At 37.1% G+C, this 72089-nt stretch overlaps 3 protein-coding genes and 1 long non-coding RNA gene across 4 annotated transcripts; 2 read left to right on the top strand and 2 right to left on the bottom strand.

Moving 5' to 3' along the window:
- The first annotated feature begins 7267 nt into the window (after positions 1 to 7267).
- LOC109425647 (uncharacterized) lies at positions 7268 to 17948 on the top strand. Its single transcript, XM_019700886.3, has 3 exons — positions 7268 to 7797; positions 7887 to 8061; positions 17224 to 17948. Exons 1-3 carry the CDS (start codon positions 7407 to 7409, stop codon positions 17888 to 17890), a joined length of 1233 nt encoding a protein of 410 aa, XP_019556431.2. The 5' UTR covers positions 7268 to 7406; the 3' UTR covers positions 17891 to 17948.
- An 11305-nt stretch (positions 17949 to 29253) lies between these two features.
- On the bottom strand, positions 29254 to 30036 carry LOC109425649 (alpha-crystallin B chain-like). Its single transcript, XM_019700889.3, has one exon. It carries the CDS (start codon positions 29926 to 29928, stop codon positions 29344 to 29346), a length of 585 nt encoding a protein of 194 aa, XP_019556434.3. The 5' UTR covers positions 29929 to 30036; the 3' UTR covers positions 29254 to 29343.
- A 10444-nt stretch (positions 30037 to 40480) lies between these two features.
- Positions 40481 to 41123, top strand: LOC109425736 (small ribosomal subunit protein eS27). The gene has a single exon (XM_019701062.3). It carries the CDS (start codon positions 40625 to 40627, stop codon positions 40877 to 40879), a length of 255 nt encoding a protein of 84 aa, XP_019556607.1. The 5' UTR covers positions 40481 to 40624; the 3' UTR covers positions 40880 to 41123.
- Positions 41124 to 55144: 14021 nt separating this feature from the next.
- On the bottom strand, positions 55145 to 67208 carry LOC134288361 (uncharacterized). The gene is made up of 2 exons (XR_009997922.1): positions 60112 to 67208; positions 55145 to 60058 (listed from the first exon to the last, which is right to left on the bottom strand). It is a non-coding gene; the product is annotated as an uncharacterized LOC134288361 (long non-coding RNA).
- Between the last annotated feature and the right edge of the window lie 4881 nt (positions 67209 to 72089).

The raw sequence follows: 72089 nt of genomic DNA, 5'->3' as shown, positions 1-72089 counted from the left end.
AAAAATGCTAAAAGTTCAAGGCACTATTACACGCTATATATGGAATATATATGACTATTTTTTCATGACAGTGTATCAGTCAATGTCTATATTCTAGCACTGAAAAATAAAAGTGAACATATTTGATGTTTAACATGTGATAATGTAAGCCTAATAAGCGGGTATCAATAAACTGCGCGCCCAATGGTTATTAAACAAAATGACTATAACAGTAACAAAATTAACTTAAATTCGATGAACAACCAGACGACACTGATCCAGAGCCATGTAGATTCACATACTAGATGAAATAAGTACGTATATTTGATGATACTGTAGAGAAAATTAAACATTTTGTTTGAAATTTAGCGACCTGTGTACTTTTCTGCGGTTTGATAATTCTAATAGTCTTCAGCTTCAGGCGCCGCCTTGTAAAGGTTAGTGACCAAAATGAGAAATTTTTAATTAACTTTTCAGAAAACTAGCCTATTAGAGATCATGGAACGTTGAAACATAGATTGGTTAACGTCAAATGGATGAAAACGAGGGTTGAAATTGAAAAACACTTTCGCATTTTTTCCCGCCGCATACTGTACACGGTAAGAATTCTGCACGCTCAATGTAAGGGAAAAATCCCTTAACTATTCAACATCCCAATCAACATGATCAGAAAGGCTTTTCCTTTGAAATCGCAATGCTGTCAGTGTTGATTTGAGAACCAAAACAATCCCACCGGAGAAAACAACTAAAAATCACTTCAATTTGCACTAATGTACAAAGCAGTACGATCCAAAGTGAAAAGCTGTTGATTTGATAATGACTGTTTTGGGTATGAAAGTAAATATAGATGACAGGTGGTAGAAAGTGTTTCGCTTCGAATCGAACCTCTCTAACAGGTATGAAGTAGTGTAGTGGTAAAACAGATGATCGTGAATCTCTAGGTCCTGGTATCGAATCTGGGTGCGGTGAGCACTTTTTTTTTAATTCTAGATTCGAATTCAAAACATTGTCAACAATGAATTAAAGTGAATTTCAATTGAAATTGAAGAGGCATTGGATGTTATTTTTCGAATGATATTTAATTGATAACAAACTGATTAAACAGTAGTGCGAATTCAAGTGCCAATCCGTTCATATCACAATGCAGATTTTTTACCGTGTATATATGCTCCTGGTATGTTGCGTAGAACAAAATCAAAACAAAAAAAAAATGTGTCAAAATTAGACACAATAAAGCTGAGACTTTTCTTTTCATTTAATACCAACGCATGCTTGGAAAAGGTCGTAAGTTGGTTATGGAGCACATATTTTTATATTTATTTTTTTTTATCGTACCACAGATTTGGTAAATGAAAAAGAGTAGTGATACTAAGTTAACTAAGTATAAATACTTAATACTTACATGTCTTTACAAATGAGGAGGTTGGCAGCAAAGGTAACTTACAAAACCCACTTTCGAGAAAATGATGGCCAATATATTTCACCAATTTTTCATCAAATACTAAATGTACGTAGTTTCCCAATTTTCTTCTATTTATTGTAATTTTTCCAATCAACCAAAAAATTCTCAAAAAAGCTTTGAAGCTTTAAGTTTTAAGATTTTTGGTAATATTCAATATTCGACAAAATGGTCACTTACACCCCTAGAGGGCTGCATCTGGTCTGTGCCCATCAAATGGTTACTGTTATACAAATCAATTGAACGGAGAAATAAGTGATCGTCGTAGTGCTCTGGAACTTTCAACTTTTCCCAAGTTAGCCCAGAATCGAAATGGACGATCGTCTTATTTTGTTCGCCATATCGTTCTAATCCTGATCCTAGGGAAATACAAAATTCTGGAACATTGAATCGCAGGATATAGAACTTGAAATTGTTTAGAAATTTCGCTTCAATCCATTGTGCAGTAAATTCTTCAAGAGAATCGAGATTTCCAACAGTGTTTTTTGAAGGCGGCAGCGGAACTCTCGAATACATATACAAAATCCATGAATAGTTACATAATAGTTAGTACACGGAATTCTAATACATTCTTAGAGTTCGAAATATTCCCAGTGGCCCATCAAATTCCAATATGGTTCTTTTGTCTTTTGTAGTTTGTGGCAATGTTTGCCAGTCAATCCATTACACAGCGCAACATTTTTTTGTCTCAAGAGCAAACTTATGTGTCTCCGAAGGATTTTGGGCCGCTGAATCCGAATCCGGGCTCAGATTTGCTCTAACACGTCACAATTTTGAGCTATACCTCAATTTATAGGGCAAAATATGCGATTTTGGGCTTTTTTGACTGAAAGCCATTAAGCAAGGAAATATTTTTTTAAAACAATCAAAAGGTTAGTTGGTCAATTAACATCTAAATTAACAACTCATGCAAAATATTTCGCTTAACCTAATCAAATTTCAAAGATTTAAGCATTTTATGTTAGTATGAAAACTTGCATGCAATTTTTGGAGGGTGACTTGTATGGGAAATATCGTACCTAACATAAATCGCTTAAAACTATCAAATTCGATTTGGTAAAACGAAATATTTTGAATGAGTCGTTACCCAAGTAACAATTTAAATTCCTTTTAGATTTGTTTATTTTTATGGAAGCTTTATCATAGCATGAAGAATTCATGAAACATTTATAGTTGTTTTTATCAAGAGAAAATAATCTCCGTTCGTATGCGGTTTTGAAGTTTTCTTCAAGTTAATTATGAAAATCGCGCATAAAACAACTTGATTCACTAAGGCATTTAATCTTATAATAAGTTTTAAGACGTATTTGAAGTTATTTTCAACACATAACATCAACAAATTTCATTAAAAGTTTATGCTTCGTTTATTCAAGCACAATTCATCTGAGTTATTCTCCTTTAAAAACTTATTAAAGCTTTCAATTCTTGAGCTAGAGCCTCTACCCTGGAACAAGAACTAAGCGGAATAATAAAACAACGAACTATAAATAATTAATTATGCAACAAATTGGCTTTCTTATGCAAATATAAACACTCAAACATTTTTGCTCACTGCTAATTTAGCCGTTTTGGTGCTCAAAAGTAATCATATCGACGAAATATTCATTTTATAGCTAATCAAAAATGCGAGTAACTTGCTGCTGTCGTCCAACCTTCAGCCAGTTACTCACACAGGCCACAGCAACTTGAATCAAAAATGAAATGGGTACTTACTGTGACTCTTCGCATGCTCATGCTAAATAGTGTAATACTAGTAAATTTTAGTAATTCACTAATTAAATACACGAAACTATAATACAATTGGCACTTCCTGACGCAAAATGTACAGAAATAACTTTCTAGCTCCAAAAAGGTAAACAAACAATTGTCAAAGGCTGTTACTCTTGAATAAAACGAATAAGTTTCATTTAAGACGAACAAATCTGCCTTAAGATTATCACTAGTAAAAACAATCTTCAATAAATGTTGTAGATTTCATGCAAGGCGACTTGGTTCCATCACTGTTTTGAGGTGGTTTGGATTAAAGGTAATAACAATTGATGGCGGCTGCATGAGTTTTGTTCGCTTGGAACGGCAGCCATGTTTAGAAAGAATTGAAAAAGTGGCGTAGACTTTTGTTTTTATAGGAAATTTATGTCTTCGTATATTAATGAATGATATTATTTTTGAGGCGCTTTGTTATTTTCGTATGTTTTGGGTGGCATATCAACGACAAAGTGGGTATGGCATGGAAAATTTTGATTCCCTGTCATCAATGATCTGTCAGGCAATTTTAATGCTTTAGCCATTTCAATTTGATGAAAATTAATTCGCAGTTCATTTAACATTTCATCCATGAAACAAAACTAGTTCGCATCTGCATAATGCTTAGGTTAAAGATTTCATTTATTATGCACTATTAGCACTTTTGAGAAAGACAGCTAAAAGATCAACATGCCTCAAGCTATTCTTGTTAAAGTTTTATGAAGTTCTTATAATCAATCATCAGTGTAAGTACATAAATACAACTAGTTTCAAAGCAGTCTTCAAAAGCAGCCTTGAAGATCTCCTGAAGAGTGGGCCAGATTAGTCTTATGGATATTTTATGCCTATTTAATCTTGGATTTGCAGAACAAAGAGCTTTATTGCTAAGTTTTATTATTCAATCCTAGAAATTACTTCAGGATTGTCACAAAAGTATAATTGTTACTTGGGTAATTTAGATGTAAATTGACCAACTAACCTTTTGATTGCTTAAAAAAAATATTTCCTTGCTTAATGGCTTTCAGTCAAAAAAGCCCAAAATCGCATATTTTGGCCTATAAATTGAGGTATAGCTCAAAATTGTGACGTGTTAGAGCAAATCTGAGCCCGCATTCGGATTCAGCGGCCCAAAATCCTTCGGAGACACATAAGTTTGCTCCTGAGACAGACAAAAAGTTAATTTTTGTTACGCTGTGTTATTGCTGTGCCATTGACAATAACTGACTTTTACGCACTATTCATCAGTTGCTATATTGGCAGCCTTAACTGCCTTATAGACTGCATTTATTAACCCACGAATGATATGGAGCACAAGAGCAGAACACAGCATCACTGTTCGGGTGACCCACATGGCATAGGGTTTTGAGCACAATTGTAAACATTCTTTGCTCGTTTGTCGTCGGCATTTTTTAGAATTTGTTGTAATTAAGTAAAGCAATAATTAAGTTAAGAGTCATGCACTCTTGGGATAAGATCAACGTTTCTCTCAAACTACGGGTCGCTACCCACTGGTGTTTCTAGTTTTAAATATAAAGAGTCATCGATATGTGAAACGTGGATGTGTTATTTCGAAGATTCCAATGAAATTATGACATAATGAATAAGTGGTTTTACAGCAGCTTGTTTAACGCATATCTAAGATGCCAATCCTCGTTCCTGTATTCTTTGCCAAAACTGGAATACTAGTTCGATCAGATGTTTTTGTTTACCAAAAATGAATGACAGTTCGATGCCTTTTATAAAAGATATAACAGTTTCGCGTTCTGGAAAAGGATCCAACTTTTTCCTTCGCTCTGACTATGGAGTTCCACTTATGTTATGTGCTTATCGTTACACCTGGAGATCACCACAGCAGACGGAATCTCAAATCGATCAGGTTCTGCAGAGTGAAAGCAGCCATCAACGACGCAGCCCAAAGCACTACCCGATGGAACTGAATCAACGGAACGAATTGTTCGGCGAGGAGTGCAGAACGGTTTTGGAGGAGAAATACGCAGCGAGGGCGGTAATGCTGCAGCAAGGGACCCAACAGAACGTGGAACGTTACAAACAAAAGTGGAAACAGCAGACCTGCCTCTTTAGGGAGAAAAAGCGCCGCCTGGTGAACCGGAGTGCGAAGAAATGGAACTGCCGTTCCCAAGAAACACGGAAGTTCTACCAGAAGCTGGCTGATTCTGGCACTTTCGCAAGAACACCATTGGCCCGAATTTGTTTCGCCCGAAAAAAAAAACATCTCCTCGAATGATTCCATGCCACTTCTCAGAACAAACATTTCCGGGTTCCAGTAAAATTTGGCAATAGAATAAGTGAAGCGTTCTCACCGCAGCAAAAAAAAAACGGCAACATGAGAATTGTGTGATTGCTGAAGCGCAGGAGAACATTGATAAGAACAATATGCGGAAATTTTAAGCAAGTGTCAATGGCGCGCGACACAAGACTGCACCAGTGCTCGCCATATGCAATAACTTACTTTCAGACTTGGGCACCGACGGTGGTGCAGAGAGCCGAATTGAAAGATCTCCATCCTGGGCGGCGATTGCCAGCCATCGCCTTGACCTATGGCCAGGTCAAATTTCTGTCGACTTGCTTGATTTCGTTGTTGAGGCTGCGCCGCCATGAACCTCTGGGTCTGGCTCTTCTGCGATGTCCTGGTGGGTTCCAGTCTAACGCTTGCTTGCAGATTTCGTTTCCGCCCCTGCGTAGAGTGTGGCCGACCCACCGCCACTTTCGCTCCCGAATTTCTGTCGCTATCGGCTTTTGATGACATCAACGATGAAGCTGCCATTTTTCACTCAAGAGATATAAATGCGATCGTTTCGCCATCTTTAATTGATTGCCAGTTAGGTTCCCTTATTGAAATGACGGTTGAAAGGGTTTACACACATTCCGTATGCTAGCATAAACGTTTGTTATCTTATTACGTTCCATTCAGATGTTACCCTGCGATATTTTTTCAGGCATTTCTCCTGTAATTCATTCAGACATTTTTCTTGGGATTTGTTCGAAAACTCAGAAGATTTTGCCAGTATTCCTGCAGAACTTCATTCAGTAATTTCTATAGAAACTTCTCTAGGGATGTATCCAGAGATTAGAGGTAAATATTTTTGCAATGATTCCTCCTATAATTACTCCGTGGATTCATCCGAATTAATCTAAATTTTTTTTAGGGATTTTTTTTTTCAGAAATTTCTTAAGATTCTTCCAGGGATCCTTCCAGGATTTTTTTATACTCCTCTATGAAAACAATCAGTTATTTCTCCATCAATTACTCATATAGGAATTCATCTAGAGATTTCTCCTAAATTTCTATATAAGATTTCCTCATAGGGCTTCCTCTATGAATTTTTCCAGGATTTCCGTATGTTGAACTTTATACGGGCCCGTACAGCCAACTGTCTTGTTTGGGCATTTTCGGAAGTTTTGTTTTCTTCGTCATGAGGGTGTTTGTTGTACATACCACCTTTGAGTACAACTGATTTCAGACGAAGAAAACAACACAAGTTCCCCTAGAAACTAAACACTATTCTTTTGACTCAACACTGGAAACATTTTTAAAACTAATTTTTCATTTTTAGCAATTTCAAAAGTTTCTTCACGAAACGGAAGTTGTCTAGGTGTATTATATATGTTAAGGTTAATATGGTTAGTATCAACCCCCCTCCCCTTCCACGCTAGTCAGTGGTGGGCATTATTGTTGTGATTGCCAAACATATCCTGACAAATTCAACACTGTTGATATAGGCGTGCCTAATGCTTGTTAGTTTATACATCAACAACCATGCGTCTCCATTTGTTTCTCTCTTTTTTTTTTTGAAACACATAAAAAACACATAATAAAATCATCAGGAAAACATGAGAGCAGAGCAACCAGTAAAAACCTTCCTGATAACAAGGGTATGAATTACCAAATTTGCTCGAAAAAGTTTCGATTCGGCATTCGGCCAGTATGCCCACAATCAGTAACAAACTCCAAAGGCTCTCATCTGGAAATTCATTCACATCGAGCAGCTACGGAAAAATCCTTATGTGAGGTGCTGGTCAGGACGACGGTCTAGCACGTGCCACTCACGGCCATGCGCTCAATCAGTGTTACGAGGCGAACGAGAGCAGACCACGACCGCGACGACGGCGACAATCAATAAAGTGCGACGTGAAAATCGTTGGCTTCAGTCCAGTTCGCAGTGACACAATTTCCCGAGTAATTATCAGTCTTCCGTGATCCGTGATGTCCCTGGTGCCGATTTTGTTCCGCGATTGGTTGGACGACGTGTGGGACAGCCCGCTGCACAGTTCCAGGATCTTGGATCAGCACTTTGCCACCGGACTGCTGGCGGATGATTTGTTCGGTGCGATATCGACCTGCCCAAGGCATAACTATCGTCGGCATGGTTACTACCGCCCTTGGCGAACGGTTCAATCCCAACAGGATATGGGTTCCTTCGTGGATGTTAACAGCGAACGGTTCCAAATCAACTTGGATATACAGCAGTTTACCCCGGATGAGATAACCGTTAGGACGGTGGACGACATGGTCGTCGTCGAGGGGAAGCACGAAGAGAAGCAAGACGAGCATGGATATGTATCTAGACAGTTTTGCCGTAAATATAAGCTGCCAAGTGAGTGCTAATTAATTAGTTATCGTTGGAAGGATGTGGAGAGGTGGAACCCATGGATGCAGATAACGATAATTGTGTTTCTATTGCAGATGGATACGAGCCAGAGGACGTCACTTCTTCTATTTCGACGGACGGAGTACTAACGGTTACGGCTCCGAAAAAGGCGCTACCACAGAAGTCGGACGAGCGAATTGTGCAAATTACGCAGACGGACGAACTGCTCTCTGATAAGGATTCTGATAAGGATAAGGAAGAGGATGAAAAGTAATTGTTTTTTCCCAGATAAAAAGTTTTTATTTCATGTCAGTGGATTAGGACCATTTTGCCTCAGATAGCATAACCAGATATTCTTACAAATACTAGACTTCCAATCCTGGAATTCATTCAGGTCTTGATTAAAATGTGGCCCAATTCTTTGGCTTTCTTTCCAAAAAGTTGAAATTCATGCAAATGCATGACACTATTTCATATCTAATTGATTGCCATGGATTTTTTTCTGGTTTGGCACAACTGCCTTAAGAAATTTATCAATGTGTGGTGAAAGTTCTCTAGGAAAAACGCAATGAATGAGTATAAAATTAGGAACAATGGATTCAAATATTGGTGAATGCTCCGTATCAATTCAAGAAGGCTTCTTGAGCATGTTTCAAACTAAATTATGATTACACGCTCTATGATTTAGTAATAAGATTTGTCAGTCACATTTCAAAGCATATGAATGTGACCTTCTATTGAACCTTCAACTAATCATTTCCTACACTGCCGGTGGAAGCATAACTGTCCCACGTGATTTTTTTGGCAAAATTGAGATTTTGTAGCTTTTAAACATGGATTACAGTATACTATTAGATAAGAAAAGAAAAACAGGTCCTTTGTTCCGAAACTTGTCGGATAAACGCAAGGCCAATTTGTCATATTCTGAAGAGTGGACTCACAAGCGTCACAATTCACGAGATATATGTTTTGCATATGGGATAGTTATGTGTTCACCGAGTGTATATGTAAAGCAAGAATAAGTAGTTTCCTTCAAACATATTGATGTAATTCTAGTTAATAACTAATTATAGTATTTGTTTCTCTATCATAAGTTGGAAAACATTGGGTCAAATCAATCATTAGTTGGATAGGGTTTTGCTAAAACGAATCATTACACCAAAATCAATGCTAGAGTTCTTGACAATACAAATATACATTCAATGTTACGGTTTTGATTTTCGATGACTTGTTGAAATAATTAAAAACATCTCACAGAAGATATAAATGCCCTCAAGGCATAGGGAAATGAGTGAGCGACACATTAATGAGTATGCGGTGTTGTGAAGTCGATTGATTTCTTTTATTAGAGCCCCAGCCAGATGTTATAACAATGTTACACAATAATTTGAAATGGTGTCCGGCCATTGGGCCGAACGCCGTTTGGCCGAATGCCGTTTGGTCGAATGATGATCAAAAGAATTCAGAGGAAGTTTTTGGCAGTCTAACTACCGTTATGATCATGACAAATATTTCTTTCTTTTAATCATAGGCTATTCTTTCTAGTTTTGACATTTGGGGATTAATTGGCGTTGAAACTGTCAAAATTTTATCATTTTTTTTGCTTCTTTGAGTCATAGGCTGTTCTTTCGAGTCATATTGATGCGGAGAACAGTGGCACGGTCACTTAAGTTCATCATTTATTTTTCGACCAAACGGCATTCGACCAAATGGTATACGGCCAAATGACCCTTTCGGCCAAATGGCGCTCGGCCAGATGACCCGGAACCATTCGAAGAGCATAATTTTCAACGTACAGCTTCCGGTGAATATACGATCGGCCTGAATATGCCGGGTATCTATTTGTTAAACTGTATAGGGTAATTTTCCAATTGTTGCACGGCTAAAAATTCGCCAATTGTTGCACACCTCATAAGAATAACATGGGGTGTGCAACAATAGAGATAAGTGACATTTCAACACACGAACACTAGCGCAAATTTTTCCTCACACAAAAGTGCACGCCGATTGAAAGGCTATTCAGATTGCATATGCAAATATTACCCAATCGAATTGGGTAAAACGGGTAAATAATAATAAAACTAACGTCCGGGGCAAAAGTGCAAATATTTTCCTCGCAGTTTTACAACTACATCTACAAAAAAGGCACGCATACATTTGAACGTGATTACCTCTAAAGGCGAGTTTTTAGCCGTGCAACAATTGGAAAATTACCCTACCTAGCATATGCCAAACTCCGCCAGCAAAAACAAAAAATCTGCAACGACGCCAGCGACATTGTGTATAGCTTTAGCACAGACAAACAGACGTAACACTTGCGAAATTTCCATCGACCACGCTTTTAACAACCATTTTAAATTTTCATAGTTGTGGCTTTCACAACGAGAGGCGCGCGCATCATTTTTCTATGCGTTTGACGTTTAACACTAGCGCCTTCTGTTGACGATATGGCACAGCACCGCGATTCGTGCAACTTTTCCACCAGGTGATGGTAGTGTGAACTGGGCGATGGATTTCCATGAAAATCGTGCAAGGTGTTACGTCTGTTTGTCTGTGGCTTTAGCGTTAATCGAATTGTTGAGTTTAATACAGTTATTGTTAGTCTAAACTATACGATAATGCAATAGTTTATTAGAAGGAAAAATGTACAAGTTGATTTATCATTGTGTTAATCGATTGTTTTTATTTACTTTTATTTAACATTCTTGAAGATCATTTTCTGCTGAACCATCACTACATAGAACAAAAGAAACGTGGCATTTTTGCAACATATGATGAAGTACTATTCATTCTAGAAAATAAGCTGTAACTTTTAATTAATTGATTGATTGATTGATTTATCTTTCAGCCCTTGGCTGGTTCGTCTCTCACTTTTAATTAAGTTGATCAAACATTCTCAAATTTTGACTGATAGTTCCTCAACTAGCTATCTCTGATTGGTACAAATTTGGGCTTGATTGGATAACTCTACACGAAGATAATGCGTTTCAAATAGAATACATTCGACTCGAATAAAATATATCCAAAGGGGGAAATTCCAGCTTGTGAAATACTTTTGGCCTGTTGGTGGAATTTTGAACCAAGCTATCAATCAACTGTAAGTTACTGGCCAGCATAGCAACTTTGCTGAAGACACCAACTCTCCAAGTAATCGGGGAACTAGTAGATACGAGGTGGTACTTTTGTCAGTATTTTATCTTCGAATGAGTGTAAATAATCAGTTTTGTGGATAAGTGGATAACCGACACTAATTCGAAAAGTCGGTACAAGAATCTTTCATCTGTTTGTCTCTGATATCACATCAATCTGAGTGGAATTTGATTACAATTTAAACGATATAATAATACAAATCAAAATTATGTGGCCTTATGTGGCCGACAGGGTACCCGGGTACCCAGCTCCCATTTAAAAAGCACGGTGTAGAAAAAAACAAAAAAAATGTCGGACACATAACGGTTAAACGAAAAAACTGCTTTCAAATGTTTGATGATGACGATAATTTCAATGACGAATTGTTCAACGTTAATGGGCTCTTACGCGTCAACTTTTCACGCGTTCACCTTCACTTGAAATCTATGGTATTGAGCTCGAAAGAGGTGAATTTTGTCTAATTTTGGAGAGCTTCGCAAATTGGCGACTGTAATCGGGCTTCGGGCTCTAATGATACGCAATTTTTAAATGACAACTTAATGAAAGAGGTTCTGCACATCGATATGGAGATCGTTTTGAATATAGAATTACGTTTATCTACAGCAGGAGCCATCTTATCCAGAAAGAATTTTTTTCGTGAGGTTACAACGCAAAATTCAACCAGGTTAAACTCAGGCTTCAATGAACCGGTTTTTTGAATATTATTAGTATTATTTAAAAGATTTTCTGGAAGACAAAGATCATACAAAATCCCATATTTGGAACAGTTTCTGTATTTGAATAAAATTCAAAAATGTTGATTTTTCATGTTACAACGCTTAAAAAACCTTTACTTTAACCAGCAATATCTCAGTGCTGTAAAGTATCATGGTTAAAAACCATTGTGTACTAAAAATTTTCATATTTAAATCTTTAAATGATGAAATTGAAAAAAAAACAGTGCTTTGGTGTTTAAAATATGGCAATTTAGATGAAAAGTGTGCCTAAATACCTGAAAAACACAATGCTATTGGTAACCGTAATCGTCGTTCTGAATTAGATAATCCACCAAATATCTTTACCGAAGCAACCATCTTTCTAATCAATCAGAATCAGATAAACTAAACCAAAAATGTGTATGCTCTCTAAGGCCTTCTTGTAATAGGATTTGAAATCATTCGGCCCATCTTTTGTAAGTTCTTGACCAGCCGAAGAACTTTGTCGAGGACTACTACTCTTTAAATAATCAGGATCTTGAAATATATGGGATGGAAATTTCGTCAATACTACGTCTGTCTTTTATGTCACAGGAATCATAGACAAACAGACGTAACACAAACGAAATTGTAACTCATATATCTTATAATCCTGATTACTCCTGTTAATATCAGTAGTAACAATCAATCAGTTGTGATTAGTTGCATTTCAATATTAGGACATTCTCATTAGAATACCAAGATTGACGATAACATAGTCAAATTTTGCACATACTCACGATTTCAAGGGTACACATTTCATTTAATACGAAAACAGCGCTTCGGATATTTTTTTTATCTGTATTAACGAGATTTTTAGCCCTAGGCTAGTTCATCTCGGGACCCACGCTTTACTTTCCGTCCGAAGGGAGAACTCACATTTTGTGAGTTTGTCGGGAGTGGGATTCGATCCCAGGTCCTCTCGACGTGATAGTCAAGTGTTCTAACCATCACACCAGGTCCGCTCCACAGCGCTTCGGATATTTTTATTTTAAGTTTATTACAAATGAGAAAGAATCAAAATAAAAGTTACATTATCTTTCGAATGTTACTTCGTGAGATTCGTGCATTTGAGAAGCTGGTGCAATGTTAAACTGGAATCCCAAGACGTTCGTCCTGAAAAAGTTTGTACTATTCACTAGATTTTGGAAAAAAAATCACCCCCTTGTTGAAATTTTCGCCCTCCAATTTGAGTACCACCAATTTTGGGTTTTCAAATTTTCACCCACTTTGTAGCGGTTTGTCTTTCGTGCTTGCTGTTCAACATTGCTTAGAGGGTGTAATTAGGAGAGCGGGGATAAACACGAGTGGAACGATTTTCACGAAGTCCGTTCAGCTGCTAGGTTTCGCTGATGATATTGATATTATTGCTCGTAAATTTGAGACGATGGCGAAAACGTACATCCGACTAAAGAGTGAAGCCAGGCGAATCGGATTAGTCATTATTGTGTCGAAGACAAAGTAATATGATGGCAATGGGCTCCAGGGAGGAATCAGCGCCTAGGGCGGAATATCGACGGGTGATGAAATCGAGGCGGTTGAAGAATTCATGTACTTGGGCTCACTGGTGACCGCCGACAACGACACCAGCAGAGAAATTCAGAGGCGCATTGTGGCAGGAAATCGTGGACCCTACGTGCAGAGGACCAACGCGCCCTTGGAGTTTTCGAACGGAAGGTGTTGCGTATCATCTACGGCGGAGTGCAGATGGAAGACGGGACTTGGTGAAGGCGAATGAACCACGAGCTGCATCAGCTGCTGAGAGAACCAATCATCGTCCATACCGCGAAAATCGGGAGGCTATGGTGGACGGGTCACGTCATCAGGATGTCGGATAGCAATTCCGACTAAAATGGTTCTCTAGAGCCATCTAACCGGTACAAGAAGACGTGGTGCGCAGCGAGCTAGGTGGGTCGACCAAGTGGAGTGCGGAACTAGAGACCAACAGCCATGGACCGAGTAGAATGGAGACGACTACTATGTACAGCAGGAGGCCACCCCGGCCTTAGCCTGATCGGTAAGTAAGGTTCTAGCGGTTTTTGCTCCCGAGGTGGCGATTGTGCCTACTATGGGAATCGCAGGATTATACAAACTGCACATGTCAATTGTTGCTCTTCCCTCAAAATTTTAACGTCCAGGGATCGATTTTAGATTCATTACGCACCTGTGCCTACAATAACAAAGAACCGATGCAGTTTTATGGAACTATTCCATTCGTTAATCATTTTTCTTATAATATTTATGTAGCATTGCTATTTAGTAACAGACAGTTTTTAGTAAATTTGAAGAATATCTACTAAAATTTGATTGTAAATGGTCCAATACCACTGCACACTATTTTTGAAAACAATGTAGAATAGAAGTAATTTATACAATATGCTTTATTCACTTTGTTTTTCATTGGCGTATTCGAACTACTATCAACCATGGACAGCCGTGAAAACAGCTGGTGTTGCTGCTCTTGATGCTGTTATATCCGTGCCATTGATTTGCCGGAGTGTGATTATTTGGCTTCCATAGTTTACTTGCATATAAGAATAGTTATCATTAGATAAGGCGTTAAATTCTAAGTTGCAAAGCAGCTTAAAAAGTCGTAAACAGCTTATCATAAATTATAAGTCAAACTTATAAACATAATTGAAGGTTCCAAAGGTTATCATTGTTGAGTATCCATAGTTGCACATAATCACTCAACATAGACACATCAGTAAGAGCTGGGAATCAATTCTGAAAAACAATAAAAAAAAGACTCCGCCCTCAAATGCTTCGCTTTTTTGGAAATGAAGCAACGCCATACTGTACTATACATTATATGAAATTTTTCAATGTTGTTGAAAATAATTATCAGTTTGAATAAAACAAACTAGTTATAATTATATACTGACTTAAAATAAATTTGTTGAATTGAAAATAAAGCAGATACATCAGAATAATGCATTATTTTTACTCCTACTACAAACTTCAATGCATTTGCTTCTTGGACAGATCACTTATCTCTTTAGGGACGAACCATTTCAATTGGGCACTGATTCTTCATTGTGGCCTAAATGACATTTTCGATTTCTCTTCATCGATCCTTTCGTGTATTAAGTTTTCCAAATTTTTTAGTTGAAATGCGAAGACGACGACTACATCTTGCACTAGAAACAAAAAGAATAATGGTTTTGTTTGTTTTGATCAAGAGTAAGAGAGAGTCGACGAAAAGAAATCGATCAAGTCAGTTAGGCCCTTAAGAAAAATCATTGTCGAATTGTGCTGCTTAGCAATTACAGTTCTGTCTCAGTTATGCAACTGATTATTGTTTGTTTTATGTGATGCAAACTGTTTAAATTATTGAGTTATACTTGTATGTGACCAATGGGCATTTGAGCAAACATGACACATTGTGTTTTCATTGCGTATGAGAGTTACGTCATGTTAAACATAAAAAAAACTAAACCAGAAAACATGAAAATGTTTTAGCAGTCGCATTTTGTTTTTCGTTTCTATAAGGTAGGCAAAGCTAAAAATTTAAGAATAAAGGGTAATACTTCCAAACTTTGAAGAAAAATTATTGCTTTGTTAAAAAGTCTGAGTGTTATGGAGAGCTAAAGTTATACAATTTCAATGAAGATACATATCGACACTGTTTTTTCATTTGGGCCTAACTGACATTTTAGAGTTCTCCTCATCGATCCTCTCTTTGTGTTATCACAGAATGTGTAGGGTAGCGAACCACTTGGGCAGCGGCCGGTATTTTGGGCACTCTTCGCTATAGCTCAGTCAATTCCAAACCAATTGACTTGAAATTTTGTACACGGCTAGATACTATAAGGACTGTATTGGAAATTAACTATAAACGTTCAAAATGCTTTATCTCGAAGCATTCCGGTTCTTCTATGAAATCTTCACAATATAGTTAAGCTTATAACAGCTTGAAGAAATTTGGAAAATGTTTAGTATAATTGAGAATATGGTTCTATGAGTGTACTACACAAAATAAAAATCTGTACAAACTGCATTTTTTTATTTTTTTTTTTAACGTTGCAATCATTTGTAGCGAAAAAAATTTGTACGGGGAAAAATCTGGAAAATAATGATTATTACTAGCAGTTATGTACACATAACATATCACTCAATACCGACTTTTAAAATTCTTATTTTGGATAGAAAAACCTCCAACATCTACTTTTTGGTCAAACATCAATCTGTTTCAAATATCTTCAGAGGTTATAAAATTCCGTTCTTTGGTAAAACTACCTCTTCAATAGATTTAAACACATACCCAATTGAAAAAATGCAATTCAACTTTATGTATTTTTTATTTGCGTAATCGTTCTTTGAAGATGCATAAAAAAAGAGTTCCTCGAAAAATGGCTTTTTTCAATTTTAAGAACTGCCCTAAACTGCGGAGGGAATTTTTCTTGATAAAAATAATTTTCCTATATCATGAGCATTATTTGCGCAAAAATAAAAGAAAAAATGGAATATTTTCCCACAGTTTTCGCAATTTCTAATTTTTATATAGTAGGTATCTCCAAAAATAAAGTTATGTTTATTTCGAACAGATATTTTTTTAGGCAATTCTGAAAGTTTATAGTTAATTTCCGATACAGTCCTTACGTATCTCATCGCGTTCCAAAAATTGTGTCAATCGGTTCTGAATTGGTTGAGTTATAGCAGAAAAGTGCCCAAAATAGGACCCCTACCGAGATGGTTCCACTTCCCTATTGAGTTTTCCGAAGATTTTTTGGTTGAAATTCGAAGAAGACGACTGCATGTTGCTATAGAAACAAAAGGAATAATGATTTTGTTTATTTTGATCAAGTTATTTGCGAAAGAGAGAGTCGACGAAGAGAAATCGATCAAGTCAGGCCCTTATGAAAACTCATTGTCGATATACACTTTTGGCTACACCCGATTCTTTTTTTTTTGCACGGGTCAGGTTTTTGCTGTAACTCCGTCAATTTTCAACCAATTCTCATGTACGAAAAATCAAGTCAGTTGGATAAAAATTGACTGAGTTATAGCAAAAAACGACCAGCGCAAAAAAAAAGAATCGGGTTTATTGTAGAAAAAGTTGAGTTAACGTAAATATACTGGTGATGTTAGTCAATTATTTGAAAATTCACAATAATTTTGTCAGTGTTTTGATTCAAAATTGAAATTTTGTGTCATTTCATATTTTGTTTGAGAATAATATCAATTTCGACTCAAAGTCTCTGTGTTTGCTGGGCCCCAACCAAATCGAACATCATTTCTGATGAAATTCGTCATCTTTTTCTAGATAATGTATCATGCTGCTTACATGCGCCAGAAAATAAATACAGAATCATGTGACGACCACGCCAGGCATATAAATCGCCCTTCAACTAGCATGGCATGCACAAAGAAGAAGATAAGGACTTAAATTTAAGTTTGTGTTGGAAAAGAGCGCCAAAAGGACGACTTTTATCTTTATCCCAAAATTAGAATTGAGAAATGTTCATTCTCAACGATTTCTCTTTTCCTTGCATTCTTGGTCGAATGAATCCATAACCAGGTACACAACTTTCTCTCAAACCCGCAGCTACCCAGTTTCGGGGAAAACAGGCTTCTCTCTTTCGCAGCACAGCCAGTTCCACGCGGAGCGTTGCAGTGAAAAGTGCACCATCAGTAGATACGCCTCATCGGACAAGATGCCACCAATGCTGTACCGAAAAATGTGGGACGACGCCCCCAACCGGTCCCACATACCGGATCAGCATTTCGGCCAAGTTGTGAGCACCGATGACCTGGTGGACGCCCTGACGACGCATCAACTCCGCCGAAGACAACACGGTGCCTACGAACGGCCATGGCACCATGGGGACTCCCTCCGGGACACTGGATCCACCGTGCAGGTAGCGGACGACAAATTCGAAGTCTGTCTGGATGTGGCGCAATTCAAGCCGGAGGAAGTCTCGGTAAAGCTCTCCGGCCATTGCATCACCGTCGAAGCGAAGCACGAGGAAAAAGAAGACGATCACGGACTGGTGATGAGACAGTTCCTTCGACGGTACACGGTGCCACATGGGCACGACCTGGAACGGATCGGTTCGTCGCTGTCTTCGGATGGAGTGTTGACGGTCACTGTTCCGAAATCAACGGGTGCCGCATCTGAGGCTTTGCGCGACATTCAGGTTGTAGAGACGGGTGAACCTGCGCATCTGTCGCACGATCGACACATGGCTAGCAACGGAAATGGCGTTTCGTAAAAGGTGTTTCAGTTCATTGTGAATCTTTAGAATTATCAATACAGGGTGTTGAAATGTCGATAGAGTTTCGTTTCTGGAAAGAAATTCAATATTGCATGACTCTTGCAAGACTCTTCCACTATTCTGAATCAGACGTTTCTTTGGATGAAAAATTGTAAAGACAATGATGATAGTGGTCGGTTGAATAAGAGAGCATGTAATCCATAAGATCCCAAAAATTCCCTTTCACCAGCAGACGTACTTTTCGCGACCAACCATAGAAATTCTCTCGTTTGATGTCTGTTACAGTAAAATATTTGACTGTCCCTCGCGACCCCCTAGATGAAGGCCGGTGACCCCTCTAGGAAGTCGCGACCCACAGTTTGGGAAACAATGTAATTTATTAATTTTTTGTACTATACATCTCAAAAACTTAACATTACACATCTTCAATTTATATATATGTGACGTCGAATTTCCTGAATTAAAAAAAAATAAAACCAGGGTAGAGTAAAGTGGGGCAAAAGTTCGAGTGGGGCAAGAGTTTCTTTTGAAGTTTATGAGCTCAATTCAAATTATTTCTTTCGGGTGTCAAGGTTGTTTGAAGCCTTTTTGAAAAAGAGTCTTTCACTCCAATAATTATGAAAATTGATCAATATTTCGAAAAGTTGGTTTTTGATCAAAAAATTGTAATATCCCATGGTCCTTCCAACGCATGGAATGGAATTGTAATGAAATCGAATTCGATATTTATTTTTGGGCATAACTAGGTATATTTTGAAGATATTTTAGCATGTAGAGTAAGGTGGGGCAAAAGTTCGACCCTAGTTGAAAATTCAATATTTTTCAAAAAACCAAAGCAGACATAAATAAATGAATACCGTCTGGTGATTCTACCATCCATGAGCTAAAACTTTGCTGAACAAACTGACGCCAAATGTCTTTTCAATTTTAAGTTACAATACTTTTTGTATAAGTGTCTCTTATTCGAACTCTTGCCCCACCACTGGGGCAAAAGTTCGAATCTAGTGTTTGTGGAACTTCGCTAACCGTAACACACTATTTTGACACTTTGATAATAGGAATACCTGAGCCCAATTAATATTTGATGCTGGAACTGGAATACACTTTAAAGTTCGATCTGGATTTTACCCAAAATCAGGGTTAAATTTACTACACCAAAAATTAGTAGTTTTCCGCTAAATTCAGATACAACAACATTTTTTTCAACTCTGATCGAATTTTCTCACTAATTTCATCATTTTTAGAGATAATATAGACATTTTGCAGAATTTGAGTTTTTTACCTAAAGTTGCCACATGACTCGAACTCTTGCCCCACAATTCGAACTTTTGCCCCACTATGGGTAAAATATGATTTCCAAATCTTTTTTGCAAAAAGTTATACATGCTAAAGCATCTTCAAAATATACCTAGTTACGCTCTAAAATAAAACATCGAATTCGATTTCATTACAATTCCATTCCATGCGTTGGAAGGACCATCGCATATTACAATTTCTTGATCAAAAACCAACATTTTATCATAACTTTTCGAAATATTGATCAATTTTCATAATTATTGGAGTGAAAGACTCTTTTTCAAAAAGGCTTCGAACAACCTTGACACCCGAAAGAAATAATTTAAATTGAGCTCAAAAACTTCAAAAGAAACTCTTGCCCTACTCGAACTTTTGCCCCACTTTACTCTATAATGTTTTGCAAAAAAGATTTGGAAATCGTATTTCACACATAGTGGGGCAAAAGTTCGAATTGTGGGGCAAGAGTTCGAGTCATGTAGCAACTTTAGTTAAAAATCTAAAATTCTGCACAAATATACATATTATCCCTAAAAATGATGGAATTAGTGAGAAAATTCGATCAAAGTTGAAAAAATGTTGTTTCATCTGAATTTGGCAGATAACTACTAATTTTTGGTGTAGTAAATTTAACCCTGATTTGGGTAAAATCCAGATCGAACTTTAAAGTGTATTTCAGTTCCAACATAAAATATTAATTGGTTTTAGGTATTCAGATTACCAAAGTTTTGAAATTGTGTGCTACGGTTAGTGAAATTTCACAAACACTAGATTCGAAGTTTTGCCCCAGTGCACACTGTTTCCAAAGGCCCAATTTCGTGATCGAAATTGTTTTGGGCATGAAAAATTGATTTCAGAGGTTTGGTGTCTTCGAAGACCTGCAACTTCTCTGTGTAATTTCACAGCTTGCTGTCTTGTTTTTCCGCGTTGCTAAGATTATTGGTCCCCAAATTGGTCTCTTTTGGACTGACTAGTTGTCGTATCCTATCCTAGTATCAGAGCCCTTCTTTTGGAAGTATCACTAATGTGATTAATCCACCTAAAAGTGAGATAGAAATTCGATTTTTTTCATAAGTGAAGATAGCGTGTTTATGTCTTCTGCAAAGTTGTAGAAAATGTTATTATGAGAAAACTTGCCGAACAAACTTTTGCTCTATCTGCTCAATTTCTAGAGATATGGGCCATTATTTGTGAATGGCCCCTTAAAATCAGTTTTTTTGTTGTACCTTTTTCCAGACATTTTTGGGAATTTTCAAATGTTCTACAAAGTTATTTAGTATGACAAAATACGTGTTTCTTCTGAAGACGGCAACATTGTATCCATGATACTTTTTGAGATATTTGCTAATTTATTTTGAAAAGTAGCCTTTTTTACGGTTTTGTGACATTTACAGAGGCAAAATGGGGCAAGATTTTTCAATTGAATATGAAAGAAGTTTATAATAGGTGTAAATTTTGTTTCAACTCAGGCTGGACACTTGCTTCCTTGACAGTAAAATTGAGCTATGAAATATTTTAGTTCGAAACTGAAATTTTCAAAAAAAAACTCAAAAAGTATTGAAGATAGAACTTTGTCGTCTTCAAAGAAAACATGTATTTTATCATATATAATAAGTTTGTAGAACATTTGAAAATTCCTAAGAATGTCTGAAAAAAGTTACAATGAAATAAACTAATATTTAGGGGTCGTTTTTAGAAAATGACCCATAACTTTCAAAACAGAGCAGATAGGACAAAAGTTTGTTGCAAGAAGTTGTTTGATAGACAAGAATCCTTCTTTTGAAAGTATTACTTTTGTGATCAATTCACCTAGTAGTGAGATGAAAATTCAGTGTTTACCATATGTGAATATAGTATACTGATGTCTTCAGGAAAGTTGTAGGAAATATCATTATAAGAAAACTTGCCGAACAAACTTTTGTTCTATATGCTCCATTTTGAAAGATATGGGTCATTTCCTGAAAACGACCCCTAAATATCAGTTTTTTCATTGTAACTTTTTTCAGACATTCTTAGGGGGTCAGTCGGTTTTCTCGATAGGGCGATGGAAGTGCGAGTGAAAAATCCGGGATCAGAATCGCGCTACAATATTCGTTGGTCAGTCGGTTTTCTCGATAGGGCGATGAAAGTGCGAGTGAAAAATCCGGGTTCAGAATCGCGCTACAATATTCGTTGGTCAGTCGGTTTTCTCGGTAGAGCCATGCAAGCGATAGTGTGGAATGCGGAATCAGATTAGCTTGAGAATTTTCGAATGGCTGACAATTTTCAGGTAAGAGTGATGGAAGTGCGAGTGAAAAATCCGGGATCAGAATCGCGCTACAATAATCGTAGATCAGTCGGTTTCCACGGTAGGGCGATGGAAACGCGAGCACGAAATCCGGGATCAGTGGTCATCGTGATCAAATAAATCATAATCGTGATGAAGACCGCGACGTGTATTTCCATATAACTAGTGGATCATATCACCTAACAGAGGTGGCTCCTAGATCCACACCTTACCCTACCCTACTAACCACCATTCCTTCCCGTGACAACTGTGGGGATGCTGTGGATTCCACGGTTTCTAGTAGCAACGGTTGTCGAACTAACATTCCTTCCCTTTCCTGATGACCGTAAGGACGTGGCCAGTGCCGTTATTGACTTTAAATAGCTGAACTCTCGAATTGTGCACATTGAGAATGGTTAGCTAGTCCCAAGCTTTCACATTCATTGGCTCTCTGTGCAACTTCGATTGTTCTGGTCAATCACGGAGTAGCAACTACGATGTGTACGGTTATCTTTGCTTTGCTTTGCTTTGCTTTGTAACTTTTTTCAGACATTCTTAGGAATTTTTAAATGTTCTACGAAGTTATCATATATGATAAAATACATGTTTTCTTTAAAGACGACAAAGTTCTATCTTCAATACTTTTTGAGTTTTTTGAAAATTTCAGTTATTAACTAAAATATTTCACAGCTCAATTTTACTGTCAAGGAAGCAAGTGTCCAGCCTGAGTTGAAATAAAATGTACACCTATTATAAACTTCTTGCATATTCAATTGAAAAATCTTGCCCCATTTTGCCCCTGTAAATGTCACAAAGCCGTAAAAAAGGTTATTTTTTTAAATAAATTATTTAATATCTCAAAAACTATCAAAGATGTTGCCGTCTTCAGAGGAAACACGTATTTTGTCATACTAAATAACTTTGTAGAACATTTGAAAATTCCCAAAAATGTCTGGAAAAAGTTACAACAAAAAACTGATTTTAAGGGGTCATTCACAAATAATGGCCCATATCTCTAGAAATTGAGCAGATAGAGCAAAAGTTTGTTCGGCAAGTTTTCTCATAATAACATTTTCTACAACTTTGCTGAAGACATAAACACGCTATCTTCACTTATGAAAAAAATCGAATTTCTATCTCACTTTTAGGTGGATTCAAGGGTGGATTAATCACATTAGTGATACTTCCAAAAGAAGGGCTCTGATATACCAAACAACTTCTTCGAAGACACCAAACCTCTAAAATCAATTTTTCTTGCCCAAAACAATTTCGATCACGAAATTGGGCCTTTGGGAACAGTGTGCAGTGGTGGGGCAAGAGTTCGAATTAGACACACACATACAAAAAGTATTGTAACTCAAAATTGAAAAGACATTTGGCGTAACTTTGTTCAGCAAATTTTTAGTTCATGGATGGTAGAATCACTGTATTCATTTATTTTTATCTGCTTGGATTACTTGAAAAAAGTTGAATTTTCAACTAAGGTCGAACTTTTGCCCCACCTTACTCTACCCCTTTGAGCCCAAGACCATGAAAACGTAAAAAAAAATAATATATTAGCATATTTTTTGCACCTAATCACAATTTGGTCCCTTCAACGTATTTTTATAAACTACAATTACATTTCAAACAAAAGAAAGAAGTTTCAAATCGGTCAACTGGTTCAAGATTTTTTTTAATTCTAGTTTTAAAAAACCTTGATTTTTTGGACCACTCTATTTGAAAATTGGTCACCTTAATGACGAAATAAAAAAAATAGGGGCCAAATTATTTTCGATGAGCTACAAAACCACCAAATTTGTAAAATCAGAGTTGGTTACTCAATGTTTCCAGATTTCAGCGCACCCTATGCCGGTATTTTCCATGGAAATGACTTTACTTTTGCGCCTAGCTTAGAATTATTCCGGGAAAACCCCCGAATGAACTTTTTTGTAATTATCGCGAGAAGAAAATTCTTTAATATTTTCTTGGATTACCTTCAGGGGCACTGCCAGAATACCTTTGAGAGGGGTTTCCTAATTCAGATTTTCTCAGATTTTTTTTCCGAAATTATTGCTTTAATTTCTCCAGAAGTTTCTTCAGGTATTACTTTATTTTTTTTCAGGGATTTTCTCGGGCATTCATTTCGAACTCCTGTAGAATTTTCCGATTTTTCAGATTTTTCTGAAAGTTCCTCTGGGGATTTCTCTAAAAGATCCCTCGGTTATTCCTCCAGGTATTGCTTTCAAATTCTTCAGGGATTTTTTTTTCAGAATTTTTGTTTTCAAAGATTATCTCAACAATTCCTAATATGTATGTAGAAATATTTCTTATGGAACTGTAAGAGCAAATAGAAAAATATCCTTGCAGGAATTTCAGCAGAAATCACTGAAGGAATTCTCAAAAAAATCTTGGAGAAACTTTGGAAGAATTTCCGAAGCAATCCTTGAAGGATGTGTATAGAAATTTTAGGACGAACTTTTGAAAAACTCCATGGATGATTTCTTGAAAAAATCCATTGCTGAAACTCCTGAAGCATTCCCTAAAATTCATAAGAAGTCTCTGGAAATCAAAATATCTCCTCAAAGAAATTTCAGAAGTAATCCTAGCAAAAACCATGAAGGAATGTACACACCAAATTTTGAATTTCTCATCCAGCAAAATGAATTGCTGAGACGCAACCAGCAAATTCTAGTTTGCTGAAACATCTGTAATGGTAACTGATAAGTCAGCAATGACTTTAATTGCTGAATCAACAGCAAATCAGTTGTCAAACACTTGTAGTTTTTTGAAAATAATGTTGCGCACTCCTCGTCTCCTCAACACTGGATCACCATGAATTCAAAGGAATTCAGACAAAAAAGCCCCTTGCAGCCCAAAATGTAAGGCATCACATCCGTTAGGGATATTTCCAGCCATTGATGGATAGCTGGAAATGGTTGAATAAACCATTTAGTTATAAAACGAGAAAAATTGTAAAAAAAAATTGAAAAATAAACAAAAAAATTCAGCCGGGGCCGAGCGTGGACAAAATTGATGGTCAACCAGCAAAATATGCTGTCAGTACCACTGCTGAAGATTCAGCAAAAATATTTTGCTGGATGGATTGCTGTATTTACAGCTTGTCAAAAACCAGCAAAATTTTGCTGGTTTTCAGCGAAATAAAAATATGGTTGTTCATCCGGCCATCAAAGATGCCGATCTGGAATTCCGATTTGTTTTCCTATTTAATACGTGTTAGGAGACATGCCACGGGAAATGTGTGGTGAATGTGACTGTGATAATGCCAAAAAAATTAGTGCGCCACACAAACTGTTTATTAATTGGAAGTTTAATGAATTTAATTTACTCGGTGAAATGGAATGCAAAAAAGGTTTTTCCAACATAACGGAGTTTCAAAGACATTATGTAATTTTTCTGAAAATAAAATGACGGAAACGTAATCGTTAAGTTTGGTCTCAAGCTGTTCATGAAATAACAAAATTGAGTAATATTTTTTCTGCATTTTCATAAATTATCCCGGCTAGGCCACATAATAGAACTAACAGCATTTCTTGGCTGTGACCGTTAACAACCGTAAATACAAGTTTTATTGGTCATCATAAGTTTTCAATTCAATGATGGCTTTGATAAAATGCTTGCTTTTCTAAAAAAAATATCAGGATTCAGGAACACTTTGAGTTACGTCGCCGAAAAGATTGTGAGAACATTTTCGACGAGAAAGGCACTATCACCACAAGGTGGATTAATTTGTTTTTTTTTTCTTTACCATCCCCCTCCCCCCCAAATTTCAGAATTCAACATTTTGAGTGGGGACCCAAATAAGTTTTCAAGAAATTTTAAAATTCGAGAAATTTTAAAATTTTGACCATCGGTAATCAGCTACACAGGGCACCATGTCGAACATGTGGGGCAGCATTATATTTTGCTAGTAGTTGGAATATCTCACGTTTTGGACCATTTGGAAGAAAACTGTTGTCAGCAAAGTGGCTCAGAACACTCTTTCACATAGAAAACAATTTATAATGGACACCCAGTTTTCCTAATGTTGGCGAAGAAGCGTCTAGTGCACGGAACATCGGCAATGAGAGTGGTTTAACCCCCAAAACCCCTCCCCTCATAGTTTTTAAAAAATAATTGTTGGAAGAAATTTTATACAATGTTATAGATTGTTCTTAACTGAAACATACGGAAAAACTTGTAATTATAGTTAGAAGGCACAGAATGTTACCAATTGACAAATTGAGTGCTGAATTTGTGAAAAAAAATCGCGTTCTGCTGGGATTCGAACTCATGACTCCGTATTTGATTGACTGGCGCTTTAACCAACTAAGCCACAGAACAGGTAAATGATTCTGCCAAACTGAACCCGAGCCCACACCATAAACATTCTATTTTTCACAAACCATCTCTCTTTGGGGCTGGCACAAACGCAGAAATTTCCCCATAAAGTTCTTAAGAAAATCCTCCTGTGATTCCTTCAAGAATTTGCCTGGGAATTCGTCGGATATTCATCCAGAGATTTATTCAAAATTATTTAAGCAGAATTTATTCTGACGATCGAACATTGGTAGTGAAAAATAAGCAAAACAAATATTTGACAAGTCAGAAGATGGTTTTATATGGAAGTTTGTATCGGGGATACGATAAAACATGATACAACCCGAAATCCTAAGCCGGTTTGCATACACACCAAATTTTGAATTTATCATCCAGCAAAATGAATTGCTGAGACGCAACCAGCAAATTCTAGTTTGCTGAAACATCTGTAATGGTAACTGATAAGTCAGCAATGACTTTAATTGCTGAATCAACAGCAAATCAGTTGTCAAACACTTGTAGTTTTTTTGGAAATAATGTTGCGCACTCCTCGTCTCCTCAACACTGGATCACCATGAATTCAAAGGAATTCAGACAAAAAAGCCCCTTGCAGCCCGAAATGTAAGGCATCACATCTGTTAGGAATATTTCCAGCCATTGATGGATAGCTGGAAATGGTTGAATAAACCATTTAGTTATAAAACAAGAAAAATTGTAAAAAATTTTCATGGGTTCGGTTCACTTTTGTATTTGGCCATTTGCGGCGGGACAGCCGAAACCGGTTCCGGATCACTACCGGTTCAGATATGTTCTGAGAATATTTTCCTGCTTATTGTTCATCAGGATATTAAAAAAGCCACTATTTGATATGTCGCATGCATAGGTTTGGGGAACTTTTATACTTGGCCACCTCCGACGAGACACCTGGAACCGGTTCCGGAACACTGCCGCTTCCGATATGGTCTGAGAATGTTTTCCCCCTTACTGTTCATCAGGTTATCGAAAAATACGCGGTTTGATATGTCGCATGTATGGTTTTAGTTCACTTTTATATTTGGCCACTTCCGGCGGGACGCCCGGAACCGGTTCCGAGACACTACCGGTTCAGATATGGTCTAAGACCATTTTTCTGCTTACCGTTCATCAAGTTCACGAAAATGCCGTAGTTTGATGTGTCGCATGGATGGGTTTGTAGCGTTTGCATATCTGGCCCCTTCTTGACCTAAATGGCCATAACTCCGGAACCGCTGGACCGATCCGAACCATTTTCAATAGGAAACAATGGGACCAGATTCCGCATCGGTCATTAAAATCGGTTGAAGTTTATTGCCTAAAAGTGATATGAGTTTGTTTTGTACACACACATACACACTAGACTGGGTCAACAAAGTCGATTTTTTGGAACAAAGCTTCTTCGATTCCTTTTAGCGTCCAAAACAACTGTGCAAAATTTGGGAGCGATTGGTTGCGTCCCCGTATTCCGCTTTGCGATTGAAATTTGTATGGAATTTTGTATGGGAAAACGTGCTTTTTTGCATTTTTCTAATAAATTATTTTTTTGTGAAAACCGATCTAACTAATGACGTTGAAGTATAGCCTAGGATATGCCGAAAAACTTTGCCGAAGACCGCAAAGTGTTCCGACACTTGTGAAAAAAGTTATAACGTACAGATTGCCCGGTGGTGCTTAACATTTTACATGTCAAGGAACAATATCATTAATAAAATCTCAATTTTTAGCCTAAGTTACCAAGCGAATAAATAATCCTAAAAGTGATGTGAGTTTGTTTTGTACACACACATACACACATTACGCACACACACAGACATCACCTCAACTCGTCGAGCTGAGTTGATTGGTATATGTGACTCGACCCTCCGGGCCTCCTAAAAAGTCATTTTTGGAGTGAACATATATTCTAGTACACTTAGTGTACGAGAAAGGCAAAAAATAATTTTGCTTTCGGGGTGAAATTGAGCAGTAAATGAAATTCCTTTGTAAGTGCTGAACATATGTTTCCCATCTGAATTTACAATCCTAGAATGCGAAAAGCAACGCAAAACTTTTACAAGTTTTCTAAATTTTTAATTATTTAAGTTTAAATCCGAATAAAATACCTGAAAGTATGCAGTTTCCATATTAAATATGTGATTACTTCTGGAAAAGTGCAATTTTATGCATAAATTTCAATATTTATAAAACACCCATTCGAATAATTGAACGTGCGATACATACACGGTAATAAAAGTTTAAAAGGTTCTTAGAAGTTCGCCAAACACGCAGTTTAAGAAATTATTGAATTTATCACGCGAATATGTGACTACTTGGCTGTAAAACACGTAAACTCTTCCTTCAACACCTAACCCTTTAGCCAGATGATGGTTGTTTTCTACAAATTGTTTCAAGTTTAAAGCATCATTTTTGGCGAATAAAAACGGCCCCCACGTCGATCAATTTCTCCCTACTGATCAATTTCACCCGAAATCACGGTACCGTGCAACGGAATAACTTTGATAGTTTTTAAGCGAATTATTTCAATATTTTTCCATGTAACAGTGTTTTATCTAATTCTATATTTTTAAATCAAGTAATGGAGTATCAGTTACCATTTTACAAACCATACTAATACCATGCAATTGAAAGATCCGATAATCTTAAATATTTTGGATGATTTTTAGTTTATCATATGAGCGAGAATCAGATTTTCATTTTGGGGCAACTTTGATAGTGCCCTGTAAAACACATCAAAACTAAAAAAATAATCACAGATGGATATCATAGGAGTATGAACATGATAAGAGAAGCCTTGTGAAATATACGAGATAGAATTTTTATATAAAAACATTGATTTTTCTACTAAATTCTATATATAAAAATGAGTTTGTGGAGTACTGAGTGAAAAACACAGTTAATTTAGCTATCAAAAATCATTATCTTTGTTAAAGAATATGTTTAACGGTGTCTCAACATAATATGTTTACATTAAGATTATATGCTATTCATGATAAGTTCTCTTTTTTTGAATGTTTCATTGACCAATTTTGAAAAACACAGATTTAACTACAAAAAATTACAATGGCGTTTATCGGTGTATGGAGATCTCAATTTACATAATTGCTTCCATTTCGGAAAAACACACTTCTTTAAGATATCCAAGGCCAGAATTGGAATCAACTATGATAGATCTATCAAGAATAAGAGACCATTCATTGAAAAAATAGTTGAAACGAATTTGTATAGCAGATTGTTTGAAGAAGTTGACAAAGGACAAATATACCGATAAATTTAATTTTTTTTTCTCAAAAATGTTTATATAAAATAGGTTTTAATGAATATTCGTCTAAGATGAACTTTCATATGTATAGAATTGATACACGTTCGCCTTTTCTTAACTGATTGAAGGAGTCATAGTTATAAAATAAACTATACAATGCCTGTGCACTATCAAAGATACCCCGTTTTACGGTACTACAATGGTACAGCAATGCTTTCTCTATATTAAAAATGTAAAAATAAAGTGAGTTCATTAGTCCAAAAATTTTATTGAATTCTCAGAACAGAACACAAGGTATCCACGTTAGCGCCACGCTCTTCACAGCTTGGCTTTCTTGGCGTCGTTCTCCTCCACAGTTTCAGTTTCTTCGTCTCCCTTCGCACGCTTGCCCGTCTTTACAACCGGCACATCCTTACCATCCTTGGGCGCTTCCTCCTCCAAGGCCAACTTTGGAGCCCTGATCGTCAAAATACCGTCGGACGACAGCGTCGAAACCATCTTGTCCGAGTCGTGACCCTCCGGCAGGCGATACTTGCGCACGAAATGTCGCGACACGAATCCATGATCGTCACGTCGCTCCTCGTGCTTGCCCTCGACCGTGATCCAGCCGCCCTCCTGCTGGACCTTGATCTCTTTCGGTTGGAAGTGGGACACGTCAACATTCACCGAAAATCCGTCCTTACAGCTCTCCACTAGCTGGTGATGAGCTTTGGCCGCCTCCACGTCTTTCAGCTGCTTGTGCCGATGATGTTCGACGGCGGGGTGATGGTGGTGATGGTGATGATGATCGTCATGGTGCACCAGATCGTGGAGCAACGCCTTTTCAATCAGGTGAGATATACGCGGCGGAGTGACCAAGAAGTCGCCCATCAAATCACGCAAAACTGACGGAAGCAATGCCATTTTTCTATATCGAGTCACGTTTCAGTATAACAGCTAATCACACTAAACTTAGCAGAGCTCAGTTTTGACTGCTTGCTACCAGGGAAAGCACTGAAAGGATGCGCGCGATCAGCGCTGGAACATGAACAAAATTGCATTATCCTTTTGGGATAAACTGCATTTCTCAGAAGAGAAATGAATTTGGAAATGAACTTTGCCTCTCTCGTGAATGGGGCAATGCATTTTAAATGCACGAGGTCACGTAGGCAGCATTCGGTTACCAACATATGAAAAAGCATGGAATATATCTGCATAATTCAGTTGATTTAAATTTCAAACATTTTCCAATCCAATCGCTACAATTATAGTATACCACCACGTTGCTAAAAGTCGATCATTTAGAAATTTTCACAAAAAAAAGTGGAAATTTTAAGATTTGTCATGGGTTATTAACTGATTTTGTTTAATAGTATTGACTAAAAAGAAAAAAAAATGGAAAATTCACTAGAAAAAAAATATGTTTGCTTTCTGTTTTCGTACCTACATAAAACCATCTGTTCGGTTTATCCACGCTTTTGCTTTTCATCGCTCATTCAAGGATCTACCCTGTTTGGAAGAAAGCAATTCATCTTCCTTGCCCTTTTGAGTCTATTTTTAGAATTCTTATCTGCAGACGGCATACTTTCCAGGTATAAACCTAAAATATGATCGGATCCTTTCAGCTGCACGCACTCACAAATTTCAGGTAGAATATCTGCATACTGAACACGTGTTTTGTTGCGTGTTTTTCTAAAGACATTTTCCATACCGTAAACCGAGTTCAAATTGATCACTTTGTAGCAATTCAAATATTGCCGAATGAATTTCTGCAAAACCAGTCTCGTCACAGAATTTTGTTCAACAAACTTACACATAAAGTTGAACAACTTCCATTGGCGCAGCTAGAGGGGGGGCATGGGGGCCAAGCCCCCTCCAAAATTTGCCAGCCAACCCCCCCCCCTTCCGGAAATTTTTCCTGACTTTATGTATGGAAATTAGGAAAAAATCTGAAAACCACTGTCGTGGTGACAAATATAGATCTCCTCCTCTCTCCTCTTCTTGGCGTAACGTCCTCACTGGGACAAAGCCTGCTTCTCAGCTTAGTGTTCAATGAGCACTTCCACAGTTTTTAACTGAGAGCTTCCTCTGCCAATGACCATTTTGCATGTGTATATCGTGTGGTAGGCACGAAGACACTCTATGCCCAAGGAAGTCAAGGAAATTTCCTTTACGAAAAGATCCTGGACCGACCGGGAATCGAACCCGTCACCCTCAGCATGGTCATGCTGAATACCCGTGCGTTTATCGCCTCGGCTATATGGGCCCTACTAATTCGCTTAACTTGTAGATAGTGGGCACAAACAGGAGTGTGTTATGGATTGGCATCTAAGCCGAAAAGAGAGATGAGTTTGTGAAATAGGAGTGTTCACGGTGCGGCTTCGGAGTCAGTTTGGCTTTCTATTCCGCAGAACCATTACCTGTTCTGTGGCTTAGTTGGTTAATGCGCCGGTCTAGCGAATACGGAGTCGTGGGTTCGAATCCCACCAGAACGCGATTTTTTTCACAAATTTCATCACTCAATTTGCCAATTAGCAACATTTCGTGCCTTCTAATTACAAGTTTTTCCAGTATGTTTCAGACATACCCAGTGCCGGATTTAGGGAGGGGCCAGGGGGGCCAGGGCCCCGGGCCCCCACATTATAGGGGCCCCCACAAAATTTCACTTTCCGGAAAATGATGTGATGCAAGAAAAACGAAGTAGTACAAAAAACTTCTCGATTAAATTCACATTTTAATTCACAATTCACAATAGAGCTTCACATTACTGTCTTCTTAATAGATGTATGTTATGGCTTTTTTGAGAGAAACTGCTACTATTTCCTCCAAAATTTATTACTATTTATTTTTATTTGTGCAATTCCTCAAGATAGCTTACCGCAAATCTTGAAGAACACCTTCAACTGAATTCTGCAGGAACTACAAACCTCTATGAATCAAGAACTCAAAAGTTCCTGCTGTATTTGTTTTTTTTTTGTATAAAGGGTTTGAAAATATTTTAAAGAGTTCTTGGAAGAACCAAAGGATTTTTTTTATAAAGAAGAATTTAAGAACTTATAAGTTTGATTTTACTTAGACAGCTTTCGACTTAATTTAATCGGAGAACACTAAAAGTGTTGAAACTTTTTTTTTAGAAAAAATCTAGCATAAATTTGTACTTTACTATCAATTCAGAACTTTTAGCAGTAATTTTCATTTTAATTACTAAAAATTGAACACGACACTAAGTAAGTCGCAGACGAAATAGGCCTAAACTGTCCCTATTCGCATAACAGTCCCATGTTTGCTGGGTTTCCTATTCACATGGGGCTGTTGTGCGAATGGGGGCAGTATATATGTCCGAAGATAAGCAAATTAGTGGAATTGAAAACAAAATACTCGTCCTTTTCTGCAAAGTATTTTTAAATTTAACTAGTGGTTAAAGATGAATTAACAGCAGATTGTTTTAAAGAATTTCAGTCCAAATTTGCTGAGTTGAGAGATTTTATAACTGAAATAAGGATAAATCCATGGCGAACTACACTGAAGTTTTTTTTTACGACGGTAATGGTCCCGCGTAAAAAAAAACCGCGTAAAAAAAAACCGCGTTATTTCGAGACCCGTCGTAAAAAAAACCGCGTTATTTCAAGACCCGTCGTAAAAAAAAACCGCGTTATTTCAAAAAACGTCGTAAAAAAAGTCAAGTCACGTTAGATGTGGTGCTGACTATTTTGCGCGTGTTTTTGAAAAAACGCGGATTTTTTTTACGACGGTTTTTGAAATAACGCGGTTTTTTTTTACGACGGGTCTCGAAATAACGCGGTTTTTTTTTAGGACGGACCGCGTAAAAAAAACCGCGTAAAAAAAAACCGCGTAAAAAAAACCGCGTAAAAAAAAACTTCAGTGTACTGAAAAAATCAATGATTCCTTAAGAAAATTGTTGAAGAAATTTTGGAAAAATTGTCGGGGTTTTCCGCAAAAGATTTTCAAGATAAAGAATTCTATTGGAAATGAAGTCAGAAAGCCTGATGGAAACTTATCATGGATTCCCACTAAAGTTTCCTCAGCATTTTCAATAAGAATTTTCCCTGCAGTTTCTCTATGATTTCAGAGTTTTTCGGAAAATTCTTTTGGGAGATCGCTAGAAGCTTCCCTAGTAGTCGCGTTAGAACAAGCTTTTATTAAGTGTTAATTTTTTATGGAATTGAACATGAACTTCTCCAGAAATTACGGCAGGGTTCCCCTAGAAAATATCTATCGATTTCACAAAACGACAGCACATTTATTAGGATTGTGGTACTAAGTTTACTTGAAACTTCTCGAAAGATTCGGCTTTAAATTCTTTTTGCAGTTTCTATATGAACTATGGAATGAATTTCTACTAAATCTGAGAAATCCGTTTTTTACTTTATATCATTGTTATTATTATATAATTGTTTTCACGTTAAAATTTCAAATCTGGTATGAATAAATTTAGTGGATATCAACATTTTTCACAGCTCTGTTTATTGTTCTAGATTTAAGTTCTTCCACATCAAAACCTTCATTTATACATTTTTGTAAGAATGGTTAATATTTTTAAGATTTTTTTCATGTATATGGGTAAAAATATACCCTTTTACATAAAGGCCCCCCACAACACTGTGGCCCCGGGCCCCCACATTTGTAAATCCGGCCCTGGACATACCAGCAAACCTGGTAAAATGCCAGTAAAAAGGGCAATATGTATCATTGTCTTCGATGGATATCTTTCAGAATCTTTGAATTTTCTAGCAGCATTACTGCAAAATATTATTAAGTGCTTCTTTGTGGAATTCAAGTATCATGTGGGTAAAAAATCTGGTTGAATTTGCAATGGAATTCAGGCAAAAGTTTTTGAATTCCTAGTGAGAATATATGTCACATAATAAGAAATGATCCATGTAGGTGAAGCGTAAACGCGAGTGTATTCATTAAAACCATGCTGGAGGTGATTTCTAGTCAGTCACTATTGATTTCTTTTATTTCGTGGGCCAGGGGTATTTGTGCGTCTATCAAAAAATACACAAATTAAAATGGTCATTGAGGAAGTTTTAATATATTTAAAAGCTGGTGGTGCAATGGGTAATCTTGATGGTATTGATGATTGGACTTCTTAAAGGTTTCTCGGAGATAAATGTGAAAGAATTCCTGGATGACTTCTTGGAGCCTTTCTTGTCTTCTGTGTCCTCCTAAAATTATCTTAAAAAAATTCCAATACAAATCGCTGGAGGAAATCCTCTAGAAATTCTTCAAATTATTAAAAAAAATCTACAAGTAATCCTAAAAACAACTCTGGGGTGAAACCCTGAAAAAAATTATGATCGGATTACTGAAATTTTTGAACTAACCGCTGAATAATTATTTGAAAAAATCCCGAGAGAAATTTCGGAAGAAATCATTACAGGAATTCTCGGAGCAATACCTCCAGAAATCCCAGGAGAAATTTCTGAAACTATACCTGGAGGAATCTGGAGACCAAATATGCGAGGAATTTCAGGAAAAAAATCTAAAGAACCCGCATCTGATATCTCTGTGGAAATTACTAGAAAAAATTTTTGATGAATCCTTGGAGGAGTTTCTGGACGCATTCCTGGAGGAATTCTTCGAGAAATCACAGGAGGAATTCCTAGATGTACACTCCGGTCCAAAATTTGGGGTAACCCCCTCAAAAACATGTATTTTTTTAGGCTCATATCTACGCCAATTTGCGTCCGATTTCAAAACCCTAGTTTTTATTCAAAAGATAATAAGTCAAAGAAACTTTGAACATGATTCAAAAGAAACTTTTTCAAAAAATTTTGCATGTGAACTTAACCCAAAGTTGCCAAATTTTCTAAAAAAAATGAATATAAACTTACGGCAGTGTCGCTGGAAATTGGGTGGACCAAATTTTAAGATAAGAACGGTAATATATCCCATTTTCTATTAGCTTCCAACTGCATTTTACAGAACTTAGCGAAAAAATCGAGAAAAAAAGTTATTAAGTAAATTAATCCTTGATGTCACCGACCAAAAGTTTGGGGTCACCCCTCAAAATGATGTATCGGCCAAAAGTTTGGGGTCACTATCGTAAAACATGGAAAAGTGATTTGTTGATATCTTTGTCATCTTTCATTTAATTTTGATTCTTCTTGGCTTATTTGAAACAAAATAAATGATACTTACTGTATAGACATTGAACCACACATATTTGTTGAAATTATATACTAAAACTTAACGTAAAGTTGCCTCATTTTTTGAAGTGTAGTGAAAGGTGTTAACTTAACATAACATTTTTATATACAAAAATAGTTAAATACGTTAAGTTAAAGACATCAAACGTAAATTTAGTTAATTATCTTTGAAATGAGCCAAAAAGAATTAAAATTGAACTATAGATGACGAAGATATCACCAAATCACTTTTCCATGTTTTACGAGAGTGACCCCAAACTTTTGGCTGATATATCATATTGAGGGGTGACCCCAAATATTGGTCGATGACATGAAGAGTTAATTTACTTAGTAACTTTTTTTTCTAGATTTTTAAGCTAAGTTCTGTATAATGCAGTTGGAAGCTAATAGAAAATGGGTCATATTACCGCTCTCATATTAAAATTTTCAGCGACACTGCCGTAAGTATATATTATTTTTTTACAAAATTTGGCAACTTTGGGTTAAGTTTACATGCAAAATTCTTTGAAAAAGTTTCTTTTGAGTCATGTTCAAAGTTTCTTTGACTTATTATCTTTTGAATGAAACCTAGGGTTTTGAAATCGGACGCAAATTGGCGTAGATATGGGCCTAAAAAAATTACATGTTTTTGAGGGAGTGACCCCAAACTTTTGACCGGGAGTGTATTTCTGGAGGAAATCCTGGAGACCTTCTGGACAAATTCCATGCGGAAACCCTGAAAAAGTTCCTGGACTAATGCCTGGAGCATTGGGGTTTTTTTTTGTATCGTACAAATGTGTACGAAGGTTCTGAAGGTTGATAAATTTTTTTTCATAGGTAGGGATCACATATTCAGGAACAAAAAACTAAATTGAAAAAATTAGGGTCGCTTATTTTCCGGAAAACTCCAGTGGAAAACAAACATTTTCCACAGACACCACCTACTTTGAAAAATCATAACTCAAGAACGAAGCATCGTAGACACATTTTTTTTTGTGAAATCATAAGCAAATTTTCTCCGAAATTCCTAGTATTTCTGCAGGAAATCCTGGAGAATTTTCTGGACAAATTCATGGCGGAATCCCTGGAGAAGTTAAAGGAAAAATTTCTGAAGTAGGCATCCCTGGAGAAGTGCCTGGAGCATTAGAGAAATTTCTGATGAAATTCTAAGATACATTTCTAGAAGAACTCCCAGAGGAATTTCTGGAGGAATTACTGGAGGAATCTTAAAGAAGATTCCTTAGAGGAATCTCTGAAGGAATTTCTGGAGGAATCCGTGAAAAAACTCCGTACGGATTTCTAGAGGACTCCCTGGGGTTCAAATTCATGTATTAATTCCTGGCGGAAACCTGCAAGAATTTCCGGAGGAATCCCTTACTATAGAATTTCCTGAAGAATCTCCTGAAAGAATATCTGCAGCAATCTCTGAAGGATTTTCTGCAGGAATGCCTGGAGGAATGCTGTAGAAATTTCCGAAGAAATTCCTGGAGGGTTTCCTGGATCGATTTAAGAAGAAATTCCAGAAGGAATTTCTGACGAAATATCTGGGGTAAATCTTGGTGAAATTCCTGGAGGAGTCCCTGGAGAAATGCATGGATGAAATCCTGGAGAAATACCTGAGATAATTCCTGAATAAATTCCCAGAGAAATTTCTGGGGGAATTTCTGAAGGAATCATTGGAGGATTTCCTGGAGGATTCCTGAAGAAATCCTTGAAAGAATTCTTAGAGAAATCACAGGAGGAATTCATGCAGGAACCCCTGGAGGAATTCTTGGAATAATTCCTGTAAAAACTCCGAGAGGAATTTCAGGGAGAATTTCTTAAGGAGCCCCAGTAGTAGTAATATCTGAAGGAATTCCTATGGGAATTCCTGAAGGAGTTCCTATATGAATTCCTGGAGGATTTTCTAAAGGAATTCCTAGGGTATTTCTGAAGAAATCTCTGGAGGAATTCCTGGAAAAATTCTTAGAGAAATTCTTGGAAAGAACCCTGGAGGAACCTCAGGAGAAATTCCTGGAGGAACTTCCGGACAAGTTCCAGGCGGAATCCCAGCAGGAATTCCTGGACAAATCTCTATAGGAAATCTTGGGGAAATTCCATGGAACTATTCATGGAAGAATTCTAGGAGGAATCCCTTTATCAATTCTTTGAGGAACCCTTCAATGAATTCCTGGAAGAATCTCTAGAGCAGCTCTGGAAGGAATCCGTGGATAAATTTCTGAAGAAATTCCTGGAGAAATTTCTAGAGGAATTCTGAGAGGAATTTCTGGTGGAGTTCCAGGAGAAATTTCCAGAGCAATTTCTGGAGGAATTCCAGGAGCAATTTCAGAAGCAATTTCTGGAAGAATTACTACAGGAATCATCGGTGGAATTTCTGGAGGAATCCATGAAATAATTCCTGGAGGAATGTGGAGAGGAAACCCTAGAGAAAATTCCTGGATCAATTCTTGGAGGAAACCCTGGAAGGATTTCTGGAGGAATTCCTGGAAGAATTTCTTAAGGAATTGCTGCACGAATTTCCGAAGAAATTCCTGGAGGAATTCCTAGATCCATTCCTGAATAAATTCCCGGAGGTATTCCTGAAGAAATACCTGGGGTAATTCCTGGTGAAATTCGTGGTAGAACTCCTAGAGGAGTCCCTGGAGAAACGCTTGGATGAAACCCTGGAAGAATACCAGGAGGAATACCTACAATAATTCTGGAATAAATTCCGAAAAGAATTTCTAGGGAAATTTTTAAAAGAATCCCTTGGGGATTTCCTGGAGGATTCCTGATAAAATATTTGAAGGAATTCCTAGAGAAATCTCAAGAGTAACTCATGCAGGAATCCCAGGAAGAATTATGAGAATAATTCTTGGATTAACTCCGGAAGGAATTCTTGGGGAGATTTCTTAATGAATCCCTGGAGGATTTTCTAGATAAATTCTTGGAGAAATTGCGATAGTAATTTTTGAAGGAATCCTGGAGAAATGCCTGGAGGTATCCCTATAGAAATCTCTGTAGGTGCTTCTGGAGGAATGCCTGGAGAAACCCCCGGATAAATTCCTGGAGACATGCCTGTATCAATTCCTGGAGGAATCTTTCAAAAAAAATCCTTAATAAATCCCTGGAGGAAACCCTGAAGAATTTCCTTGAAGAATTCCTGAAGAAATTCCTGGACTAATGCCTGGAGCAATCTCTAGATAAATTCCTAGATGAATTCCTGGTGGAGGTTTTAGAAGAATTCTAAGAGGGACCTCTAGATTAACTACCGCAGCAATCTCTAGATGAATCCCTAGAGAATTCACGGGATGAGTCCATGGAGAAACTCCCAGGAGAAATTTCTGAAGAAACCTCTTGAAAAATTCCTAGAGGAATCCTTAGAGAAATTCTTGGAAGAATCCCTGGGAAAATCCATGGAAAAATCCCTGGAGGAATCCCTGAAGCAATTTCTGGAGGAGCCTCAGGAGGAATGCCTGGAAAGTTCTGGACAAATTCCTGCAGGAAGTTCTGGACATATTCCTTGATGAATCCCAGGAAGAATTCCAGGATAAATTTGTAAAGGAATTTTTAGGGAAATTCCGTGGAACTATCCCTGGAAGAATTCCTGGAGGAATCTCGAGAGAAATTCTGGAAGCAACATCTGGAGGAATTCCTGAAGAAATTCTAAGGGAAATTCCTGAAGAAATTCCAAGAGAAATTTGTGAACAAATTCCAAGAGAAATTTCTGAAAAAATTCCAAGAGAAAATTCTAGAGGAATTCCCAGAGGAATTTTTGGAGGAATTTCAGGAGGAATTCTTGAGGTAGTAATTTCTGAAGGAATTCTTGGGGTAATTCTTAAGAATCCTCTTGAGGAATTCCTGGAGGCATCCATAGAGGAATTTTTAGAGAATTACTTGGAAGAATCCCTGAGGAAATTCTTGGAAAGAAACCTGGAGGATTCCCTGAAACAATTTCTGGAGGAACCTCAGGAGGAATTCCGGGACAAATTTCTATGGGAAATCTTGGGGAAATTCCGTGGAACTATTCATGGAAGAACACTAGGAGGAATCCCCAAATGAGTACCCTGAATGAATTCCTGGAAGAATCTCTAGAGGAATTCTGTAAGGAATCCATGGAGCAATTTCTGAAGGAATTCCTGGAGAAATGTTTAGAGGAATTCAGAAAGGAATTTCTGGTGGAGTTCCAGGAGGAATTTCCAGAGGAATTTCTGGAGGAATTCCAGGAGGAATCCCAGAAGGATTTTCTGGAGAAATTACTGCAGGAATCATCGGTGGAATTTCTGGAGGGGTCCTTGAAATAAATCCTGGAGGAATGTATAGAGGAAACCCTATAGAGAAGAAATTCCTGGATTAATTCTTGGGGGAAACCCTGGAAGAATTTTAGTAGGAATTCATGGAAGAATTCCTGGATCCATTCTTGAATAAATTCCTGGAGGAATTCCTGTGGAAATACCTGGGGTAATTCCTGGAGGAATTCTTGGTAGAACTCTGGCAGAAGTCCCTGGAGAAATTCCTGAATGAAATCCTAGAGGAATGCCAGGAGGAATACCTGGAATAATTCTTGAAAAAAATCCGGGAGGAATTTCCGAACAAAAAATTTCGAACATACTACATTACAGAACTATTATGATAGAAAGACTGAAACTATGTGTGCAATTTAACAGACAATCGCTTGCTGTCCGAACTCGCTAACGCTCGTCGGACTTTAAAAAGGGATAACATCTCTGTTCGCATTCTACCGGGCAAATACTTGGATCTGTGGATTGCTTGGATCCGAATCGACGCAGTCACGGCGCGTTGGATTTCGGAAACTTCGGCGGCCTTCTGCCGCCTCAGTTCCTCAATCCTTTATGCGGCTTCACCGCATGGCTCGGCCGAAACTTTTACTTTACTCATTGTTTCGTATTTATTGCTAAATTTTCAATTGCTTTTTTGATGTTTTTCAATTGGGAATTTTTAAATTATTTATGGAAAAATCAGACTTATTTATGGAAAATTTAAACTTTTTTTGGTGGAAAAAATGTAGTTATTTATTGCAATTTTTGAATTATTTGTGGAAGTTCCGACATTTTTTATTGCTAGAAAATCAATTACGTTACGTAACGCTGTCTGTCAGTTTTACGAATGTACCTTGCTCTCAAACATTTGAGTGACTTTGCTCCAAAACGTCACAAAATGTGTGCTGATGTGAGTGAAATTCCGGGATTTTTGCACTGGTGTCCGTGAGATCAACCGTAGTGTGGAAAAGAGCCGGCAACAGAGTGGCATATGTTAAAGCGGCGGACAGAGCGAGATGACTCGTTTCGCGCCACGTAAACTAACCTGCGAAAAATCAACCCTCGACTCTTCCTTAGTCCCGGATTATACGTCGTACAGTGAAGTACGTACAGCGAAAGCTCGTATAACCATTTAAAAGTTGAGTGAATTTTTCCTCAAGCCTCCAAAACACGTGTTTCGCTGCAAGTGTAGAAAACAAACGAATCAGAATGCCGCTCGCCAAGGATTTCCTGCACCCGCTTCCGGCCGAGGAGAAGCGCAAGCATAAGCTGAAGCGCCTGGTGCCCCATCCGAACTCGTACTTCATGGACGTCAAGTGCCCCGGATGCTACAAAATCACGACCGTGTTCAGCCATGCCCAGAGCGTCGTAGTTTGCACCGGTTGTTCGACGATCCTGTGCCAGCCCACGGGTGGAAAGGCCCGGCTCACGGAGGGATGCTCGTTCCGCAAGAAGCCCTACTAAATTTAAGGTGCCGAATGATCTGGAATCTGCCGCTATTCCGACGAGACTGTTCGTCCTAGAGGATAAGAGTTTGCTGCGCCCGTGCGAAGGATTTTCATCGTCGTCGCGGTTGAATCCGACGTGTGAAGTGCAGTGAAAAAGGTGATTTTTAATGAATAATTTTGTTGGTTTATAGCATATGTAATCGGAATCGCTGAAATCGAAGGAATAAAGGAAGATTTTGGAAACGGAGGAGCCACAGAAACGCTTTCGAGTGAGCTGAATTGAGGTTATGTGCGATATCACAATCCCAGGAGCGGAAGAAGAAGCAAAGGTGGTTCGGCTGACAGCGCAGGAGGTGCAGCTGGGAGGGCGTTCCGCTTCTTCCCATTCGAGTTTGTGTTGGTCGACACGGCAATTTGTTGTGATTGTGCAAGAAGATGGTGTGTTTTGAACTGGAACTTGTTTGGGTTGGATGCCACCGGTTGCGGGGAATACGCACATCGCTTCGGATTAAACGTGAATCTACATGAAATGGATAATTTCATAACATTGCAGTACGTGATTAAGTCCTGTGGTTCCATGAATGTTGGCGATTCAGTGTTGAGTATACATTCACTATTTATCTATCTTGCCAAACATTGTGAAATTGATTGGCAGTAACACAAAATCAATGCTTTTAGGGCCAATTTCTTCACCATGGCTTAAGTGTTAAACTAGGTTTAACTATATGGGTGAGCCTGGCTTACCGGTTAAGCCGAGGTGAAGAAATCGGGCCTTATTCCAAAAGCTTATTTACTGTGTCCGTAGGGCACAGCCAGCAGGCTAGCCATACCGGTTGAACTCGTACCGAAATCAGGGGAAGCTTTTTTCTTAGAAATGAGTATAGCGTTTGTAGAGGACATACAAAAGTAATCAGGAAAATCCATTTTTTTTTTTTCAATTTTCAAAATTAGGTTCAATTAACTGTAACCTAATGGGATTCCCATATAACATGGGACAATCGGGCGTAGAACGGCAGTGTAGTTTTTATTAGTTACAGCACCCCTTTGGTAACATTTTAAACCTAGGATCAGGTCAGTTGGATATTTTCATTAGGGAAACTATAATAAATCCTTCTTCAATGAGGTCATTTCATGACCCAAACCGTACACTTCATCAGCGAGCTGTTCCCAACATGATGCACATTATGAAGGTTAATTACATCGTCTGAAGATTTACAAGACTGTTACATAGATGTATATCACTAATGTACCAGATTCCTCTCATCTAAGACCAGTTCCACAGAAAACCATCATCTATTGAATGAATGTTAAGAATATAAGGTACCCACCCAACTTGACACTAAAAATTAATTTTTCCAGAGCATCACGTTGGGAACAGCTCGCTAGCATAGTACACAGTATGGGTAAAAAATGACCCTAACGTATCATCGATATGTATCTTGAAATTAGTCTATTGTTACTCTATAAAATGGTTCTATAATTCTGAGGTTGACAGGATCAGAATTATGATAGAAATTTCTCTAACTCTTACGGACTACCCTGCCCTTCAGTTCAGAGAGGGTTTGGGCAGCGTTCTGCCAACTTGGTCGAGGCAGGATTCTTGGGAGAACAAGTAAGGGGTCGTTGAAAGATTATGTAACAGTATTTATTGTATTTTGTGTGAAAAATTCTAAGCTTTCCCATACAAGTTACGTAATATTTGAAAAATCTCATCAACACTGATATTCTAAAGAGCTGGAATGATGGGTTGAGCTTGTAGTGATCCCTTGAAGATGGGATGCAAATCATTAACTCGCGATCGCGCATCTTTGGTACTTCAGGAAAGCAGTACACTACATAAACGAATGGATTTTAAAACACATCCGATACATTACAAAAATTTAATGATTTGCTATCCATGTCCGTGGAACCATTCTGAATAGCCACTTAGGAAATACACTGGATTTTATTTCTTTTTATTTATGACTATTCTCATTATTATTATAACTTTTGCCTTTCGCGAAACGCCCTCCCCCTGGATATTCGATCTTGACGCGATGGGAGGGCTTAACCCATTAGCACTTTAGCGCCAGTTCTTTCACCACCGCTTGGACTTTGAGCTAGATATATCTAGTTTACGAGTTGAGCGCAAGTGAAGGAATCGCCGTAAGTGCTAATGGGAACCAAAGGAGTATCCGTCGTGCATTTATCACAAGTCAAAAACAAATTATAATTCAGCTTGCATAGACCTAATCTTTGCATTCTTTGAATTTTCTCAAATTTAATAATAATTCGACAATGATTTTTCATAAGGGCCTAACTGACTTGATCGATTTCTCTTCGTCGACTCTCTCTTTCGCTAATAACTTGATAAAAACAAACAAAATCATTATTATTTTTGTTTCTAGAGCAACATGTAGTCGTCTTCTTCGCATTTCAACCACAAAATCTTTGGAAAACTCAATACACGTTCTGTGATAACACAAAGAGAGGATCGATGAAGAGAACTCGAAAATGTCAGTTAGGCCCAAATGAAAAATCAGTGTCGAATTGTTAAATTTAACGTAACGCAAGAGTGGGTAGAGGAGGTCTCTGCGTTACACTCATCATTCGTTACTTGAATTCGTTAGTACACAGGACAGGGGACGCTAGGATAAGTTGACTTACAGCCTTACAGATTAGATTCATTACAATTAGAAGATTATGGACTGATTAGGTAAAGATAAAACTGTTGATTATAGGAGTTTGTATTTGTATTTCTTATTTTTATGGGTTTTGTGAATTTATAAAAGTTGACAAATAATCATTATCATTTTCATTTTTGACAAAAATCAGTTGACTGAACTTTTTTGTTTTTATATCTTAGACGGTATTATTTCACTGATCAAAAAAAGCAGGAATTTAGTTAGGACTTAGGACGGTTGACATTGTAAAGGGTTACGATGGATATAATATTACTTTGGACTAAGATGATCACAGATATGCAGAAGACGACTAGCGAAATTAGAAACACAATTTGTTACATTATTGTCTATATTTTGACAAATAGGGTTTGACAAATTTCTTTACAATATCGAATGGAAGCTGATGAAAAGTGATGTCCATCTAGCTGGCAGGACACTTTTCATAAAATCAAAAATAAAAACCGTTAAGTGAGTGTACCAAGTGCGTACCATAGCGTACCTAACGGGATTTTGAACGTACCTGACGAATTCTTAGAAAACAGGTGTCCTGCTGGATAGATGGTGGTTTTTTCGAAAATCTCCATGAATCTTTCCGACGCTAAGGTTTTCTGCATGTACCAACAGCGTACCTTCCGAATCTGACCTCCTTTTTTAACGTACCTCAAAATTTCCCATACTTTCTTACATAAAACTTTTCAAATTACATTATATGTTTAATAAAACAGCTTCATTGCATTCCTTGTAAAATTCTAGGTATGTTTGACCTAAAAAAGTTTATACTTAAGTTCAAGTTTGACTAATTTATGGCAAAAAACGTATTTTTAATAGGTTTAAGCAATATACTTGATAAACTCCTGAAAGTATGCTAACCATGTATCATTGCAAATAAAAGCCTAAATGTATGCAACAGAAAAAACACAAAAACAGATCTAAGAGATAACTGACTGAATATAACATAACATATTGATTGAACATAATATAAAATGAAAATAATACGAAAATGAATAATTTCGTTGGAAATTTCTCGTAAGTAATATAAATCTCACTTAACTGATATTATTTCATCCCGGCATCATTGCTAGATGTATAAAATATGCTTTGCAAGTATTCACATTCAACGTACATCGAATATAGTTCACTTAGTTGAACTAATTCGTGTTATATAAGAGAATAAGTGAAAATTATGCTTCTTAAGAGAAATCTGTTAGGTACGTTGCATAAATCTCACTGAATTGTTAATAACTCGACTTGGTATTATTGTTGGATGTATAAAATATGTTTTACAAGTATTCACATTCAACGTACCTCGAAAATAGTTCACTTAGTTGAACTAATTCGTGTTATATAAGAGAATAAGAGAAAATTATGCTTTTTCAGAGAAATCGGTTAGGTACGTTGAAGAAATCTCACTGGATTGTTAATATCTCGACTTGGTATTATTGTTAGATGTATAAAATATGTTTTACAAGTATTCACATTCAACGTACCTCGAAAATAGTTCACTTAGTTGAACTAATTCGTGTTATATAAGAGAATAAGTGAAAATTATGCTTCTTCAAAGAAATCTGTTAGGTACGTTGCATAAATCTCACTGAATTGTTAATAACTCGACTTGGTATTATTGTTGGATGTATAAAATATGTTTAACAAGTATTCACATTCAACGCACCTCGAAAATAGTTCACTTAGTTGAACAACTAATTCGTGTTATATAAGAGAATAAGTGAAAATTATGCTTCTTCAGAGAAATCTGTTAGGTACGTTGCATAAATCTCACTGAACTGTTAATAACTCGACTTGGTATTATTGTTGGATATATAAAATATGTTTAACAAGTATTCACATTCAACGTACCTCGAAAATAGTTCACTTAGTTGAACTAATTCGTGTTATATAAGAGAATAAGTGAAAATTATGCTTCTTCAAAGAAATCTGTTAGGTACGTTGCATAAATCTCACTGAATTGTTAATAACTCGACTTGGTATTATTGTTGGATGTATAAAATATGTTTTACAAGTATTCACATTCAACGCACCTCGAAAAAAAATGACTTAGTTTAACTAATTCGTGTTATATAAGAGAATAAGTGAAAATTACGCTTCTTCAAAGAAATCTGTTAGGTACGTTGAAGAAATCTCACTGGATTATTTATAACTCGACTTGGTTTTATTGTTGGATGTATAAAATATGTTTAACAAGTATTCACATTCAACGTACCTCGAAAATAGTTCACTTAGTTGAACTAATTCGTGTTATATAAGAGAATAAGAGAAAATTATGCTTTTTCAAAAAAATCTGTTAGGTACATTGCATAAATCTCACTGAATTGTTAATAACTCGACTTGGTATTATTGTTGGATGTATAAAATATGTTTTACAAGTATTCACATTCAACGTACCTCGAAAATAGTTCACTTAGTTGAACTAGTTCGTGTTATATAAGAGAATAAGAGAAAATTATGCTTCTTCAAAGAAATCTGTTAGGTACGTTGAAGAAATCTCACTGGATTGTTAATAACTCGACTTGGTTTTATTGTTGGATGTATAAAATAGGTTTTACAAGTATTCACATTCAACGTACCTCGAAAATAGTTCACTTAGTTGAACTAATTCGTGTTATATAAGAGAATAAGTGAAAATTATGCTTCTTCAGAGAAATATGTTAGGTACGTTGCATAAATCTCACTGAATTGTTAATAACTCGACTTGGTATTATTGTTGGATGTATAAAATATGTTTTACAAGTATTCACATTCAACGTACCTCGAAAATAGTTCACTTAGTTGAACTAATTCGTGTTATATAAGAGAATAAGAAAAAATTATGCTTCTTCAGAGAAATATGTTAGGTACGTTGCATAAATCTCACTGAATTGTTAATAACTCGACTTGGTATTATTGTTGGATGTATAAAATATGTTTTACAAGTATTCACATTCAACGTACCTTAGTTGAACTAATTCGTGTTATATAAGAGAAAAAGAGAAAATTATGCTTCTTCAGAGAAATATGTTAGGTACGTTGCATAAATCTCACTGGATTGTTAATATCTCGACTTGGTATTATTGTTAGATGTATAAAATATGTTTTACAAGTATTCACATTCAACGTACCTCGAAAATAGTTCACTTAGTTGAACTAATTCGTGTTATATAAGAGAATAAGAAAAAAATATGCTTCTTCAGAGAAATATGTTAGGTACATTGCATAAATCTCACTGAATTGTTAATAACTCGACTTGGTATTATTGTTGGATGTATAAAATATGTTTTACAAGTATTCACATTCAACGTACCTCGAAAATAGTTCACTTAGTTGAACTAATTCGTGTTATATAAGAGAATAAGAGAAAATTATGCTTTTTCAGAGAAATATGTTAGGTACGTTGCATAAATCTCACTGAATTGTTAATAACTCGACTTGGTATTATTGTTGGATGTATAAAATATGTTTTACAAGTATTCACATTCAACGTACCTCGAAAATAGTTCACTTAGTTGAACTAATTCGTGTTATATAAGAGAATAAGAGAAAATTATGCTTTTTCAGAGAAATATGTTAGGTACGTTGCATAAATCTCACTGAATTGTTAATAACTCGACTTGGTATTATTGTTGGATGTATAAAATATGTTTTACAAGTATTCACATTCAACGTACCTCGAAAATAGTTCACTTAGTTGAACTAATTCGTGTTATATAAGAGAATAAGAAAAAATTATGCTTCTTCAGAGAAATATGTTAGGTACGTTGCATAAATCTCACTGAATTGTTTATAACTCGACTTGGTATTATTGTTGGATGTATAAAATATGTTTTACAAGTATTCACATTCAACGTACCTTAGTTGAACTAATTCGTGTTATATAAGAGAAAAAGAGAAAATTATGCTTCTTCAGAGAAATATGTTAGGTACGTTGCATAAATCTCACTGGATTGTTAATATCTCGACTTGGTATTATTGTTAGATGTATAAAATATGTTTTACAAGTATTCACATTCAACGTACCTCGAAAATAGTTCACTTAGTTGAACTAATTCGTGTTATATAAGAGAATAAGAAAAAATTATGCTTCTTCAGAGAAATATGTTAGGTACATTGCATAAATCTCACTGAATTGTTAATAACTCGACTTGGTATTATTGTTGGATGTATAAAATATGTTTTACAAGTATTCACATTCAACGTACCTCGAAAATAGTTCACTTAGTTGAACTAATTCGTGTTATATAAGAGAATAAGAGAAAATTATGCTTTTTCAGAGAAATCTGTTAGGTACGTTGAAGAAATCTCACTGGATTGTTAATAACTCGACTTGGTATTATTGTTGGATGTATAAAATATGTTTTACAAGTATTCACATTCAACGTACCTTAGTTGAACTAATTCGTGTTATATAAGAGAAAAAGAGAAAATTATGCTTCTTCAGAGAAATATGTTAGGTACGTTGCATAAATCTCACTGGATTGTTAATATCTCGACTTGGTATTATTGTTAGATGTATAAAATACGTTTTACAAGTATTCACATTCAACGTACCTCGAAAATAGTTCACTTAGTTGAACTAATTCGTGTTATATAAGAGAATAAGAGAAAATTATGCTTTTTCAGAGAAATATGTTAGGTACGTTGCATAAATCTCACTGAATTGTTAATAACTCGACTTGGTATTATTGTTGGATGTATAAAATATGTTTAACAAGTATTCACATTCAACGTACCTTAGTTGTGTTGTGTATACCGGCCTGAAAACGGTAAGCTGCAACTGCAGCATCAAATATTGATTGTACACACATACATATGTACTCGATCATGATGAATAAATAAAGCTTCGAGCGAAGGCTCGATCTCTTTTAGTAGTACTAGCTATACAAGAAACATCATCTTTAATTCTCCTACGACCGAAAGTAAATCTTAGTTAAATCTTGATTTTAAAATAAAACTAGCGAATAGATATAAAAGTGGCGACGAGAAAAATTAGAGCGTGTTGCGTGCATTAGTGGCCCAAGCAAATGAAAAAAAAAACTCGGCTGATGGCTGATTCGACAAGGCTGAGTGGGACCTTATCTTCAATACTGCCATCGTGAATCAGTTAACATCACCTGCTAAGCTCGAGAATTTGGCGGCAAGTCGGGTGACTATATACCATACTAGGTAAAATAAATCTGTGAGTATAGTGCCAAACAACATCCAATCACACCATTTGCTGTAGCTATCATAGACGTTCTATAGTGGTAATCACGTTCAAATGTATGCGTGTCTCTTTTGTAGGTGTAGTTGTGAAACTTGAGGGAAAATATATGCACTCTTACCCCGGTTGTTAGTTTTATCATAATTTAGCCGTTTTACCCAAATCAATTGGGTAATATTTTCATATGCAATCTGACTAGCCTTTGAATTGGCGTGCATTTTTGTGTATGGAAAAATTCAAGCTAGTGTACGTGTGTTGAAATGTCACTTATCTCTATTGTGTGTAATTGAAGGTAGGGGAGAGACAGGATTTGTGCAGCGCTTTTGTTGCTGATAAGAGTTGATAGGGTGACCGGTGATTCCCGACAGCTAATTTATAAAGAAAGAGGAAGCTCTGCTACGACACGGACTGGTCCATCGTCCGTTTCGGAACAAGGTCGATTGGACGATCAACTCACTGTGTGGACCTTAGTTAAGGTCCAAGAATTTGCCCACATTAGAAATTGATAGTGAGAATTTAGACAATTATACATACCTACTACCGGATCAGTGCAACGACAACAATAAAGGGAGCTATTGTTAACTCATATTGTTTGTCATCTTTTTTTATGGAACATTTGGACAAACGCAAAATTGTGTAGTGTTAATATCGATTGGAGAAGTTCAATTGAAGTGAAGTGCATGAAAAACTGACGCTGTGTGAAATTTATTCAAACCACTTAGAGGAAAGTGCGATAAATTAGCTATTGTTTGTGGTAAGGTTCTAATTATTTGGTGGATTATATTGCTTATTTTGTTTCGGAGGAGCTGAATAGCTTCATTAACGAGTAGGCAAAGGCCATGTTTTAGTGTGTGTAAAGGCATTTTTTTATATGTGTTATGTTAATACATTCCAAACGCGCAAGTGGAACTAACGAATTTCTTAATAAGATTTTTTTTCAATATTTTGTCTCTTTTTTGTACTATTTTATCCAGTTGGACGTGTAACGTAACTAATACGGCCGACGGGCTGTTCAGGGTTCGTATCATGAATGCAAACGATGCTGTGTTTGACGAATTCAACATTGTTACGGGAGTCATCTTGATGAGCTGGCGTAAATTTCGACAGAGAAGTCCGGTCTCGCAATCAGGACCACAACTTTGGAGATGGCGAGGAAGACATTGCGCAACTACAAGCAACAACCCCGGCAAGGTTATGGCGATAAAAATGTCGCTTCGAATTTTGAAGCTATGTGGCCAAAAGTTCGAAAGAAGTGTGAATATTTTGAGAATGATTGTGTTCTATTCGAAAAGTGATACTATTTTTGAAAAAGATCAGAAGCAAATGCTTGACAATTTGTTCTATCGGATTTTGTGTATTTCTTGTGTGCAGTTCAAAATTATTTTTGTTTTTGCTCGATTGTATTATAAGTTTTAAAATGTATACTTTCATTTCATTCTAAGGGGAAAGGACTGTTGTGTATACCGGCCTGAAAACGGTAAGCTGCAACTGCAGCATCAAATATTGATTGTACACACATACATATGTACTCGATCATGATGAATAAATAAAGCTTCGAGCGAAGGCTCGATCTCTTTTAGTAGTACTAGCTATACAAGAAACATCATCTTTAATTCTCCTACGACCGAAAGTAAATCGGTAAATCTTAGTTAAATCTTGATTTTAAAATAAAACTAGCGAATAGATATAAAAAGTTGAACTAATTCGTGTTATATAAGAGAATAAGTGAAAATTATGCTTCTTCAAAGAAATCTGTTAGGTACGTTGAAGAAATCTCACTGGATTGTTAATAACTCGACTTGGTTTTATTGTTGGATGTATAAAATATGTTTTACAAGTATTCACATTCAACGTACCTCGAAAATGGTTCACTTAGTTGAACTAATTCGTGTTATATAAGAGAATTAGTGAAAATTATGCTTCTTCAGAGAAATCTGTTAGGTACGTTGCATAAATCTCACTGAATTGTTAATAACTCGACTTGGTATTATTGTTGGATGTATAAAATATGTTTTACAAGTATTCACATTCAACGTACCTCGAAAATAGTTCACTTAGTTGAACTAATTCGTGTTATATAAAAGAATAAGTAAAAATTATGCTTCTTCAAAGAAATCTGTTAGGTACGTTGCATAAATCTCACTGAATTGTTAATAACTCGACTTGGTATTACTGTTGGATATATAAAATATGTTTTACAAGTATTCACATTCAACGTACCTCGAAAAAAATTGGCTTAGTTGAACTAATTCGTGTTATATCTAATCTAATCTAATCTTGTATAAGAGAATAAGAAAAAAATATGCAATTGAGTTATTAACAATTCAGTGAGATTTATGCAACGTACTCAACAGATTTCTTTGAAGAAGCATAATTTTCACTTATTCTCTTATATAACACGAATTAGTTCAACTAAGTGAACTATTTTCGAGGTACGTTGAATGTGAATACTTGTTAAACATATTTTATATATCCAACAATAATACCAAGTCAAGTTATTAACAATTCAGTGAGATTTATGCAACGTACCTAACAGATTTCTTTGAAGAAGAATAATTTTCACTTATTCTCTTATATAACACGAATTAGTTCAACTTAGTCAATTTTTTTCGAGGTACGTTGAATGTGAATACTTGTAAAACATATTTTATACATCCAACAATAATACCAAGTCAAGTTATTAACAATTCAGTGAGATTTATGCAACGTACCTAACAGATTTCTTTGAAGAAGCATAATTTTCACTTATTCTCTTATATAACACGAATTAGTTCAACTAAGTGAACTATTTTCGAGGTACGTTGAATGTGAATACTTGTAAAACATATTTTATACATCCAACAATAAAACCAAGTCGAGTTATTAACAATCCAGTGAGATTTCTTCAACGTACCTAACAGATTTCTCTGAAGAAGCATAATTTTCTCTTATTCTCTTATATAACACGAATTAGTTCAAATAAGTGAACTATTTTCGAGGTACGTTGAATGTGAATACTTGTAAAACATATTTTATACATCCAACAATAATACCAAGTCGAGTTATTAACAATTCAGTGAGATTTATGCAACGTACCTAACAGATTTCTCTGAAAAAGCATAATTTTCTCTTATTCTCTTATATAACACGAATTAGTTCAACTAAGTGAACTATTTTCGAGGTACGTTGAATGTGAATACTTGTAAAACATATTTTATACATCCAACAATAATACCAAGTCGAGTTATTAACAATTCAGTGAGATTTATGCAACGTACCTAACAGATTTCTTTGAAGAAGCATAATTTTTACTTATTCTTTTATATAACACGAATTAGTTCAACTAAGTGAACTATTTTCGAGGTACGTTGAATGTGAATACTTGTAAAACATATTTTATACATCCAACAATAATACCAAGTCGAGTTATTAACAATTCAGTGAGATTTATGCAACGTACCTAACAGATTTCTCTGAAGAAGCATAATTTTCACTAATTCTCTTATATAACACGAATTAGTTCAACTAAGTGAACCATTTTCGAGGTACGTTGAATGTGAATACTTGTAAAACATATTTTATACATCCAACAACAAAACCAAGTCGAGTTATTAACAATCCAGTGAGATTTCTTCAACGTACCTAACAGATTTCTTTGAAGAAGCATAATTTTCACTTATTCTCTTATATAACACGAATTAGTTCAACTAAGGTACGTTGAATGTGAATACTTGTTAAACATATTTTATACATCCAACAATAATACCAAGTCGAGTTATTAACAATTCAGTGAGATTTATGCAACGTACCTAACATATTTCTCTGAAAAAGCATAATTTTCTCTTATTCTCTTATATAACACAAATTAGTTCAACTAAGTGAACTATTTTCGAGGTGCGTTGAATGTGAATACTTGTAAAACATATTTTATACATCCAACAATAATACCAAGTCGAGTTATTAACAATTCAGTGAGATTTATGCAACGTACCTAACAGATTTCTTTGAAGAAGCATAATTTTCACTTATTCTCTTATATAACACGAATTAGTTCAACTAAGTGAACTATTTTCGAGGTACGTTGAATGTGAATACTTGTTAAACATATTTTATATATCCAACAATAATACCAAGTCGAGTTATTAACAGTTCAGTGAGATTTATGCAACGTACCTAACAGATTTCTCTGAAGAAGCATAATTTTCACTTATTCTCTTATATAACACGAATTAGTTGTTCAACTAAGTGAACTATTTTCGAGGTGCGTTGAATGTGAATACTTGTTAAACATATTTTATACATCCAACAATAATACCAAGTCGAGTTATTAACAATTCAGTGAGATTTATGCAACGTACCTAACAGATTTCTTTGAAGAAGCATAATTTTCACTTATTCTCTTATATAACACGAATTAGTTCAACTAAGTGAACTATTTTCGAGGTACGTTGAATGTGAATACTTGTAAAACATATTTTATACATCCAACAATAATACCAAGTCGAGTTATTAACAATTCAGTGAGATTTATGCAACGTACCTAACAGATTTCTTTGAAGAAGCATAATTTTCACTTATTCTCTTATATAACACGAATTAGTTCAACTAAGTGAACTATTTTCGAGGTACGTTGAATGTGAATACTTGTAAAACATATTTTATACATCCAACAATAATACCAAGTCGAGTTATTAACAATTCAGTGAGATTTATGCAACGTACCTAACAGATTTCTCTCAAGAAGCATAATTTTCACTTATTCTCTTATATAACACGAATTAGTTCAACTAAGTGAACTATATTCGATGTACGTTGAATGTGAATACTTGCAAAGCATATTTTATACATCTAGCAATGATGCCGGGATGAAATAATATCAGTTAAGTGAGATTTATATTACTTACGAGAAATTTCCAACGAAATTATTCATTTTCGTATTATTTTCATTTTATATTATGTTCAATCAATATGTTATGTTATATTCAGTCAGTTATCTCTTAGATCTGTTTTTGTGTTTTTTCTGTTGCATACATTTAGGCTTTTATTTGCAATTATACATGGTTAGCATACTTTCAGGAGTTTATCAAGTATATTGCATAAACCTATTAAAAATACGTTTTTTGCCATAAATTAGTCAAACTTGAACTTAAGTATAAACTTTTTTAGGTCAAACATACCTAGAATTTTACAAGGAATGCAATGAAGCTGTTTTATCTATATATATATATATATAAATGCAGTGGCATACGTGGGACCGCGCATAACTTGCGAACGGATGGTCCGATTTGGATCGTCTAAGTTTTGTTCTGTTAGTTTTCACCCAAGGAAGGTTTATGAGGCCAAACACATGGGAAAATTGAAAGTTTTTGGAAATCGGGTTTCATACATTTTGAACGGGGACTTGGGCGCTTGGCAAGGGACTTGAAACGTCAAAAAACGCAGTAGGCAATACAAAGTTTGCCGGGGACAGCTAGTTAAACATATAATGTAATTTGAAAAGTTTTATGTAAGAAAGTATGGGAAATTTTGAGGTACGTTAAAAAAGGAGGTCAGATTCGGAAGGTACGCTGTTGGTACATGCAGAAAACCTTAGCGTCGGAAAGATTCATGGAGATTTTCGAAAAAACCACCATCTATCCAGCAGGACACCTGTTTTCTAAGAATTCGTCAGGTACGTTCAAAATCCCGTTAGGTACGCTATGGTACGCACTTGGTACACTCACTTAACGGTTTTTATTTTTGATTTTATGAAAAGTGTCCTGCCAGCTAGATGGACATCAAAAAGTGTTATCTAACACTAATATGAGAGTTATTTGGAGATGATGCTGGTGCTGTCAATGACTAACATCGGTTATTGACACTATTGGTAATCAGCTTGAAATAATTTTCAGAATGTATTATAAAATAACTGAGGATATTATCTGATTATTGTTTGGGGAAGCTGTCAGAAAAACTAGTTGCCCATATCGGCTAAAAACGCTAGTTCTGGTAGCTGTCTTCGAATGATTTTCAGAAATATCAAATCTTTAAAAATTAGCTACGACACATTTTTTTTTTTTTTTGCTCTTTGTATATTTCTTAAGAATAGTACTCTGAAGGCGTTAACATAGACATAGACACCCTTTTTTATCTCTGAATGTTGTCCAGTGACCTCGGAGATTTTCGATTATTGAAATATTGTTCAATTATCAAATCATCTTTGGAGCTTCCATTCGATCAAAACACTAGTGCGATGGGAAAAGTTAAAAACAGTATTTTAAAAAACTACTACGACCTAATGCTAATAACTACACACTTTGCTCAAGTTGACGACATCGTCTATTCCATCGTGAGTATTAGTCCTAGTAGGGGGAAAGTTGGGAAAGGGTCCAGGCTCTGCTATCAGCTGTCCTGCAGCTCCACCTGGTCACTCTTCAAAAAAAAAAAAAATTCTCTGACTCTTACGGACTAAATGAAAAAGTCTTTCTTGCGCTATTCGTTTTTATTCTTGTTCTGCCTTTTCATTTGTGGGGGATTCCGGGGTTGTGCCGTACGAAACCGACAAACCCCCTGCGACCCCCATAATCCTGCCCAGGGATGAGAAATGTACTGGGAAAAACAGTTACCGGCTGTACATTTGACATTTCTCAACACGAACATCACAGGCCCAGCCAAATTCAAACTGTTCGAAAAATAAATGTCATAACATTTTTTTTTCCTGCAGCCTTCTTCCTCGAAACGGTTTCCAACCGCGAGAGCGCCAGTACTCGAGCACAACGACGACAGAAATTTCTGTCTCTCCCATTTTCGCATTTTTCTGCGTTTGAAACCGCTTCTAGGCAAACTTCTTTACATGCATCACAAAGCTAGGAGTGTGCTCTAGCTATTTGTGCAAATCGATTTAAATTATTTGTTAAAACAAGTGAGTAATTTGCGGTTGAAAATATTTGACATTTTTCGCAATCACCCGCCTCAGCATGACTGCTCATAAATATTTTCGTGGGGAAGCAAAAACCAGGCAAAAACCATCAAGCGTCTGCCTGACTGCCGTCGGCGCGGCGTCTGATGGTATTGGTGCTGTCGTTGTTTTGCTTTTATTTTACTGCCAGTACCGATAAACGGTAAACAGAAAAAAGTCTCATTCTCATGCCTGATCCTGCCCAGGATTCAGTTTATCGCAAACTATTATAATGCCGATGTGAGGCTCTTGGTGGATTGATGAAAAAATGGGTGAAAGCCTGATAAAACTGGGGCATAATATTGCCAGGGATATGTAAACGTGTTGCAAAAAAGTCTATCAAAGATCTATAGAAATCTCAAATTAAGTCAAATGTTTTTCAAAGTTTATTTTATTCGTCATAAATGATCAAAATTTCATTACATTCGGTTCATTGAACCCGGGGATATAACAACTCAAAGTTGGCTATAGGATAATTATACCCTTTTCTAGAATCTTTCTGAAATTTTACTTGTCCCAGTTATTTTGAGTTTTTCGGCACATCCTAGGCTATACTTCAACGTCTTTAGTTAGATCGTTTTAGACAAAAGAAATCAACTTATGTGGAAAACGCAAAAAAGTACGGCGAGTATCTTGTAGGCAGCGCTCAGTTCCCGCAATCCAACTTCTCGCCCTTTTTGTAGATGGGACACACGATACCTTCCATCCATTCCTCCAGTAATACTTCCTTCTCCCAAATCTTGGTAATGACCCAGTGTAGTGCTCTCACCAGTGTTTCTCCACCGTATTTTAGAAGCTCGCTTGGTAGTTGATCTGCCCCAGCGGCTTTGTTGTTTTTCAACCGGCCAACCTCCTCCTCAATCTCTTGGTGGTCAGGGGTCGGAAGTCTTTCGTCCTGTGCACATACTCCTAAATCTGTTACCACGCCACCTTCGGTACTTGCAACCTGAGACGAGACTCGCGAAGACGGTCTTCTTTTTCTCCACTTTGTTATTTTTTTCTTCTTCCTATCTGTGTTTTGGACTAGTGGTTCAAACACGTACGTGACTGCATCACCTCACATGCAGTGTGACTGAATCCCATTCACGCACAAAATCATGTTGAGGTGAAATTTTGCATCGCCAACAATCGCCAAGCAAAGTAATCATTGGAATATTTTGTTTTCAATTTATTATTGACAGTACAGGAGAAGAAAATGCTGCTCGGAGTGAATTTTGGCTTCAGAATTTATCTCGGATAGCAATACTTTACTCGTTCTAGGTAACGTAATCAAACGGGCTACAACTGACAGCTCAGTTGGGCTGCACTTGACGTTGCTTTTTTTCCTCTTCGCGAGTCTCGTCTCAGCTTGCAACGTCGCCATTGAGGTGCTCATAGTAATGCTGCCACCACCTGTCGACCGCCTCACGCTCGCTCATGAGAATATTCCCGTTATTATCTTGGCACATGTCGGCTTGTGGTACGAAGCCTCTGCGCGAGCGGTTCAGCTTCTCGTAGAACTTTCGTGTGTCCTTAGCGCGGTACACACGGAGAAAAATATAAAGTTATGTCAATCATATTTCGGTCGCGAACAAGCATATTTGTGCACTGACTTTTATATAATCCTTTTTTGAGATTGTATTACGCATAATATCATAGGACGAAGCATAACAGAAGCTTGAAATGATCAAAATTGATGAACTGGACAGAAGAAAGAAATATGGTTGACTCAATCATATCATGCGTCCACCAACAATATTTATTGTTGATGGTTTGACAGCTTATTTGTTGTCATGGTAGGGGTAGGCGGGGCAATATGGACACCCTAAGGTTTTTGCCAACTTTACCTGTTTAGTTTTTTGATACATGTATCCTCTTAAAGTCTATTTAGCATCTATTGCATAAGAATGCTCACAGAGAAAAATGATTTATCCACTTCAAAAAATGTTATGAAAAATGTTAGTTTTTCATGACCGTCTTCAAGCATACGGGGCAGAATGGACACCCCCATGGGGCAATATGGACACCATGAGACTTTTACGTATTTCGTACATTATTTACACCTATAGAGTCATTTCATTACAAAACAACTATTATGGATGAATAATACGCCGAAGTAGTTCATTTTTGTTCAGTTAATTTAAATTCAGGGTGTTTTGGATAAAGCTTCATTTTTGTCGGCATGTACAGCTGTGCCTAGAACAACTATTTTCCACTGCTGTCGTTTTTTGACCAATTTGTTTCACCCTATGTCTACTATAGTGAACATTTAACCGAAAATATACTGAAATCGAAGAATTTGGTTGGTTTGTGATTTAGGTTATATTTTTCCCTTGCCGCTTCTTTCAAAAAGGTGAGTGTCCATTTTGCCCCGGCAGCAGAAGATATTTCCAAACTTGATTTTTGATATGATAAAGAAGAAAATATAAACATGTTAAGCATGTAGATACAGCAAAACTACTTGCATGTGTTCTAGAATAATAGGTATCAGGTTTTAATCGACCTGCAATAAATTAATCACTAAATCTTATTTTAGATGGTGTGAAAATTATAATTTCCATGCACAAAAAACGGAGGACGCAACTTTTTCGTGTAAAATCAAGTATAATTTTAATTTCGAATGTTTCTTTCCTGAAACTACGTTTTAGACAAATGGACTATATTCTCCATTCATTGAAAGTTCAAAAAAGTTCGCATATTTCAAAATATTAAGGGTGTCCATTCTGCCCCGGGTGTCCATAATGCCCCGCCTACCCCTATATCCAAGCATGTTTATGCTTAACTTAACTCTAAACCTCTCTAAACTTGAGGCTTAAGCGAACTGTATCAGATGGTTGTTTTAAGCTGTTTTAAGCATACATCAAAATTCGTTCAAATGAGGTTAAATTGAGGATAAACAATTCAATAATGGTCGTATTTTAGTGGGAATATGTTCTATATGTAATGTGGAGTTTGGTATTTCACTGGGATGAAATCACCCCTCACGTGCAACACACACAACTTGCCCAGGCTGACGTCGGTTCGCAAGTGGCAAGAGTGAACGCGGTTGGGTGACGCCTGCACGGAGAGACGAAACTACCCAGAAGTGAGTTCTTTCCACCCAACTTCGGGGTTGCGTGCGTCAAGCCAATTTTGAGTTGATGGAATCGATGTTTTTGTTGGGTTGTTGCCGCTTGCTTCCATGTGAAAAAAATACCTAATTTTAAGTTTTTTCCACTCAACCGAAATTTTGACTAGGTTGTATTCACTCAAATTTGAGTACTGTGCTAGAAACTCAGTTTTGGCTTGACGCACGGAACTGCAAAAGTTGGGCTGTTTCTCTCTTCACTCTCTGACAACAACAGAAAGAGCGCATGAAAAGGGAGATGAAAAAGAACTCAAAATTGAGTTTAAAAGTACCTAATTTTGAGTTTTTCAGTTTCTCCGTGTGGAGTTGTTGCTACGCAAGCAGGGATGCTAACATTGTCCGCTTGACAGTTCGCATCACATTCAAATGCGCTATTATGCTTTTGGTCGAAATTCGAAGTGACCGAACGTGCGAAAATTGATTTTTAACCTACTTAGAAATGTCGCAACTCAATTTGGATTAGTGCATATTGTTGCTCTTAATTAGCTTAATGATGCGCAACAGAAAAAATAGATTAAAGTTTACTTCGCAGCTGCAACTTCGCATGTGCTTCTAGCGACGACTTCGATTTGGTGGTGCGACGATAATATATCGCCTGCTGTGATCAATCTCCTTTCCACAGCTTTATGCAGTACATCTTATATCTCACATGTAACATATTGCACTAAATACCACCATTATAGGAACTTTTAATTAAATCCCTTGAACATTTTTTATTTTTTTTCATATTTTCTTAGACTATTTTTTGATTCTTATAATTCTAAGCTCAAACACACAACAAAAACTGAGCTTCAACCGTAAATGTGATCGCCACCGATTCTTACAGTCCAATCTATGTTTTCTGTTGACTGGTGAAGACACTGCCAATGTTCCCAAATGGTGGTCTCGGTGGTGGTACGGTGCACATGCAGACTGCCGTCGATTCCAAACAACCACGATAACCAGTCCGGTCTTGCGCTTCTCCAACAGGTCGTTCAATTTCTCGGCTTGCACAACCGTTCGGGGAACAGCGTCCAAAAGGAATCCATTTTTGCACTCCGGTCCATCGCCACATCATCGGGCATTAATTCGATCTCGTCCATGACCTTCTTGACCTGGCCGCCAGCTTAAACCCCCCAGCATTTTCCGCTCGCAGCTTGTCATCTCGAAAGGTGAAACACGCAAAAATTCTTCTTTGTCAGCGGAGCTTGGGTTCTCTTGCCCGAACTGTGTGGCCCCAACAGGAAGGTTCGGTTGCTGGCTGTTGTTCCGGTCTCGGTGCTACGGATGCTGCATTTTGAGTCATCTTTCTATTGGTGGTTTACGATTACAAGCTGCACCTGGAAAATACAACACAGATATTTATGCACCCCATTACCGGCGGCACACTTACCTGAGGCTGAAATGGCTGAATCTTCAAGGAGACTTAATATAGCAGAGCGCACTTGTTCTGGTTGCAGAATGCAGAGGCACGCAGTATACGATTTATTTAATGAAATTACAACAAAAAGACAATGTCACCGTCGTCACTTTTAACTACCGCCGCCATGATGAACAATGAGCAGGCAGGCAGGAGGCTCAATCAACACGGTTCAAGTAATGACATTTATGCTTGATTTAAGCATATGATGGTTGGTGTTCAATGATGTTGATTTAAATGAAACATATGCTTGATGTAGACATAAAATCATTATGAATCAACCATTTGAAGCAATCATGCCAAGAACATCTTCGAAGCTTGAGCTAACTATGGAAAAAATTCTAGATTGAGTTTATTATGCTTTTGGTCGAAATACAAAGTGACCAAACGTGCGAAAATTGATTTTTAACCTACTTAGAAATGTCGCAACTCAATTTGGATTAGTGCATATAGTGGTTTCGCAGCGCGGTGTCACGAACACTAATGCAAATCTACTGGTTGAAAATATGCCCATTTGATTTTGCCGGGAACAGCTGTTCTTTGTTTACTATTTTCCACCAGTAACTCAGGTAGTATTCGTATAATGCAGCGTGTACGTATACGCAACACCACTAAAAGCAGAAACCACTATTGTTGCTCTTAATTAGCTTAATGATGCGCTACAGAAAAAATAGATTCAAATTTACTTCGCAGCTGCAACTTCGCATGTGCTTCTAGCGACGACTTCGATTTGGTGGTGCGACGATAATAAATAATTGCGAAAGTAACATGAGCGAGTTCTCTTCATCGACTCTCTCTTCTGCGAATTAAAGTGACAAGATGCAAATTCAATCGAACTTTTTTTACATTTAGACGCTAGATTGCAACGCAACCTAGCGATTTATGACCAAAAAGTACAACCATACTTGCATCTTGTCACTTTAATTTGAAGAAGAGAGAGTCGATGAAGAGAACTCTCTCATGTTACTTTCGCCCTTATTTAAACTCAATCTAGAGTTATATCTATCAGACAACATTTCTGTCCGTGCAGCTCTTCCATCGCTTCGCGATCTCGTTCTTCCTACTGGCGCTTCTTCATTCGGAAGACTGAGTTCTGCTTGTTCGGCGCCTGTTTTCAACGTGCCTCATTCGCTCTCGTACGGTGTTGCAGCATTCTCGCCCATGCTGCATTCTTCTAGTTTTTAAACTGTTCACATTCGCCGTCGTACCAGTCGTTTCTGTGATTCGGAGTTGCGAAGCCAAGTGCTGTAGCCGAGGTACTACCTGTGGTACCTTGTGGTATGCACATAATAAATTATTGTATTACTCTATTCAGGGTATGAAAAACGGATCACGCCGAAAAACAAACGCTTTGTCCTAAGCGGTGCATGTTGGTAACAAAGGCGCTCCGCAACAAACGCATGTCAGGCGATGAGAGCAATAAAACAAACATCCCTTGCCGTGCGTATGCTGATATTCCGGTTTTTCGGCTGAAATTTTCAACCAACATCATCGTATTCATAAGCATTTGAACGAATTAAGACTCATGCAAACCTCAGAGTCGACTTTCAGTTGTAAAACAATGCGAAAATCACGATGTGAATAGAACGAGACAAATATTCCTACCGTTTTTGTTGTGAACAAACTCGGGAGCGATTTTGTCATTATCTGCTAACGAAAAAACAAAGCGTTGTTGCCGTGCCTTCTTTGTTGCCTATTTTTCGCTTGCGGTGGCATATTCTGCGTACACTGACTCTATTACGTTTAGCGTGTATGTTTACATTGAGTATCTGTCATATGCGGAGATATTGTTATTGTTGTCTGGAGTGTGAATCATTGTATGTAATATTGAAGTATCGGTAATAAAGTGTATACAAATAATGAATACAGTTGTTGAATAATCATTACAGAGAAAGATTCTCACATTGGCGACGAGAACGGTGAACAGTGCATGTGAAATTAGTTTAATTTCGGCTCGGGAAGTGTTGTCTTTGGAAAAAGAATGAGATGAGTGGTGTGTGTGTGTGTGTGTGTGTGTGTGTGTGTGTGTGTGTGTGTGTGTGTGTGTGTGTGGTGCATGCAGAGTGGTGATGACCTCCAGGTGATGACTTGTGAATGAATTTCAACATTGAAATCAAAAAGGTAAATATTGTGTACTAACTGTTCAATATGAATCAAACAATCTATTTGTACCTTCGACTAATGACAATGATCAACCTGTGAGAGATTTTGATGGTGATCGGTATTGTTTAGTTCAAATCGATGACAATCACTATTGTCAGATAAAGAAATAAAGAACTGTGAAGAAAATCTAAGTTTTGTTGATTGTGATATTGATACTCGTTGAATAGGGTTGTTGTCCTAAATCTAGACTTAAATGCTGAATGATGAATGAAGTATTGATTTGTTAAACGGATGGCCGTGGAAGGCGTAGAGATGAAACAATATTTTGAAATCAAATTTTGCCGTTGCTGTTAAAAGCCAGTGAAGGCGATAAAAGCGAATGAAGGCGATAAAAGCTAATGAAAGCGACATTCTTGAAATAGCCGTAAAAGGCGGAAAGGATTACAGATAGAAAAGCCGTTGAAGGCGGAAAATGTTATAGGCAGAAGAGCCGACTAAGGCGAAAAACTGTCGATGGCGGAAAGATCCGTCGGAGAGTGAAAAGCTGTTGAAGGCGGAAAAAGCCGTTGAAGGTGGAAATGCCGTTGAAGGCGGTAAGACCTGCAAGGCAGATATAGTCGATTCTTTGTAGAGCCGTATAAGGCGAATTGTGTTATTAAAAATTAAAGTACTAAAAACGCAACAGTGTCGTAAATTTCGTAAGAAACAGATTACCAGCCAACGCAGATTTAAGGGCTGTTTGCAGATCAGAGGGAATTTCTCGGCCTATCTTGAGGCATGGGAAATTCCTTGGCTGAATCACTCAAGAAACCGTTTTTTCTTCGATCGCAGTACGCAGTTGCAAAGAAATGACAGTTCAAATGTCACCATAGAAAGTTTCTGCCAGGAATCGTTCTAGAAGTTTCTTGAGCGATTTCTCTTGAACTCCAATCTGGGCTTTTTAGTTAAATTGAACCATTAAAAATGAAATTTCACACCAATTAAGTGGCAGCTGAGAAGGCGAAAGACAAAACTAAACTTTAAGCTGAGCGTGACTAGAAAAACAGTAACGAATAGTATTTGCATATGTTCCAAATGCGAATATAACTGAGCAGATACTGAGGTTGTTGTGGACCCACCTCAGGTGATATATATTGAAGTTATCATTGCTCAGTAAAGTATAATAAGTCTACGGAGACGTAAAAAGGGTTGGCTCTTGAAACCAAATTAACATGAAGACATGATTTAACTAATGCTTTGTCCTCTCTTACAAGACTTCAAGAAAATTAACATCAATGTGTGAGAATAATTGAACTGTCTTGGTAGTTTGCAAGATAGGAAGTCAAAATGACAGTTAAAGCATTCGTTGAAGCTAGATGACATATTCAGAGCAGTTGCTAACCACGATCCTGTTAAGTATCATGCTAGTCAAATGGCTAGTTGAATTGGATATTTTAAAAAATCGAACAATAAAAAAATGAAACTTTCGGCTTAACTGGAAGTCTCAAGAATTCGAGTAAAAGGCGCTTTATAACCTATTGAATGCCACTAAATGTTTATGCGATTCAAATACAGTGAGTTCTTGAGTAATCACTTCTGAAGTCTTTGAATATAAAATGTATCGGGTGTGGTCAGGAGGGGCATTTTGACTTATGATTGTCTAACACTATGGATATAGTGCCATTTTTGCTAATGAACTGCAAATATTGTATGCATGTGTCGCTCACATAGATTTTTGCAATTTGTCATAGATAACCCTTTTCATGTGTAGATACACATAGTTTATATAAGGTCCTCCGATTTTATGTGTGATCCAGCGTGCCATTGTAGGAATTCTTCGTTTTAATTAAAAACACATTTTTTTTTCATGTTCCATTCTGATTTTTTTATTGAAGTCAACCACACATCTAGTCTCAACAACATCACTCACAAAACTGTCTCATTGAAATCTCTGATTATCTATCTGTCCCCTTCATTCCGTTCGTTCATGCGCTCGAACATCACGCACACCATCACGTCTACAGCACCACGCATAAAGCTCGTGTCTTCCTGTCTTCGGCTTCGATGAAAGTCAGGGTTGTAGGCATGTGTCCGACCCCGCTCTCGCGTTATTTGTTATAATGGTGAACACTGGATCAAATTCTTCATTTAATTTGTTTTTATATTCAAACAAGGAACTTCCAAATAAATGACTTATCAGAATTTCTTATTAAATATCGAACAATTTAATTTATTTATATTACTTCCTACAGGCGGAAAATGTTATAGGCAGAAGAGCCGACTAAGGCGAAAAACTGTCGATGGCGGAAAGATCCGTCGGAGAGTGAAAAGCTGTTGAAGGCGGAAAAAGCCGTTGAAGGTGGAAATGCCGTTGAAGGCGGTAAGACCTGCAAGGCAGATATAGTCGATTCTTTGTAGAGCCGTATAAGGCGAATTGTGTTATTAAAAATTAAAGTACTAAAAACGCAACAGTGTCGTAAATTTCGTAAGAAACAGATTACCAGCCAACGCAGATTTAAGGGCTGTTTGCAGATCAGAGGGAATTTCTCGGCCTATCTTGAGGCATGGGAAATTCCTTGGCTGAATCACTCAAGAAACCGTTTTTTCTTCGATCGCAGTACGCAGTTGCAAAGAAATGACAGTTCAAATGTCACCATAGAAAGTTTCTGCCAGGAATCGTTCTAGAAGTTTCTTGAGCGATTTCTCTTGAACTCCAATCTGGGCTTTTTAGTTAAATTGAACCATTAAAAATGAAATTTCACACCAATTAAGTGGCAGCTGAGAAGGCGAAAGACAAAACTAAACTTTAAGCTAAGCGTGACTAGAAAAACAGTAACGAATAGTATTTGCATATGTTCCAAATGCGAATATAACTGAGCAGATACTGAGGTTGTTGTGGACCCACCTCAGGTGATATATATTGAAGTTATCATTGCTCAGTAAAGTATAATAAGTCTACGGAGACGTAAAAAGGGTTGGCTCTTGAAACCAAATTAACATGAAGACATGATTTAACTAATGCTTTGTCCTCTCTTACAAGACTTCAAGAAAATTAACATCAATGTGTGAGAATAATTGAACTGTCTTGGTAGTTTGCAAGATAGGAAGTCAAAATGACAGTTAAAGCATTCGTTGAAGCTAGATGACATATTCAGAGCAGTTGCTAACCACGATCCTGTTAAGTATCATGCTAGTCAAATGGCTAGTTGAATTGGATATTTTAAAAAATCGAACAATAAAAAAATGAAACTTTCGGCTTAACTGGAAGTCTCAAGAATTCGAGTAAAAGGCGCTTTATAACCTATTGAATGCCACTAAATGTTTATGCGATTCAAATACAGTGAGTTCTTGAGTAATCACTTCTGAAGTCTTTGAATATAAAATGTATCGGGTGTGGTCAGGAGGGGCATTTTGACTTATGATTGTCTAACACTATGGATATAGTGCCATTTTTGCTAATGAACTGCAAATATTGTATGCATGTGTCGCTCACATAGATTTTTGCAATTTGTCATAGATAACCCTTTTCATGTGTAGATACACATAGTTTATATAAGGTCCTCCGATTTTATGTGTGATCCAGCGTGCCATTGTAGGAATTCTTCGTTTTAATTAAAAACACATTTTTTTTTTCATGTTCCATTCTGATTTTTTTATTGAAGTCAACCACACATCTAGTCTCAACAACATCACTCACAAAACTGTCTCATTGAAATCTCTGATTATCTATCTGTCCCCTTCATTCCGTTCGTTCATGCGCTCGAACATCACGCACACCATCACGTCTACAGCACCACGCATAAAGCTCGTGTCTTCCTGTCTTCGGCTTCGATGAAAGTCAGGGTTGTAGGCATGTGTCCGACCCCGCTCTCGCGTTATTTGTTATAATGGTGAACACTGGATCAAATTCTTCATTTAATTTGTTTTTATATTCAAACAAGGAACTTCCAAATAAATGACTTATCAGAATTTCTTATTAAATATCGAACAATTTAATTTATTTATATTACTTCCTACATCCTCCTTCTCCCCTACTCTAACAACATATCTTTCAAGATTTGAAAAATATTGGAATTAAATTGTTTAGTAATAAACAAAAAAAAAATAGAGCTTTGACACCTGCAAAAATTTGTGAAGAATTAGCCTAAGTTAAAATTCACAAATAAAAAGAAATTTAAAAATAAAAAAAATAAAACCTGCAAAAATAATAAAGAAAACCTGTAAATAAATAAAAAAATATATTAAGTATAATTCAAATGTAATCATTAATTCCCATTAATCATGTTTTGTAGCTATGAATAAAGTAGATACTAGAACAGCTACTATGATAATATGCATAAACTCGGATTTTAATCATAGGGATTATAATAGAAGCGATGATTATATTAAAAATTAACAAAACCAAGGATTACCGAACTTGGAACATTATTCGCATTGTAATCAATTACTCACCGTCAGAGTGCTCAAATGTACCATGTTTTTCAATATGATCCATTCGGATGTTTTGTAAATCAAGGACTCATCAATCCTTAAAAAAACTGCCAATCTGATCCATACAGATCGACCGCCATTGGAAAACTGGATATTATCAATAGTTATCTTTCATCAGTACGCTCTAGGATAAATTGATCAATATGATCCATCAGGATCAGGGCTATTTTTCAGAGTAAGTCATAGTCAATCAAATAGTTTCCAAACTTATCAATTCTCTCGAGGATACTTCAGGATGAATAATATCAATCAAATTTCTCTCATTGGATCCATTTGGAACAAACGCCTCATCAGAGACGCATCAACCCGCTCGAGCGTATGGATTTTCTCTCAATAGATCCAACCGGATCTGACGCCTCCTCAGAGACGCGCCAACCCGCTCGAGGGTTTGGATTTCATCTCAATAGATCCAACCGGATCTGACGCCTCCTCAGAGACGCACCAACCCGCTCGAGGGTTTGGATTTTATCTAAATAGATCCAACCGGATCTGACGCCTCCTCAGAGACGCACCAACCCGCTCGAGGGTTTGGATTTTATCTAAATAGATCCAACCGGATCTGACGCCTCCTCAGAGACGCACCAACCCACTCGAGGGTTTGAATTTTATTTCAATAGATCCAACCGGATCTGACGCCTCCTCAGAGACGCACCAACCCACTCGAGGGGTTGGATTTTATCTAAATAGATCCAACCGGATCTGACGCCTCCTCAGAGACGCACCAACCCGCTCGAGGGTTTGGATTTTATCTAAATAGATCCAACCGGATCTGACGCCTCCTCAGAGATGCACCAACCCGCTCGAGGGTTTGGATTTTATCTAAATAGATCAAACCGGATCTGACGCCTCCTCAGAGACGCACCAACCCGCTCGAGGGTTTGGATTTTATCTAAATAGATCCAACCGGATCTGACGCCTCCTCAGAGACGCACCAACCCGCTCGAGGGTTTGGATTTTATCTCAATAGATCCTGATTAGATGCAGATTTTGATCTTGCTCTCTTGGATGGAGCTTACCAGGCTCCAGAAGAATCCATCAAGCACAAAATCAGAAATTTCTTATCTCATTACTATGCTAGTCTCACTCAACATATTCTAAATCTCATGAAAACACAACTGCTGATTTTGATCTTGCTCTCTTGGATGGAGCTTACCAGGCTCCAGAAGAATCCATCAAGCACAAAATCAGAAATTTCTTATCTCATTACTATGCTAGTCTCACTCAATATATTCTACCTCTCACAAAAACACAACAGCTGATTTTGATCTTGCTCTCTTGGATGGAGCATACCAGGCTCCAGAAGAATCCATCAAGCACAAAATCAGAAATTTCCAGTCTCATTACTATGCTAGTCTCACTCAACATATTCTGCCTCTCACAATAACACAACAGCTGATCTTGATCTTGCTCTCTTGGATGGAGCTTACCAGGCTCCAGAAGAATCCATCAAGCACAAAATCAGACATTTCTAATCTCATTACTATGCTAGTCTCACTCAACATATTCTACCTATCACGAAAGCACAACTGCTGATTTTGATCTTGCTCTCTTGGATGGAGCTTACCAGGCTCCAGAAGAATCCATCAAGCACAAAATCAGAAATTTCTAATCTCATTACTATGCTAGTCTCACTCAACATATTCTACCTATCACGAAAGCACAACTGCTGATTTTGATCTTGCTCTCTTGGATGGAGCTTACCAGGCTCCAGAAGAATCCATCAAGCACAAAATCAGAAATTTCCAGTCTCATTACTATGCTAGTCTCACTCAACATATTCTACCTCTCATGAAAACACAACTGCTGATCTTGATCTTGCTCTCTTGGATGGAGCTTACCAGGCTCCAGAAGAATCCATCAAGCACAAGATCAGACATTTCTAATCTCATTACTATGCTAGTCTCACTCAACATATTCTACCTATCACGAAAGCACAACTGCTGATTTTGATCTTGCTCTCTTGGATGGAGCTTACCAGGCTCCAGAAGAATCCATCAAGCACAAAATCAGAAATTTCCAGTCTCATTACTATGCTAGTCTCACTCAACATATTCTACCTCTCATGAAAACACAACTGCTGATCTTGATCTTGCTCTCTTGGATGGAGCTTACCAGGCTCCAGAAGAATCCATCAAGCACAAAATCAGAAATTTCTAATCTCATTACTATGCCAGTCTCACTCAACATATTCTACCTATCACGAAAGCACAACTGCTGATTTTGATCTTGCTCTCTTGGATGGAGCTTACCAGGCTCCAGAAGAATCCATCAAGCACAAAATCAGAAATTTCCAGTCTCATTACTATGCTAGTCTCACTCAACATATTCTACCTCTCACAATAACACAACAGCTGATCTTGATCTTGCTCTCTTGGATGGAGCTTACCAGGCTCCAGAAGAATCCATCAAGCACAAAATCAGACATTTCTAATCTCATTACTATGCTAGTCTTGTTAGAAATTACTTTTGTTGGGCCACCCTATTGTGGCCACCCCAGGCTTTATCCTGGGCCTCAGGGTCGTTTACCAAGACTCCTGGGAGAAATTGGAGGAAAAACGGAAGAACTTCCCTTAAAAAAACCCGACGTAGTCCTACGTCAAAATTAATGCGGTCAAAGTGGACCTAACTGCCAAGAGAGAGTGGAAAGGAGTGAGCAGCGTATAAAAAGTAAAAATGTAGCTTAATTTCATGATTTCGTTATAATTCGGGCATGCTTTCTTAGTTTGTTTTTACGAGGGTTTTTGTGTTACAAAAATTGGAAAAAAGGAATGGAAAATTGCACATTACCAGATTCTCCTCCGTAGCTGGTTGGGGTTCGCCACGGGGTTCGCTCACTGCGGGGACCAGACCGAGTCGGTGGCCGATAAGCTCGGGCGGTACGGGTACTAGGTGCGGCTGGGGCCCATCGTGAAAGCATTCGGTCGTGGAGGCTTGAGGCGAGCTGGTACAGCATGGACGCTCAGGTTGATCTCCTTCGCTGGGCCATACGGGAAACTACCGGCGAGTAACATCAGAGGCCGGACGGGGGTTGGCTTGGGCCGGACACACCACTACACGTGGCTCCGAGAGGGGTCCAACGTAGTCGTCTCTTCCCTGGCCATCCACTGGAATACACGGCACAAACTCGACCGACAATCGACGTTCTGGGAGATCGTCAGTATTCCCCAGGGACACTCCGCGGCATCCGGCCACGCTGGCCTTACACGATTTCACGGTCGTTCACCGGGGTAAAATGCACTCCCCACGCCGTACACTCCGGAGGGCAATCGCGATGGCCGACTTCCAGCCTTTTCTTGCGGCTCACTATGGTGAAAAAAAGATCAAAATTATAACGCGCACTCGACTTGTTGTCGCGATGATGGTTCACCTAATAGCTGCCAATTCCCTCGTTACATCCAGTTTTGTTCCTTCTTTGCTTCGTCGCCGGCGCCGTCGTAGACGGCAACTACCGAAGCAGAAGGTAGTGGTAGTGCGTAACGGAAAGGAATGTAGGGATGGACAAGTATGTCGCTGTTTCGATATTTTTTTTCTAATTTCAATTTCTTAATTTAATTTCTTTCCTTATTTTTCAATTATATTCCTAGGATAAATAGTTATAGAAGCTACGTAATTTAGAGATTAATGTAATAATAATAAGAAGAAAAATTTTGAAAAAAAATAAGTTAACAAATAATTTACATAACATCAATGTTACCTTTTTTAAGGTAACAGTCTCACTCAACATATTCTACCTATCACGAAAGCACAACTGCTGATTTTGATCTTGCTCTCTTGGATGGAGCTTACCAGGCTCCAGAAGAATCCATCAAGCACAAAATCAGAAATTTCTAATCTCATTACTATGCTAGTCTCACTCAACATATTCTACCTATCACGAAAGCACAACTGCTGATTTTGATCTTGCTCTCTTGGATGGAGCTTACCAGGCTCCAGAAGAATCCATCAAGCACAAAATCAGAAATTTCCAGTCTCATTACTATGCTAGTCTCACTCAACATATTCTACCTCTCATGAAAACACAACTGCTGATCTTGATCTTGCTCTCTTGGATGGAGCTTACCAGGCTCCAGAAGAATCCATCAAGCACAAGATCAGACATTTCTAATCTCATTACTATGCTAGTCTCACTCAACATATTCTACCTATCACGAAAGCACAACTGCTGATTTTGATCTTGCTCTCTTGGATGGAGCTTACCAGACTCCAGAAGAATCCATCAAGCACAAAATCAGAAATTTCCAGTCTCATTACTATGCTAGTCTCACTCTACATATTCTACCTCTCATGAAAACACAACAGCTGATTTTGATCTTGCTCTCTTGGATGGAGCTTACCAGGCTCCAGAAGAATCCATCAAGCACAAAATCAGAAATTTCCAGTCTCATTACTATGCTAGTCTCACTCAACATATTCTACCTCTCATGAAAACACAACTGCTGATTTTGATCTTGCTCTCTTGGATGGAGCTTACCAGGCTCCAGAAGAATCCATCAAGCACAAAATCAGAAATTTCCAGTCTCATTACTATGCTAGTCTCACTCTACATATTCTACCTCTCATGAAAACACAACAGCTGATTTTGATCTTGCTCTCTTGGATGGAGCTTACCAGGCTCCAGAAGAATCCATCAAGCACAAAATCAGAAATTTCCAGTCTCATTACTATGCTAGTCTCACTCAACATATTCTACCTCTCACAAAAACACAACTGCTGATTTTGATCTTGCTCTCTTGGATGGAGCTTACCAGGCTCCAGAAGAATCCATCAAGCACAAAATCAGAAATTTCCAGTCTCATTACTATGCTAGTCTCACTCAACATATTTTACCTCTCATGATAACACAACTGCTGATTTTGATCTTGCTCTCTTGGATGGAGCTTACCAGGCTTCAGAAGAATTCATCAAGCACAAAATCAGGAAAATTTCTTATATCATTACTATGCTAGTCTCACTCAACATATTCTACCTCTCATGAAAACACAACTGCTGATTTTGATCTTGCTCTCTTGGATGGAGCTTACCAGGCTCCAGAAGAATCCATCAAGCACAAAATCAGAAATTTCCAGTCTCATTACTATGCTAGTCTCACTCAACATATTTTACCTCTCATGATAACACAACTGCTGATTTTGATCTTGCTCTCTTGGATGGAGCTTACCAGGCTTCAGAAGAATTCATCAAGCACAAAATCATAAATTTCTAATCTCATTACTATGCTAGTCTCACTCAACATATTCTACCTCTCATGAAAACACAACTGCTGATCTTGATCTTGCTCTCTTGGATGGAGCTTACCAGGCTTCAGAAGAATCCATCAAGCACAAAATCAGAAATTTCTAATCTCATTACTATGCTAATCTCACTCAACATATTCTACC

Source organism: Aedes albopictus, chromosome 2, assembly GCF_035046485.1.
Source record: "Aedes albopictus strain Foshan chromosome 2, AalbF5, whole genome shotgun sequence".
NCBI lineage: Eukaryota > Metazoa > Arthropoda > Insecta > Diptera > Culicidae > Aedes > Aedes albopictus.
Note: the sequence above shows the minus strand (reverse complement) of the source record. Positions and strands in the feature narration are given on the sequence as shown.

Excerpts from the sequence above, each read along its gene's own strand:
- LOC109425647 (XM_019700886.3), top strand. The coding sequence starts at position 7,407 with ATGTCCCTGGTGCCGATTTTGTTCCGCGATTGGTTGGACGACGTGTGG. Across the intron at positions 7,798-7,886 it reads CCGTAAATATAAGCTGCCAA|ATGGATACGAGCCAGAGGAC; the intron begins GTGAGTGCTAAT and ends TTTCTATTGCAG. Across the intron at positions 8,062-17,223 it reads GATAAGGAAGAGGATGAAAA|CTACCCAGTTTCGGGGAAAA; the intron begins GTAATTGTTTTT and ends TCAAACCCGCAG.
- LOC109425649 (XM_019700889.3), bottom strand. The coding sequence starts at position 29,928 with ATGGCATTGCTTCCGTCAGTTTTGCGTGATTTGATGGGCGACTTCTTG.
- LOC109425736 (XM_019701062.3), top strand. The coding sequence starts at position 40,625 with ATGCCGCTCGCCAAGGATTTCCTGCACCCGCTTCCGGCCGAGGAGAAG.